The following is a 72089-nucleotide window of genomic DNA, read 5'->3' as shown; positions in this document are numbered from 1 at the left end:
GAGTGGTATTGGTATATTTAAATAAATAAAACCCAGAAAACGGCATCCAGTAAAATTGGAAAATAGATGGGCTTTAAAAGGCAAACAGGTTCTTCCCGTAAGGACAGAGGCAGCATGTTCCTTTAACACAGTTTAGTTTATTTCAATGTTTTACTTTTATCTTTGTTTGCGTTTCATGCTATAGTTTCATGCTATAGTTGACATTGGCATTTCCATTTCACAACTTTCTTTAAGGGACTACGGAGTTTAAAAATGTTGAAACTAAGTATTTTCTTGCCCCTACATACTCCAATAATGTCCAAATGTGTAGAATGATCCCAGACCTGTTCACCACAACTGCCTCTAAAATCCTGCACTGTCACTCAAAAAGTTGTTACTTCGGGTCCGAATTGCCGTCATGCACGAGCTTAATATAGAAGGTGCAGTTACACGTATGACCTGAGGTGGCAGGAGTGAGTATAAAATGGCACACTTGCATGTAGTCCCTTAAAGTTCAGTTGACTAATCATTAGCTCTCCGTTGGTTCACAGTATTTTTTCACATTTAGTTTCCAGATAAATCACAGTTAAAGTCAACATTTTGGGAGTCTCCAGTGAATGTCCAGTCAATTTAAGTGGGTTTCATGAACAAAATACAAAGCTAAAGCAAGGCAGCAGTGACAGACCCACCTAAATGTAAATACACAGGTTAGTTTAAGGAGGGGACTTAAACACCCGACACTTTTTTACTTCCGGTATTACAGCGGTGGCGCCATCTGCTGACCATTTCAATGTTTAAAATAAATTAATTTTATTAAAGCTAATACAAATACAGTTCAATAAAACTGGTAGTGACACAAACACATCGGCCGTATTGATCCCGCATGTATCCAGATCATTTACAGATCAGCACTGTTGGGAGAGAGGCCTGATGCTACAGAGCTTTGACGATGCCAATACTTTCTGTGAACTTAATGGCGGAGCAAGAGGGACTTAATAAAACGCTCCACTCGGCTCCTCCGTTTGTGATCATTGGTATTTTAGCAAAATGAACACATCGCAGTGAGAACATTTAAGGGATATTTCAGGATTTTTGACATAGGGCCTCATTTCCTAGTTATCCAGTCTGTTGTTGATTTCTTGACATTTGTATTAATTCATGGAGTACTTATCTTTGAAGGGTTTAGCGGTGCTAGGCTAGTGCTAGGCTAGCGCATGCCTATGGTAACTAGTAGCCTGCATTAAAAACCTCTTCAAAATCATGGGGTCGTCCTCCAAACGTTGCCATATCTGATCTGTAGAAAGCTCCTTTGTGAATTCCACGTGTAGTAAGGCCGGCCGCAGGAAAACGTAAAAATGTAAATGGTTATATTTAAAAAAGGATTCAGTCGACACAGACGTTTATATCACTAGTCTGGTGTTATGAGTGATTTGCCTCAGGTACACTGTGCTTGGGTCAGACTGTTTTTAATGCAGGCCATTAGTTACCAAAGACATGCGCTAGCCTAGCACCACTAAACTCTTCAAATATAAGGACTGCGTGAATGAAAAATGCGCACTGCAGGTCTAATAAGCGCTTCTGTTAGCAAGAGGAGACCAACCACTTTAGCCATCTATCCAAATATAAGCTCAACAGTCCTGATCATATTGTTTCTGTTCCGCACTGTTCAAAAGCCAGAAATGCTACTGTGGTTTGACAGACATGCAACAAGTTTCTCCAAAAAAGCTGCAAGCTGTGTAGGTTATTTTGAAGAGAGAGAAAAAGAAAAAACATATTATCTGAACCCATATATTAAATATCCATTTATTTATAACAAGTTAAATTTTCACCAGATAAACGCAAATGAAATATCGCAATATTAGCCTTTATCTGGCTATTTTTAGAGATGATATATCGGCAATAAAAATAATGTATTGTGCATCCTTCCTTTGTATGTGTAGCCTACAGCGCTATGTGTGTTGACCACATTGATTTTTGTTATATTTAGTACAATCTTTTATTAAAAGTTTTAAGGTAATTTACTATGGAGTACAAACAGGCTGCACTTTCCTTTTGCCCTCCAGTTGGCGCCACTGTTCAGGAGCGTGTGCATGTGACGTCACTCATCAGCATGTGTCAGTGTGTGTATACTAGAGGTGTGAGACGCGAGTCAAGTCATGTGACGCGAGTGTCTCAGCTCTAGTATATGCATACTGATGAATACACAGACTCGAGGTGCAAAAAGACTTGACTTTAACTTGCCTTGAGTCACTTGAGACTCAAACTGGAGACTTGAGGCCAATAACTTGTAATTACTTGCTGGAACATTTTAACGTTACATTTTAACTGTTGAAAGACAACCAGATCGTGTCCACCTCTGGTGTTTACTAAGTGCCTCTGACTTCACATTAAACTTGGACGTGTAAACCATTGTATGCTAAGCATGCCTTTTGTTGAAGTGCATTAGCACCTTCTGGGTGACAAATTTACTGTTACACAAAGCGGCTAATTATAAACTCAGTGAAAGTACCGAAACACACTATATGTAAACCCTTGATGCTAACCTTGTTCCCTAATCGAACTCGGTGCTAAGTAAGCAGCTAACCCTTTAATTCATTTATGCAATTTCATTGTGCAAATTGTAAAAAGACAGCACTTTACATTCATCAAGTACGATTTCTTATAACGTGAGTAGATGTGGTAGAAAGTTCTCTGGATGAGCTCTCATAGATATCCTTGAGATGTGAAGTGTTGTGTTTGTCAGTTATTTATAATGACTTGTATGTTGAAAGACGAGCATGACTGGGCTAATGCTGAGCAGAGTGCAGTGTTTTGAAGACTGTGGCTTCACTGGTCTCTCATTTCTCCTGTTCGCTCACACTTTCTGTGCAATGACACAATGGATCACGCCGATAATGTAATAACAGCCAATAATGTAAAAAATGTGGCCCGTTTCAAAATGTAATAAGCGGAAAGTCATACTGCTGAGCCAATTACATACTGTAATAAAGATTTGCCGCCAGATAATGTAATAATTATAGCATTATTGGCTGGTTATTTCATTGTTGACCTGACAAGATGAAAACAGTTCACAAATGTAATATAATTAGATAAAACTAAACATTTATGACTGATTATGGTGTGTTTTGTATTTTTCTTTTAGTGTTTTTTTTCCCACTTGAGATAACTTGTCGCAGCTCACATGCATTTTCCAATGACGGTAGCCCAGATGGTAAATCATCTTGCAACCCAAAGGTTGCTGGTTCGAGTCCCTGCTCCCACTGGTGCATGACGTTCCTGTGTCCTTGGGCAAGGCACTTCACCCACCTCGCCAGTGGCTGTTGTTCTCAGGCCGAAGGCCTGATACCATATTTGATTTTTTTTTTTTTTTTTTTTTACAAACATTGAAAGAGGAAGCCACTAAATTCAAATATTAGTTAATGTCCAAACGCATTCCTCACTTTCCATAACATATTTACATTTGTAGCATCCCAATTCTTCACAGGGATGAGTTAAAAGGCACAACTCACAGGGTCACTTTTTAACAATATACAAAATGTTTTTTTTTAGGTATTTTTGAACAGCTAAAATATCCACCATAAGGTAAAAGCTTGTTTTTTATTCCATGTATTGGGTGAAATGTTACGCGGTGTAGCTTTAAGGGCTATCCCACGAGCTTTAACGTCGTTTTATAGATGTTTTTTCTTCCCCTTTTGCTGTTTTTATTCTATTACAATTGGCAAATTTCAGGTTCAACATATCTTTCTTTCCTGCTATGTCAATGTACGGATACAGAGTTTTCATGACGCTGTCTATCCCAGACGAAACCACTGGTTTAAAAACAATTCTTCATTCTTCAATCACGTGTCGGATCCTGCCCATTTCTGTCCAAATCACAGAGATGCTGATTTGCATTGATTAGTGTTATCACAGGACCTCCCATCAGAATATTGCTTAAGTCGATGGGAAATCCAGAAATCAGTCGTAGGTGGTACTGTTGAGCCTCATAACTCTCTTAAACATCACTATTGTGACAACAGATCGCGCACTCATCAAAGACTGAACTCCTGAGATGCACAAAGTCGGCGGCTCAATGGACCCTGGCTGTGGCTAGTGGTGTGTTTAGATGCTGGCGCGTTGTGGAGTTCTTTTAGCACTCCGACGTTAATGTCTCTGTCAGTGCTGGCGCTCTCTGCAGAGACATTCTCATACATCACAGTGGAAGTGCGCGGAGCCGGGGGGAAGGACGGAGTAATGATCCCTGCTAATGATCTGAGGGAGAGTCGGCTGCTTCTGCTATGTAAGCAGCATGAGGTCCCCCACGCTGTAACTCACGCCGGACACGCGCCTCTGCCGGTAACGTCATATTTGCAGCTAAAGCCGGCCGTGTTTGGAGATGCCCTTGAGCAATCGGGTATTAGGGTGTAATGAATGGAAATGGTCTCAGTGCTGCTGTGGTAGTTGAAGGCGCAATGTGTGTTTTGTTACTTTGGAATAAAATGAGATCTAAAGTGAGATCCAATGTGTTCTCAGCTGAATATCCACCCAAGGCAAGGGAAGTTTGTTTGTAGGGCACAATTATACAGAGACTAATTCAAACTGTTCATATAATAATCTGTAAAGAGAGACTAGAATTAACAGCAAAAACAAAGACGAGCAGTGTTGTTGTCTGTTTCTATGTGGAAGAATGGGTGGGTGGGAACTGCTTTTAATCTGTAAAGCACTTTATAAATAAAGTTTTGATTCGATCGATTGATTAATTAATTAATACGGTCGTGTGTTTCGCCTAGAGAGGCTAGTGAGCAGGCCTAAGTCTCCCACAGTCTGGTTTACACACTATTAGATGGTAAAAAACCTGTTGATGTTAGTGATGTATTAAGGCTGTTAAAGTTCTGGTCTGAGGCACTAAATTGCGTTAATCAGAGGTGGAAGAAATCATCATTTGCGTTCTGAATGATACGGGGATAGTTGCTTCACAAACACAAGACTGAATGAACCGGACAAATGCAAAAAAAAAAAACAACAACAAAAAGACCACCACTCACAGCAATACGTGATTGGTCTGAAAGATCAGTGGAATTGAGCCCAAACGCCTTTCATGAGACTGAAAATTCCATTAACACATTGAGTGCCAAAAACGGAAAAAAATGTTTTTTGCAGGTTTTTTTTTTTTAATTACAAAAATAGACACTCTAATACGCCATATGTGTGATTTTGGTAGCTCTGTGATGGACAGAAGTGAAATAAATGACGATCAAAACTTGTAAAATCCGGACATTTCATATATATTATTGCTTTTCTTTTCTTTTTCTTCTTTTGTCCGAGGGGGCGTGGTGTTGAGTAGCGAACAGCTGTGTTCAGATACAGATCGAAACAGTTTAGATTTGAACATTTCTCTGAGTTTTTAAATGGTCAAAATTGATCCAAGGGCGGCTGAGAAACATCCTGTTAAAGTCTTCAATCTGAGAACCAGACTGCTTTAATACGCGATCAAAAGCGATCGTTCTGCGGCAACACGCGGTGTTTCCGAGGCATGTAGAATTAAACTGTTTTCACCTACATAGAGCTTAGTCTCATCTTTCAAACGAGCCACAGCATGTGTCCATAGCTATAACATCGAATATGCTGCGGTGCTACAAATATCTTGAAAAATGGTCTGGATTGTTGGCACTCAACAGCTAAACCCCCAGCTAATTTCCACCCACCGCCCCTGGACAGGTTGATGTTATACTTACAGGAGTCACAGAGAAGCGATCACTACTTCACTCACATCTTAAACCCAGTTCCACTTCAGGAAACTCTCACACTCACAGCATCATTCATGATTCCTCCTCTTCTTCGGTCATTTTCCTTGGTGAGGATCCACCTCGAGGAGTTCATTTCCAAGCTCCTGGTGCTCTTCATAGAGCAAGATGGATGGCTGAGGTGATTTACTGCTTTAACGATGTTGAAAGCATCTGAAGAGCGTGGAATGCTGCAGTTTCCTCTCTTTGTAGCAAGTCTTTACATCAGAGTGTGGTATGACGCCCCATCACCAGCAAAAGCTCCTGCAAATGCCTTGACATTCCTCAATATGCTGTCACAGTATGAAAATTCAGTTGTCAGGAGAGTAGCCATAACAGCGTTCGGCCGGCATCTTAGGTACTCGAGCGAAGAGATGGTTGGCCCGGCATTTTTCAAATCCAATCTGACACAAGAATAGAAAGAGCTGATGGTTCACAACATTATGGAAAAGGAAGGGTCAGAGTTTCCACGAAAGCTTTGTGATGCCCTTAATCAAGCAGATTATGAAGGAACACAATGCATTTCTTTGAAATTCTGGATCTGCCACCAACATTCTTAAGAATTCCTCCAGCAGACTGGGCTGATGATTGAGACTTTCAAAAGGATGCTAAAATTGTGCATTCCAGGAAAGTTGTCAATGATGTTGCAGAAAGGGGGGTGAAGCTTATTCGAGACTTCGAATGTAGCCTAACAAAACATGAAGAGCAGAAACAGTACTTACTGCAAGTTGTGAAAGAGCACAGGCAGATATCTTGTGATGCCAAAAAAGCCACAGTGATTAGTGGACTTTCTAAGTAACATTTTATGCAAGTTTCCCTTTGTTTTTAGAGAATAAAATCACAAATTAGTATATAAATATATATATATATATATATATTAGTGGTGGGCCGTTATCGGCGTTAACGTGCTGCGTTCTTATAATATTATTATTATTATATTATTATTATATATATATATTATATATATATATATTATATTATTATTTTTTCATTTGGCTGGCTATGTTATAGTATTGGGCAATTTTCAAGTGTCTTGTGCAACCTCTAAATATTAATTCATTAGCATAAAATTTGGACCCATATAATTTGGCCAGATATAGAGCCAATTGCTGGGTCCTAATCTGGGGAATCTTAAAAAAAAAAAGGTGTCGATCTCAGTCAGATGAAGACTTAAGTGATTATATTTTGGCTTTTTGCGATACAGAAATTGAATCACCTAATGTCGCGATACGATATTTTTTATGCGATATATTGTGCAGCCCTATTGTTTACGTTGGAGTCTTTCCCGGAATATAATGAAGTAAAGATTAAAGATTATGTTTCTTTCAAATATAGCGGAGTAACAGTCAATTCTCAAAAACAAAACAAAAACAGCCATCTATTTATATAATGAACTCCAGAGGTGATGGCAATGGGGGAAATTGGCATCATAATAATACAAGCTTTACCAAATTACCTAGAAAGAAGGCCCAAACGGATGTGCTGTTTACGTGACGAGGCCTCCCGTAATGACCGACGCGCTTTTCCAAACGGCTTATTCCGGCGCGGGTGTGTGCGGCGGCTAAATGACGGAGCTCTCTGGTCTCTTCACGCTGATAATTGTGTCTGCAGGGGATTTGCGGGCCGCGCATAATTGGGAGCCTCAAACGCACTGATTAGGGGCTGGATCACAGGCCGACTCAGCACTTTCTGTTCATCCGAGACGCCAGAACTCCGACGGCTGAGCTCGGACCCGACGGAAAGAGGAGGAAGCGCGTTGGAAGTCTCCGGGAAAACATATAGGGTACGTTACAACAGGAATGACTGAATCAAACAATTACAAAACCATGCCTAGCACTGAAATGATCAACACCAGGCCTAAATGTGGAAAAAAAAGCAGTGTAACATCATTTTTAATTGGGTATTTCTACAAGTTTATTCTTTGCAGACACATTAACTAGGCCACAGTCTGCAGCTTTGATTATAATAAACATTGATCTTTTTGAAACCGAGTGGAGTAAAGTGCATGTTTTTCCATCATTTAACCATTTTGTGCACTCTGCTTTAAATGTAAAAGGTCCATGATAGGGATTCTCTCAATTAAAGGGACTATACAGAGTTTAAAAATGGTCAAATTAAGGCGAGACACTGCAGGTGAATAGGGAAAAAATGTATATTTACAGATATCAATTTGAAACTGTTGCCGTCGATCACTGGCATAAATGTGAGAAAAAATACATTGCAAGTTTTCTGTCATTTTATCTTTTCATATAAGAACAAGGTGTTTTATGCCTAAAAATGCCCCAAATTTCCCATCTTTTCGGTGATGAAATCTGAATAATGGATAGAGCTACATTCAAATTTATGGTTTCATTTTAAAATAAATAAATGAGTTGCCAAGACTTTCTCAGGGGGGATTTTGGATTTCTTGTTTAGTTTTAAAATAAGCTGTTTTTTAGTGGAAAATTTGGTAAAAATTAAATTCTCACCTTATTTTTTGACATTCAAAACTCAATAAATGGGCCTTAGGGATTAGATAATAAAAAATCCCTCTGAAAAAAATCTTCCAAATATTGTTCAGTCCAAGGCTAAAAAATTTGAAGTCTTTAGGTCCGACTGACGGGAACATAGTGTCGCCGCAATGACAGAAAAATGTGTTTTGAGAAAAAGGCCCTTGAAATTGCATTGTCCCATATAAGTCTATGGGGGAACATTGAATCAATAATCTCATGTTATTGTGAAGATTAGGCATAGTTTCTGTTTCCGGGTGAAAGCTTGTTTGTTCAGAGACCAATTTGGCCCAAAACCTGAAAACTGAAAAAAAATGAGTTTTGCCTGTAGTGTCTCCCCTTAAGTATTTTCCTCCCCCTACATGTTCCAGCCATGTCCTAATGTGTAGAATGAGCTCAGACCTTTTCACCACAACTGCCTCTAAAATCCTGCACTGTCAAAACTCACTCTCAAAAAGGTGTTATTTGGGGCCGAATTGCCGTCATGCACGAGCTTAATATAGAAGCTGCAGTTACACGTATGACCTGAGGTGGCAGTGATGAGTATAAAATGGCCAACTTGCATCTAGCCCCTTTAAAGGCCTCACGCCTATACATGTCGTACCAATTCTTGCATATTCAAGACAGCTCTGATTCTTCAAAGTGCAAAGATAGCTTTATTAACTATTGTACAGATCTTGATGTGCTTGTCTTTTGTTTTGAGGTCGATCCTTTGCCCTGTTAATCAGGGATTCCCAACCGTTGGGCAGCGACCTGTCCAGCACCGGGCCAGTGACCCACCTGAGCCCGCTCACGTCCTGTCCGAACCATTGCCAAGACGCACGAGGACAACCCGAAATGGCCTCCATGCTTCAGAAACATGACCCACACGACGTCAGCACTTGACCTATAGCAACACGCGCCGCCATTTAAGAGGGGTGTGCTTTTGCTTGACAACCGCTATTTACCATGGACATTGGGCAACACGACGAAGACGGCCTCATGGTGAACCGGGCCTGTTGGTCTCTCATAAGGGGCTTCTGAACCGCTCTTTGTCTGACCCGTCACCTAGGACCAGTTTGCCATGGGAGACCCTACCAGGGGCTCGCAGCCCCCGACAACAGAGCTAGCGCTAGAAAATGTCCCGTATTTTTTAAACCAAAATTTGACATAGCCTACCTCAAATAAAATATATGCATCAAAGCTTTTGTAAGTCCTCATCTTCCCCATTGTGTAGACGCCAGGGCTGTTACTCGTAAATGGCGGGCCATTGGAGATCTGGCCATGTTGTTGGGTGGTTTTGCCATGGACCTTGAGGTGCTTGGTATGGACACGATTCCAAACCAACCACATGTAACTTTTCTTCATACCGGTGCTTGGCCTTTGGCTCTAATCTGCTGTAATATTCGTAAGACATTGATTAAAACCTTTGTGTTTTCCAATGTCCGCGGTAAATAGCGGTTGTCAAGCAAAAGCATACCCCTCATAAAAAATGGCGGCGGGCGTGTGCCGGATGCTGATGTCACCGCGAAAAGATGCATAGCCCAATTAAGCTTGTGTTTCTAAGCCTTTTCAAAGCAATTCAATTTGAGATATGACAAATATTACATTTGTTTTCTTTTTTACTTTATTCAACCTTTAATTAACCTATTTCTCAAGGGAGTCCTGGCCACGAGACAGCAAAAGACACACAGTCACAATTTCAATTACAATTTTCATACTATAATGACACACTAATCATGAAAAACAGTTGCAATTCAAAGACTCCTCTCAATCTGGACTTAAAAAGTGTTAAATGGAAAACGTTCAGTTATTTCTTGTCTTTTTGAAACATATTCCACGTAGAGGGAGCAGAGTAAACACTGTTCTGTATAGTATATATATATATATATACATATAGTATAGTCAACATTCCTCCGTGTGATTAAGTTATATAGAATGGCCGTCGTCCAAGCATGGCCTTATAAGTAAAAGTGTGCCAATGACCCAGCCTCCTGGAGTACAGAGAAGGCCGTCCCACTGGAGAATACAGTTCGTAGCGATGGGTCAAGGCCCTACAGTTAGTAATGAACCTCAGAGAAGCCTGATGAACAGTGTCAGTCTTTTGCTTTATGAAATATACATAACATTCAAATGGGACAGAGTTTTAGTTTTGTGGTGCACGATTTACCGATAAGCCTCATCACCAAAACCAACACAAGCAAAGTTTCAGACGACCCTTATTCCCAGAGCGCCTCAGAACTGGCACAACCACAACAACAAATGCACGGCGACATCTGAACACAAAGAACTGAACACGAGAGGCTAAATGGCAACCGCTTTACAATCCGAGGTTAACAGCAGGTGCAATGAATAATATAAAAAACAATGACCTTGTTATTGCCGCTGACGTCTGTGGAGCGCTCTTCCTCTTCCTGCCCCTCTTCCTTTTGTAATGAAGCATCGGAGAATCCTTACAATCCACGTGGGTGACCCGTTTCTTCTAATCTTCTTTATCCTTTGCTTTGGATGCCGTATGAAAACCTACTTTGGGAAACATTTACCACCATCTACGTCAAATAATTCTCTGTTAACAGCCCTAGATGGTTTCTGCTGTCGATTTTTAACCTCAGGGTGGTCCTGTCCCACATAGCCACAAGGATGCGAAGTCTGAAAGGTGAGTGTTCCTTTATTTTGTGTGAGCCCCAACGTGGTCAAAAGACTCCTTGCTTTGGAACACCTGGCACAGCTAATTCCAGGCCTCAGATGGGGGCAGGGCAGGTTACAGGATACACCACTGCAGCGACACCTAGAGGCTGGAGGCTGCTTTCAGAAACTGGAATCTGCACTGCCCCGACCTCCCCCCAAATAAGTGTCCGTTTGGAATTAAACTGTTCTTAAACTGTTCTGGTCTAGGTTTGCAGGATTTGGTCAGGTCTAGGTTCAGCCACACTATGTGTCCAAAAGAATGAGATCAGCTGATGACCTGAACATCCTGGTTTTTCTGTCAGTTCCACGAGACAAAACACCAGATGAGATTTTGACATGATTTGTACTAATACGTAAAGACAAAATATTTCCTTTTGCTGAACAGTTAAACGGAATGAAAGTCTATTTAAAAGTGCAAACCAATATATCATGTAAACATTGATGGGTAATTATTAAAGGCACACTAAACATTTTGGACTATTCACCTTATTCTGCCATGAATTGTGCCCGCCCATTTTCTCCTATCTGTTAACATGGGACTGGAGAAGTCCACATAAAATCAGTCACTACACGAAAACAAAGCCGTTTTTTCGGCCGCGCTGAGAAACGCTGCAGTGTTGACATGTTGGTGCAAAAGAAACACTGGCCATTTCACACAAATCAATCGACTAAACATGAGATTTGAGCGGAGAATATTTTCCCTCGTTCTCCGTTTAAATGAATGGGCTTCGCGCTCGACCGGAAGTGTCTGGACAACGGAAGTGTCTGTACACCGGAAGTGACGAGACAAAGCAAAAAGTGGCAAAAGTGGGCGGGGCGGAATAAGGCGAATACAATGCAAAACATGCTCCAAATGACCAGCTCGACACAAAAAAATATGTTTTTGCAGTGGGTAATCAAATAATTAATCTATTTAAATCTCAAATTCTGCCAACATCAAGTCAACATCTCCATGGAGACGAGCTGAAGACGTATCCACTTTCGGTAAAGTTAATGTCCTGTCTTAGGAGAGGTGAGGTGCTCACAGCAAAGGCACCTATTTGATTGTACATTTATGAGGATTTCTTCCATCCATCCATCCATTTTCTTGTTGTTGGCGCTGCCCAAATCACATAGCACCAGCCCCTTACGGCTCCTCCTGCAGGTGGTGGGTCCACAGAAGGACGGCCATGATTCAAACCGGGCCTGTTGGGTCTCTCATAAGGGGCTCCTGAACCGCTCTTTGTCTGACCCGTCACCTAGGACCTGTTTGCCATGGGAGACCCTACCAGGGGTATTCTCCGCTCAAATCTCATGTTTAGTCGATTGATTTGTGTGAAATGGCCAGTGTTTCTTTTGCACCAACATGTCAACACTGCAGCGTTTCTCAGCGCGGCCGAAAAAACGGCTTTGTTTTCGTGTAGTGACTGATTTTATGTGGACTTCTCCAGTCCCATGTTAACAGATAGGAGAAAATGGGCGGGCACAATCCATGGCAGAATAAGGTGAATAGTCCAAAATGTTTAGTGTGCCTTTAAAAATTACCCATCAATGTTTATCCTTTTAAGTACCACAATAAGTACCTAGAATTACCTCAGTAGTTACCATGTAAGTACCACCGTACGTACCACTGTAAGTACCACAAAAAGTATCTAGAATTACCACTGTAAGCACCATGCACTTACCGGCCCGTAATGTAAAGTGTTACCGTATTTGGAATAGAAAAATATTCAAATGTATAGTATTGTCCATATAAATCATTTGTGATTTGTGACTCAAACACAAATATATGGTCACAATTCAGGGATAAGACAAATGACCACTGGTGTTGTTTGCTGTTGGAGGACCGGCTCATATTCTTCTACTCGGGGCCGATAAATCTTGTGCCATGTGATCTTGCAAGATCTTGTGGTTTTCAGTGGATTTGTGGGGCTCACATTGTGAAAGAGAGGTTCAGGGGAGCACGAGACATCATTTTCAACATTTTCAACGTTTTCCTCTCTTCCTGTTCAGTGAAACTTTCCGAGCGAGGCTTGGTTCCATTAGCGCTGTGGCTCAGTCACAGGTGAATATTCCCGCGTGCGCGCACTCTAAAACATCCCAGCAAAAGCACCTTTTTACTTATTCATACATTTCTATATTTCATCTCCAACTGGAAATGGCACTTGTTTGACGAGAAATAACTTTTTATTTGCTTTTAGTTGAATTTTACTCCACCGGCGATAAATAAAACATGGAAGCATCAAAATAATGCAGCTTCATGAATTATGCAACGGCTTCCCTTGTTAGGAGTTGATGTTTTTTTTTGCTTTTTCAGATCGGATTTAAAAAAAAATATATATATAGTGCTTTGGCATGTGAGGGCCGCAGCCTTCCAGATGTAAATACTCCCTAATAGAACAGTGTGTTATTTGTGAAGTCAGATTCTATTGAAGACTTCACCATCATCCATTCTTTATGAAATGGACTGTGAAATAGTCTACTCTGTGATGTATGCAATGGTTTTCTTGCTTTCACTACACTTTTATTTAGAAGCAAATCACAACTCAACTCACATCTCCATCTCGAAGAATCTTTGAGCTTTAGCTTTGCACCTTTTTGGAAAGTAATTCTGATGCTTTTATAAATAATTGCCCCAAATCTGTACTGCCTAATTTTGCCGACATTTAGAGAAAAGTTGTTTCAAGACAAACGTTTTTCTTCAAGGGCTAAACTTGTCTGTGTCTTGCATGTGTTTGCTGTAGTGGGAGCGGGATGTTTCCAGTCCTGTTTCCATGGAGATGTTGACTTAAAACAGCCAAATAGGAGATTTGAATAGGTTAGGTCCTCATCCAGATGTTATATGCCATTCTGTCCTGATGAGTCTCTTTCTACAAAAACTCCCAGGCCGAGACTCATTCACTCACTCATGTTGCAAAGATAAATGCTCTTATGTCGCTCAGAAAGAGCCGGTCTGATGGATCAGGCACAGTCTGATCTTTGTCTACATACGTCTGTTGTTTTACTGTGTCTTGTGTGGACGCCTGCAGCATACACATTTCCTTAGAGACAATAATAAAGTGGAACCTTGAGACTCAGGATCTACATATGGCCGCTGAACCATTTTCAGTGGGTTGTGATCCTTTTCTGTGGATCTGCTGAAAAAAGACAAAGAAATAAGTGGGATGAGCTCTTTTGACTCACGATTTCATCTTTACAGAATCAGAATTGGTTGTATTGCCATTGTCAGAGAAAAACAACTTGAAACATACAACATGAAACTTTGCAATCACCCTCTCAGGAGCACGGACAACACACTGCAGTCGATGCTTGTCCCGGTCTGTAGCGCCGAGGTACCACACGGTGATGGAGGAGGACTCGATGATGGCCATGTAGAACTGCACCAGCATCTTGGTCAGCAGCTTAAGTTTCCTCAGCTGCCACAGGAAGAACATCCTCTGCTGGGCCTTCTTGATGAGGGAGATGATGGTTGGCTCCTATTTGAGGTCCTGGGTGATGGTGGTGCCCAAAAAACGGGCACTACCATCAGTCCACAATGGAGATAGGTTTATTAAATGCCTAAATCAGCATGAAGGTTTCCTCTGGGTACTCCGGTTTCCCCTACCACTAAAAACATGTACAATAGGCCAGGATGAATGAGAGTGTGTTTGAGAGTGTGCATGGGGTCGAAAGAGTCGTAGTAGGCCCAGGCTACAATCTGGTGTGGCATGTTTACATGCATGAGATCCAATCCCTTCGTCAGACCTTGGAAGCTCAGCAGGAAAGGGCCTGGTCGGTACTTAGATGGCAGACCGTTCGGTAACACCAGGAAGCCTGTGTGAATGTGGTGTGTGAGTGAGTGGTTGGTGGTGGTCGGAGGGGCCGATGGCATTTTGTTTTGTTTTTTATTATAAAACCAGACTCTCTAATGGGGTGTCCTCAATCCCAGAACCAAACTGTTTAAATGCACACACGATACAAAGCGATTGATCTGCATCAACAGGCAGTACCATGTCAACAATGTTGTCGTTGAAAATTGACTTGAAAGAGATATTTAGGCATTTAGCCTCTTCCCATAACGGTTGTGCCTGTAGAGGAGAGGAGGAGAGAGGAGGAGGAGAGAGGAGGAGTGAGGAGGAGAGAGGAGGAGTGAGGAGGAGTGAGGAGGAGTGAGGAGGAGAGAGGAGGAGTGAGGAGGAGAGAGGAGGAGAGAGGAGGAGAGAGGAGGAGTGAGGAGGAGTGAGGAGGAGTGAGGAGGAGAGAGGAGGAGTGAGGAGGAGAGAGGAGGAGAGAGGAGGAGTGAGGAGGAGTGAGGAGGAGAGAGGAGGAGTGAGGAGGAGTGAGGAGGAGTGAGGAGGAGAGAGGAGGAGTGAGGAGGAGAGAGGAGGAGTGAGGAGGAGAGAGGAGGAGAGAGGAGGAGTGAGGAGGAGGAGAGAGGAGTGAGGAGGAGTGAGGAGGAGAGAGGAGGAGTGAGGAGGAGGAGAGAGGAGTGAGGAGGAGTGAGGTGGAGAGAGGAGGAGAGAGGAGTGAGGAGGAGTGAGGAGGAGAGAGGAGGAGTGAGGAGGAGAGAGGAGGAGAGAGGAGGAGTGAGGAGGAGGAGAGAGGAGTGAGGAGGAGGAGAGAGGAGGAGGAGAGAGGAGGAGGAGAGAGGAGCAGAGAGGATAAAAAAATAAGTGATTTAGATCAAAACTAGCTTCTGTTTAGCTTAGATTTCTCAGGAACCGAGGCACATAGAATGAAACTGTTTTCACCTACAGAGAGCTTAGAGTCGCACCTTTCAAACGAGCCATGGCACGCGTCCATAGCTCTAACACAGAATACGCAGTGGTGCTACAAATATCATGAAAAATGGATTGTCTGGATTGTTGGCACACTACAGCTAAATCCCAAAACAGCACAACACTCAATGTGTTAACATGCACTGTCCCAAACAAATAAACCAATCAATAAAGTAAAACAAAGCACCTTAACATATAAAAGCATTTCATGTGTTGAATAAATGTTCTCATTTTGTTTGTGATGGACTTATTACTGACCGGTCATTAGTTTCAAGGCTTGCTTGGTGGGTCAGGTGACAGTCTGGAGTATTTTGAGCACAGCCTCAGGTGTGTGGCTTGGGCTTGGGCGACGCAAAGCTCATAAATCTGCTTTGTGCCATGCGGCCCATTTGTGAACGGACTGTCTAATACCCTCTTACTGCATGTTTTTGTATGCTATTTTTTGTGTTTTCGCTGTAATCCTCGTCAATGGAGGTTTAACAGACTTTAAGGTACGTACACCTCGTACATTCACCGTGACTAATACCCCCCCAAACCAATTAAATGCCTGGGTAGTCTTTATCTTGTTCTGGTCCCCGCCATGTTTCGCATCAACAGCCTGTTTTGGGACGAAAAAAGAAAATGCTGTGACACTAATCCCGTCGACTGAGTTTTGTGTCGACGATGCTCCATAAATATGTAACATGTCTCGTCAGTCACATTTACCTTCTCCGGTTCCGCTGGAAATCCACTTTTCTTGTTTTGGAATTCATTTTCACGAAAGCAGGAAAACATTGGTTGGTTTTTTTTTGCGGAGGGGGATTTTTGGTTGTTATTTGGGAAGCAACCGAGCTGGGCGCTTCAAGCCAAGACAGAAAACGGATCATTTTGAGTCAACTACACGGCGTCGGAGTGAGAAGCACAGCCAGAGTGGGGAGAAAGTTGGGAGAAAAATACTTCTCATGAGGCGGAACATGTTTTCGCATGAGATCGCAGATTTCCTGGAATGGTGTTTGTTTTGTTCATGCGTGTTTGAGCAGTCCTGCATAATCAATGTCTTCCTCGAAGGGTTTAAAACATGACGTCCCACCTGCTGATGTCATGAGGTGGTGATGCTGTGTTTATTTGGACGACATCCCTTGTGGTTTTCACCTCTTAAACCTCCTGAACCGAGCGCATTTTCTCCAGTTCAGCTATAACCAAATCGGAAAGCTTCTCGACGGGAGCTTGCGGCCTCTAGGCCTCATTTGAAAGCTAAGACCTCCTGATGTTTTTCTGTCATGTTTGTGTCACTTTTTAGTTGACTTTTTTATTGTGTTATTGTTGCTTTTCTGGCACATTTTAGTTGCTCTTTTGTTGCTTCATTGACACTCTTTTGTTGTATTTTCATCTTCGTTTTTGTCGCTTTGGGTAGATTTGGGTAATGCCAATTTGGAAAAAAATTGCTCAGTTCAGGTGGGGGTTAAGAGGTTAAAGGGCCTGACATGCAACCTATATATCCATCCATCCATTCATTTTCTTCCGCTTTATCCGGGGCCAGGTCACGGAGGCAGCAGTCAAAGCAGAGATGCCCAGACTTCCCGATCCACACACACCTCCTCCAGCTGTTCTGGGGGGACCCCGAGGCGACACCAGGCCAGCTCGGAGACATAGTCTCACCAGCGTGTCCTGGGTCTTCCACGAGGCCTTGTCCCACTAGGACATGCCTGAAGCACCTCCCGAGGGAGGCGACCTATATATAGGGTATATAAGTGTCTTTAAAAATGCATAAAAGGATAGATTAATTCACAACGGATAAAAACAGCTCATTACAAAAAATGTTTTACTACGCTGTCCATCAAAATGAAGGAGAGAAATAATCCCTAGCGAAACAACTGCAAACAGGAGTGTTTTAAGTGTTTTTTGTGTCTGCTGATCACCAATGCAATTTAGCGTGGGGGATGAGCGAGTGAAGCGCCACAGTGAGAAAAAAAGAGACAGAGTGGCTGTTTTAGAAGTGAGAGAAAAACAGATCTGGAGTTCTTTCTTGCCTCTTCACTGCCGCTCTCGTCTCTGTCCTCGAAGCTTAAAGTGATCCTTGTATCAAACACAGTCAGGCCAAACGGTCTGTATTAGATGCAGAAATGACCCGCACTGCGACCGCAGCCATATCGCCATATGGGACCATGGGATTGGGGTGGAGCGTCACTGTCAGAGAGCAAAGTCTATCAAAGAAAAAAACACTCAAATGTTATTGTTTAAGTACGTTTATTGACAAAAGACACATAAAAAAAAAACACACACAACTCATCTTTGGTTACATTTTTTGTCCACTTTCAAGAAAGAAATCAACTCTTCATGCCTAGAGTGTAATAAGGCGGCTTCTGATTTTACTTTGGCTGCCATGGCTACTGGTGAGTGATCAGAAAGGCACAGTTTGGTGTTACGTAATCTAATGGTGCATTCTATTTGCACTCAAAAGTCAGGATTTCCGACCTCCGAGTGGTAGGTTTAAACTGGAACGTGCCCCTAAAGTCGGATTTTGTACGATCCTCACAAGCGACGCATTGTGTTGGTGGTAAATAAAAAGGTTTAAGTTACACTCTGCTGCCCCCTGCTGTCTGTCACTCAGCTCCTGCGCCGGAGGTGAGCCTCTGTGGTTAGAAAACACACTGTTTGCTTTGCGATGCTAATGTTGCTAACGTCCACCGCGGGCTAGTGACAACAAGAGCTAACTGCGCTCTTAGATTGAGTCGTAACATTATTTAGAAGATTATAAATACAACAACACTGTTCAGGCTTTGAAAAGTCCCTCATTAGTGTAATATTTTGTAGCTGAAATAGTTCCGACCTCCGAGGACAAAAATATGATGTTTTTAAATTTTCATGTATCAATAGTTATTTATCCAGTGAATCATGTAAACAATTTAAAAGGTTAAGAAAATATCTTTACGTAATGATTGTATAAGCTCGCAATCGTACACGGGTTTTCTAATGGAGACAAAAGCTCTTTATCATTTCAATCGGTACTGCCATCTCCGGAGGCTGCGTCGGCAACTAGCCCCTCTTCTATCTAATGGTGCGTTCCAGGCAACTGGTAACTGGTGTTTTCCCCACTTGAAAATGACCACTTATGACCTCAGAGCGTTCCAGGTGATTAAATTCGTATGTTACAAAACGGCTTATGCTACAACAGTTAGCTCTTACGACGCTAACGTTTTATGAACGTTTCTCCAAACCAGATATAATTAAAAACATACAACATAATGTTGAAAACTGATGCAGAGGTTCTGTTACAGTTTTAACATTAGCTGCTCCTCCACTGGGGGCCACCATTACTGTCTTCATCCCGTATACAAACTCGTAGCAGTCTTGAGGTTTCCGAGTTTATAAGGCATTTTTCCAAGTGGGAGGTGGGAAATTTACCAGTTACCGGTTGCCTGGAACGCACCATAAAACCTGCATCTGTTTGCAAAAATCGCCGCCTTCTCTTTCACATCTCTTGCGGATTAGAAACTGTGTCTACGACCTTCACATTAGTTTATCTTTGATGTCTGTGTAGTGGTTTTAACCAACTCCCACAAGGAAAAGAGAATATGCCCATAATCGTTAAGTACATCAGTGAAAAAACCCTGTCTGTTTATGTGTCTTAGGACCAATGTTGCTAGCATCATTTTCATTCCAAGCACGCCCCCTAATGGCCAGACACTCCAAACTAAAGTACACCCGTTTATCATTTGCAACGTCGACTTTTCCAAATTTGCCGCAGTGTGACACGAGCTGAGGTTTACCTTCAGCTTCCTTTCACTCGTACAAAGTTGCGTTTGTTGTTTATTTCCTCACTTTGACTTGAAGGGCTAGCCCGTTAGCTAGGCCTGGGGGTATATGAAGGACGCCTTCCCCCAGTAGCTACAAGACATTTAATTTAACAAGTGCATGGACTTCAAAAGGCAAAACAACAACTCAGTTCTCCTGTGGTTGATCCGTGGCAATTAGAACTAGAATACTTGTCACCTGCTCTCCGCCAAGAGTGAGCTCGTGGGCTCCAGTTAATTCCATGTTTCTGAGCGGAGGGAAGTTCTCAAAAACAAGAACGCGGCTGAAATCTGTCCATTTCTTAATCGCTTGCGCCAACGCCTTCCAATTTCAGCTGCAAATCGACTGTTTGCAAGAGTACATTTTGAATCAAGCTTCTTCAAAGCAACACCACAAAGGTTTTAGGTTTAGTCCCTCTAGAGCAGGGGTCTCAAACTCATTTGGCACGGGGGCCAAAGATGAACACCCAGTGTTGATCGGGGGCCGCAACTGACTTAGCCTTTTTTGTTAGGCCAATTATGATTTAGCAACTTTTTATTGTTTTCTATAATATACCTTAAAATAGACTGTACATTAACTATCTGCACATTTTTTAAGCTTTTTTTTAAGCATTTTAGTTCAGGGCATCAAAGAATGATCTTTCAAGAGTCCGGTTTAGTTTCTGTCTGTTGGCCTATTTAGAATAAAGTGCAACATGTACAAATGTCATTTTAATGTAGTGTAGCAAGGCCCTACCAGGGACTGGAGTTGAAAATTAGCAAAAGCTACTTGGGTTGTACTGTGTTCATTTACAATTACCCTGTGAAATAAATAAAATGAATGTGTTAATGCCATTCTACAGACTCCATTGAGCTGATCCCAGCTAATTACGATGTGTTCACTTTGCAATGTCTTAAAGGTAAAGATGGTAAAGGTGCTTATTGTCATGCTGCTCATGGGAAATGTAGCTCTGACATGTTCAATGTAATTTACCGGTGGGCCGCATATAATATAAATAAGAAATCATCTCGTGGGCCACAAAAAAATACCTGGCGGGCCGCATTTGGCCCCCAGGCCGCATGTCTGAGACGCCTGCTCTAGAGGCCACAAAATCAGTACAAATAACAAATTATGTAGCATATAGGGAATAATAATAACACAAGCACAGGTGAGTGTCCATAATGTGACTCAATAGCGGGAAAGACAGACTCTAAATCCAAACAGTGCGGTATTTGAATTAACTAACATTCATCATTTATTTGGATCAAACCTTGTGCGGTGTTGCTTGAAAAAGTGCTTTGAGTGGCTGTATCAACTGAGAGCATTTCCCATGTTTTTTTCCGTTCTCTCCAGTGCAGGGCTTTCTGACAGTCTGCACGCGCTCAGACAAAGTACTCCTTGTGGCGCTGGTCCACGGCGTCTTTGATGGCCGGGTCGCCCCTCAGCGCGGCGTCGGCCGTGTCGGCAAACTCCGTGCCCTTGGCCTCGTTGGTCTGGTACGAGCCCTTGTGCCGGAACATGTAGCGCACCACGACTAGCGCCACCACCAGGAGGACGAGGACCACGGTGGCGATGACGGCTGTGAGAGAGAGAGAGAGAGTGAACAAATGACAGGGCTCTGGAGCGTGGCAGCACAGATGGACGAACAAGCCGAGAGACGCGGGGCTTCCATCATCGAGACGCATGGTAATGACCGAGCACATCGTTCACCGTGGCACGCGACTGTCAGGGAGATTTAGAGGGGGGCGCGGTCTGCAAAACACCTGCTGCCTGGAAGGACAAGCATGCAGACGCTGTCACAGAGCGCTAATGTGTGTCCGAAACGGCTTGATCTCAACACCGGGAATACTGAGGATGGTTACACTAAACCACCGTAATGCTCTTTAGCCTCATTTATATGGGCTGTACATGATTGTTTTCCATAGTAGGGTGGAATCCAGTTTGCCTCTTGTGTAGTATATTGTACACTGAGAGACAATTGTACACAGTCTTACTTTTAGTGACTACGAACTAGTGTTGTCACGATACTAAAATTCTTCGATACTGAAAAAAACAAACTCGATGATAAAAGATCACCTTTTTGTTTACATTTTTTGAGGTAGAACACAAATAATACCTTTTTAACAGTTCAAATTGACAATTATCTTTCGGTAGAACGCAAACAAATAACAATACCTTTTTAACCCTGCAAAATAAAGAACTGTAAACAGTTCTGTTCAATAACAATTCTTTTCACAATATCACACTTTACACATTTCTTGAAATATATTATATTATTGACCACAACTCCAAACTTACCAAAATGACAAATATAAAATACACTTAAGGACATATTAAAAGTGCATAAAAGTTAAATGTAAACCTAGAAAGTGTTTTGATTTGCCTTCACAGTCATGTCATCAGCCTTTCGCATGAACATTTGAACAGTTTTAAATGTGAAACTACACAGATAAAAAAAAAGGGCGATACTTCTAAACATGCAGATGTTCAGCGCTGTATTTTCTCATGTGGCCATTTAAGCCTCTTTGGCCTGAATTTGCTTTGCATTGTGCAGATTGTTTGCAGTAAAGACCAGCATATCAATGTGCTCCTCTGTTAGCCTTGCCCTCCTTGGGGTGCATAGTGCTGATGCACTGAAAACGCGCTCTGAGGCACAGCTGTAGACAGCTATACAGAGGTACTTTCCACCATTTGAATGGGTCTTGTTCTGCATCTACTCCTGACATGGTTGGGTACAAAGTCGGCTCATTTTATACTTATACTCAGGATTGTTGCAGGCTGCAGGTGTAGCTTCACCTTCTTGAAGTGGGTGTTCCTTCCTCTCACTGAATGTCCAACAGCAACCCCTTTAAAGCACTTCTTTTTTTTCTTCTTTTTTTTTGCGAGCTGGCTTGAACTAGGCATACAGTATATTGGATACTTGGGAGGTTTCTTGTATTATCAAGGAGGTGCTGCTTTACCTCATCTTTAAGTGTAAAAAAAGCTTTGCAGTAGCTGGATTAAACAGAAACTTTAGATCACCACCCTGGTATCGATCTTTGGCTATCAGATCCTTCATCTGCCTTTTCTGCCTTCAACAGTTAAAACTGAAAGTCTTCTAGCACAGAGGGAGCACAGAGGTCAGCGGTATGCTTTTTACCACTGAAAGTGAATGAGCTTAATGGGCCTAGCATTTATTTTACTGTCTCTAAAGTTGCCTCTGCACAAACAGCTTGTTGCTGCTCCAAGAATCAAAGAAAGAATATGTTATTATTGTTATTATGATGCCTACCATTAGGTTAAGGTCCAGCTTCCAGGTGTCCTGTATGATCTCCTCAGATGCCTCCCTCTGAGTGAAGTCCAACGCAGTCCAAACAGCAGCTCATCATGTCCCAGGATTCAGTGAACAATTACAAAGTGACAGCCATAAAGGACTTTTATGCTCTACTGGTCCACAGGCGCGTGGTGCATGAGCAGAATGGTTTCCTCTCAAACTGGCTCAATGTGACCTCTATGACACTGTTGGGCAGGGATTTCACTCTACATGAAGTGATTTTGAGATGGGAGGCTATACTTAAGCTTGAGGCTCATGACAAGCTGTTGGAAGCCAGGCTTTTCAATTGAGTAGATTGGTATTTGATCCATACAAATGCATTCTGCAACAAGCCGGATCAGTTGTTGTGGCTCTGCTGAATTTGGTTCATATCTTCTTCTTTCTGATGATCAAATAAATCAGGTAGTGTAGGCTGGAATGGTTTCTTTTTGCTTTTAGATGGCTGGCACACGGACAAAGATCTAACATTTAGAACCAAATCATGTCACGTTAAGCTCAGTTTGTCGTGCTGCTCGATTTGGTGGCTGTCTCCTTGTAGCCTCACCTCTACCGACTCGTTGGCCATGTATCCGAAGTATTTCCAGACAGCACTTTTTCACCTGAAGCATTGTCAAATGAAACGGGCTGTGAAGCACACCCAGGACTCTCTGTTGCCATCGTACTAGTGTGAAGTTTTGCTGGTCTGGTCGGCCCGTTGGAGATCCCTGTTTGAGGCTCCTTCTTCTTCTATTAACTTCCGGCACGCTGCGAAACCCAGCGGCGCCGGCTCTGGAGAAGGCGTGAGAAGGCAAAGTATCGATACCACAGCAAATTAATATTTCTTCTTGATACCAGCTTTAGTGTCTATTTTTTTTTTTCAACAGGCAACATGGAAGTGGCGCTTATAGCAGCTCTTTGGAGGTTGCGAATAACCTCATCTCTGTGAAGAATTGGAATGCGGAAAATTAGGGATAAGGTCGGACCGCAACTAATAATTTAAATCTAACTAACCTCCTCTGTCACAATTTGCCAATTAAAAAAGATGTACAGTGGGGAAAAAAAGTATTTGGCCAAAATCCAATACAATGTCTATGTGAAACTGACCAAATACTTTTTTCCCCCACTGTATATGAGTCTTTAAGTATTGGTTAAACACCACAATGACTAAGCTATATAAGTAGTAATACTTAAAATTAGAGCTTGCTCATCTATGGCGAATGGCTCCTGATTTATCATGAGAAACGAGTATATTGTAAGTCGTGCAAATCTGCCAAGAACATTTTTATTTTTATTTAACCTTTATTTAACCAGGAAAGGAAAGAAACCCATTGAGATTAAAAAGCTCTTTTTCAAGGGAGTCCTGGCCAAGAGGCAGCAAACAATACAGAATTAGAATTACAATACACGCCATACACATTATGAAAAACAGTTACAATGTAAAGAGGTCGACTCAAATGCTCTCAGTCTGGACTTAAAAGCGTTCAATGAAATAAGCTCTGTTGCTTTCCAGTCTTTTTGCAACTCTGAGCAGGTCTCCACAGTCTAAAGTAGATTAAAAAAATTCCAGTGACAAGGTGCTTTTTTGTCGCAAAAGAAAAAGAAAATTAACTTGGAAAGAAAAAGCCCAGTTTGAGTTTTAGTTTTTTCATAAGATTGTCTATGTGGGGGTTGAAAGTCGGGGAGTCTCCAAGCAAAATACCGAGGTACTTGTAAGTGTGAACCACCTCTATGACGTTTCCCTCAAGAGTGGACACTAAGGGGATTGTTTGTGGAACCTTCTTAGTGTTTGAAGACAACATTAGTTTGGTCTTCTCAGCATTGAGGACCAGGTTTAGCTGCAGAAGTGTGTGCTGGACCACGTCAAACGCTTTCTGCAGATATCCTACAGCTTTAAAGGGGTTCAATCCAAAACAGTAAGTTATTGCGTCATCGGCTTCAAAATGCATATTCGCGTCAGACACATTTTGTCCTAATTCATGAATAAACATGATGAACCTAATATTGAACCATGTGGCACCCCATTGTGGACATTCAAAAATTCACAACACAGACCATCACATTTAAAGAGGGGGTATTATGCTTTTTTCAATCACATTGCACCAGTCTATAGCGCACTACAATGATGACCAAACCTTCTGTTGGTCTGTAAATGCAGTAAATTAGAATAACTGCCTTGTATAAAATTGCTCTCTCAAAATGGCTGTAGCGAATGTCTTGAAATAGGCCTCTGTCTCTTTAAGAACCTCTGACTCTTTCAGACACGCTCCCTCCACACGCTGTCTGTGGCATCAGTGGGGAGGGGGTTCTGCTGAGGAGCAGTGGTTGGTTACTCGGCTGGTGACGAAAGCTCGGAGGCGTCTCCAGGAGGTGGGGGCGTTCCTAGGAGGACTCAGGCAAACCTATCCCTAAAATGGCCGCCATCAGAGTTTTTACAGATTACTCAAAAATACGTGAATGTGCCAAGGCAGCACTTCAGGCATGTTTTTAATGAGGGAATGACATAATAACATGATGTAAAGCTTGAAAAAGTCGATTTTGCATAATACCCCCCCTTTAATACACTGGGTCCCGTCAAAAGGAGTTTGCACTGCAGCTTTATAGCTTTTATGAGAGACGCAAATCCCAACTGCCCTTCCTTTTTCACCACTAGAGCAAGTAAATCAGGCCCCGATGCCACAAGGTTGCTGTCATTCCCACTGCTGCCTACAGAGGGAGCTTCATGAAAACCTCTCACATGCCCTAAGCCTTGTGTTTTTCCTCTCTAATCCTTACTGTACATACACATTATGTGGTAACATGTAATATATCAGTGCTGGTGTATCCAAATGAATGTTTTAAAGTCACAATTACACAGTTACACTTATGTCCCCTCTAAGATGTAATATTTCAAACACAAATTCCATTGTGTTTATTTGCTGTATATTTTTCACTTTCTGCCTCCTGCGCTTCTTTGAATTGTTGCTTCTTATAACCATTTATCCAAGGTAATGCCTTACCCTTATATATATCGTATATTCACTCGGCACATCCAGAACTACTTGACTGAACCTTTATGTGGAAATAAACATCATCTGGAGCCAGAGGCTTTTAACAAACTGACTCTTTATGCGCTCACAGCCCATTGAAGCGTTTAGCCTTCACATAGGATAAAATATAGACACAACTGAAATGCAACGAGTTTGCTGTTGATGAATACAGCTGTTATTGCTATAGGAGCTGCATTGAAAGCCAAATAAAAGATGGTTGGATACCGAGCGGCGGCGGAAGCGTGCTAAAAGCGTCTGTTCTGGGACATTTGGCAGATGCAGATGCTTGCCTTCTGCCCTCGGCTTTTGTTTCATCCAGACGAAATGAGGCGCAGAGAGGCGGAGAGGAAGAAATCTGGCCAAGAATCTGAATAAAAGAGAGATCGAAGTTGGATATGCGTGCTCACCTCCCACCACGGCTTCCAGGTATCCATCATCCATGTTGTAGCCCGCTGCGGAGGAACAAACAGAGTGCGTTAGACAAACCGGGATGGGATCATATCAGTGATGTACGCATGTAAATGCAGGTGACATGGGAGAATTGTCAAAATGTGTTCAGTTCATATTTGTAGAAGAACTGACTGTTGGCACTGCACTGTCGGGGGTGCTGTTTGCTCACGTTAGACACAAGATTTCAGCGTTTTCTTGTTTCAGAGTGCTGGCAACAATTCAATTCACATTAGGCCAGCATTAGCTAACCTTAGTTTACATGCTTTTGCCAAGTAACCTCACCTATTTGATAACGGGGGTATATTTCTTATTCTATTATGGAAATTGTATTTCAGGTCTTTAATGAAACTCATGGATGGTATTGTGTCTCGGGGCTCTTTGAATCACTGACATCAATCTCAGACAGCTCTGATGAGTAGTTTTCAGGTTAAGCCCATTTAAGGGGAAAACTACTGAAAAAGGAAGTTCCACATTATCAAGCAGACCATAATTTTCAAGCAATATGGGTAAGAAAAAGGATCTTTCTGCTGATGAAAAGCGTGAAATAGTCAAATGTTTTGGACTAGGTATGAAAACCTTTGATATTTCATGAAAGATTAAGCGTAATCATCGTACTGTTAAGAGATTTTTGGCTGATTCAGAGCACACTCAGTTTTGTGCAGATAAAAGGCACAATATGGACGGTTTATGCCAGACAAATACATCAGATGAATAAAACAGCTGCTAAGAAAGCAGCAAACAGGTATTTGAAGCTGCTGGTGCCTCTGGAGTCTCCCGAACATCAAGGTGTAGGACCCTCCAGAGGCTGCAGTTGTGCATAAACCGAAACAGCTGCAGTGGCTCAGGAATAAATGAAGACTCAACAGTCTTGTTCAGTAATGAGGCCGTGTAACCCTGGATGGTCAGACAGATGGTGTAGTGGATAGTTGGTGAATGGCCACCATGTCACAACAAGGCTGTGACGTCAGTAAGGAGGGGGCGGAGTCATGTTTTGGGCCAGAATCATGGGTAGAGAGCTCGGCCCCTTTAGGATCCCTGAAGTTGTGAAATGATCTTTGAAAAATATGTGGAGTTTGACCACTTTCTACTATGGTACAAAAAGAGCCGTGCTTTACCAGCATCACTTATTGACAACCTGCACTAGGACTGTAACTTTACACCCCAAAATTCTACTTATATAATCTGTTCTAATTTTTATCCTATTTTTATTTATTATTATTTCCTCATTGTTATAACTCCGCCCCTAAGATTTTTGCTTTACTTATTGTACCTAACATACCTCGTTTTTCTACAATTTAACTGTTTGCACATTTCCTGTCTGTTTTTGCACACTCTACGTGATCTTATTGAATGCCGAATGTAACAAATGAATTTCTACGTTGTGAGATCAATAAAGGATTATCTTATTTTATCTTAACAAAATCATCTTCATGCATGACAACGCACCATGTCATGCTGTAAAGAATGCCTCTGCATCACTGGCTGCTATGGGCATAAAAGGAGAGAAACTCATGATGTGGACCCCATCCTCCCCCGACTTCAACCCTATTGAGAACCTTTCGAGCCTCAAGAAAAACATCTATGAGGGTGGGAGGCAGTTTTCATCCAAACAACAGCTCTGGGAGGCTATTCTGACATCCTGCAAAGAAATCCAAGCAGAAACGGTCTAAAAACTCACAAGTTTAATGGATTTATGAATTTTGAAGCTGCTATCACACAAGGGCTCCTATGTTAAAATATGACTCGACCTGTTAAGATGTTTTTGATTGAAATAGCTTTTGATTTCAGTAAATATGACCTCCTAATGCTACCTAATTACCACTTTCAGTTAATTACAAGCTTTAAAATGTGTTGAAACGATGAGTTGCATAATAACTTGGAACGGTAGATTTTGGGTTTTTTACTCTATTTATTTTTGAATAAAATACTGTTATCGCTGGGAGTTTTTTTTCAGTCTCATTCATATTATTCTCTAACAGCTAAAGACTTGAAAATTATGCTGACTGTCATTTGCATAATAATTAGGAACGCGGTGTAAAGCTGCACAGATGTTTCCTGAGCAATAAAGACAGGCCATGGGTATCATCATGCTAGTTTTGGCTAATTTACTGTTACTGTCTCCCTACACAACACTGCACTGAAGACGCCAGCCCGCACTGCGAGACATGTCAGACGGCGTAATCCATGAAGCCCCACCTCTGTGGTTTGAGATCCAGAACCCCATTCAAACTCACTTCCTTATGCAGATTACCATGTTTGCCTGTGTTATAAGATTATCTTTAATTTTCGCACTGGAGCACCAACGGAAGAAGGCCACCCTCTCAACTACACGCAACCACACATACCAACAAACACAAATACAGAACCAAGACACAGTATTCTAATTTATACTACACAAAATATAGAGGTTTCTTGAAGTCACTGTAAAAGCCTGAATACTTTTTTTTTTTATTTCAACTTAAAACCATACATAACAGGACAGGACAATTGACATCGACAAAGCATAAAAACAAAACAAACAAAAACACACACAGACAGACAGACACACACACACACACACACACACACACACACACATGCAGACACACCACATTCTATGAAATGTACATGGTCTTTTAACTTAATCAAGGGAATATAGAGGCAAATGTTTAAAAATAAATAAAAATAAACAATACAAACTAAAATTATGAATAAATACATATTACAGGGAGGGAAACAATAAATAAAACAAAATGAAAATTAAAAAAAGAAAACTACATTTTGAAATATATTAAACCGGGGAAAGGGGGAAAATTATAACTACCGGTAACTAAGTAGTAGTTGCAGTACAAACAGACAAAACAGAAAAATCATCAGATGTATTTCTAATGGAATGCTTTGCATTTTATACAGATAAAAAATAAAAACAACAAAATCACATATCTCTCCTAGATATCCACTCCATCAATCTGGACCACCGTTTTTCATGAAAGCTTTTTTCTTTTGCGGATATTACTGTACATCCCGCAACTTTGTAATAATACAAAGGCTTCCTTAATATATTTAAAGGAATAGGCCACCGTTTTTACATACTAAGATATGTTCTTAGCTCACTTTAGTCGAGTTAATATATCCCCGTCTGGTCTTTGTCCGCGCGCTCTGCCAGGCAAACGGAGCACATACGCAGCCTCTCCCACATGTCACATAGCTCCGAAAAAGCTCACGATAGAAGCTACCAAGCTCTTCCACGTGTTCCCTATTTAAATAAAGTTACGTGAAGTGTTTTCATGCGAAGTATATTTACCCAGAAATGTAGCATGTCGATTTTATAAGCAAATAAAAAGGGGGACTATATTGTGAGGCGTAATGATACGAGGAGTAAAACGTCCGCGCAGTAACTCCTAAAGGTTATTGACGGAAGTGAGCGGGGGAAGTCTTTAGGAGTTACTACGCGGACGCTGTGCTCCTCGTATCATTACGCCTCACAATATAGTACCCCTTTTTATTTGCTTATAAAATCGACATGCTACATTTCTGGGTAAATATACTTCGCATGAAAACACTTCACGTAACTTTATTTAAATAGGGAACACGTGGAAGAGCTTGGTAGCTTCTATCGTGAGCTTTTTCGGAGCTATGTGACATGTGGGAGAGGCTGCGTATGTGCTCCGTTTGCGTGACAGAGCGCGCGGACAAAGACCAGATGGGGATATATTAACTCGACTAAAGTGAGGTAAGAACATATCTTAGTATGTAAAAACGGTGGCCTATTCCTTTAAGGAAGCCTTGTTTTTTACTTTGAAAATAAATGTCTTACCTAAAAGAATAATTAGGTTAATAAATGTTTACATTTTGATTCTCCAAGAAATCCCAACACCACTGATGGCAGATCTAATTGACATCCTACATTCATGTCCCTGAACATTTGCTGTACTGCTTCCCAAAAAGCTGCCACCACATGGCAATACCAAAATAGATGATCAATAGATTCTGGTTCACTTAAACAAAAACGGCACTTGTCTGATTCAGCAAGGCCCCAGATTTTAAGCACTTTGTTTGTAGGTAAAAAATGATATATAATTTTAATTTGAAAAAATCTGCTGCCTGAATGCTTTGCGGCACAGGCACTCGCACCTCATCTGCCGCATGTCATCCATTATAAGAAGCTTCAGTCTTCTCCAACCCCTCCCTCCGAGTCTGTTATTTTGTTAAATGTTTGATCGGAGTTTGCCGCGGCCTGCTGTGCTCTGCCAGATCTCTGTCATCAACACGCTCCTTACACACACTCATTAAAGAATCCTGAATTATTGCTCAGGAAACGCCCGCCGCCTTCACTCAAACTTACACGCAAGCAACAAGCTCTCACAAACTGGAAACTGCTGGGTGGCATTCATTTATTAAATACGAATGCCTTTTTCTATCTCGGCTGTACGAAAATGAACATGGCGGCGCCGTACGTTAGTTACACAAACACCTGACCAGTCTATTTGACATTTCCTTGCTTTGTCCACTATTGCTCGTCGGCTGTCTGTTATCCAGCTCCTGCGCAGCGCTTGAGCTTCTGCAGTCATAAAATGCACCATTTGCTTTGTGATGCTAATGATGCTGACGTCCACTAATGACAAGCTCGTGACAATAAAGGCTAATGACAAGAGGAAATTGTGCTCTCTTATTGACACTACTTATTACAAGTTCAAACAATCACACTGAGGGGATAAAATGAGTTGATAAGGACCATATTTTATCTGACTCTACCAGCGTCATTGCTTAAACTGTTTGTGTTCGTCTCAGTAACTCTCGTGAAATGGCTTTTCCGGCGATTTGTTCCAATAACATTCAAAAGACTGAATCATCAGTACTTAAAAGCTATGGCAACAATCCTCATTTACTCACTTTGGAAGGAAAACATTTCCCCCAGTTTGGATAATGCTAATGAAAGGTCGCTGAACTGGGTATAATGACTGGGCAACTCGGGTCAAATTCAGTTTCCCCGACTTCTGCCCCTGACTGCGGTGTGTTCATCTATTGTTTAATGTGAGCTTTTTGGTTAAAAACTGCTACTTTCTTGAGTTCACTGTGAGTGTCTTCTGAGAAACATAATTGCGAGAGAAAATAATGCGAGCAAAAAACGTGTGTGATGTTTTATAAAACCAACACGCCAAAGTTTAGCTTTTCAGACGCTAAAACAAAATTGAAATTGTTTGCTCAGTTAAATGCCAAGCAGTGATAAAAGACCACTATTATTTGCTTTAATCAAAATCCCCACTTTACAATATAAAAAGGACATGAACACAAACCAACAACATTCCAACTTGTGAAAACGAGCTCCCAGTTCACATGAACTCAGCACGAGATATGCCTACCAACGGTCACAGTCGCAGCTGCTGCGTGGAAGAAAACATCAAAGGAAAGAGCTGCCCTTCACCTACAACAATTACATGTTACATTACAAATGCTGATTTATGGATGTAATTTCAAGCGGATAAAGATACAGAGACGGTGTCTCATGGTGTTCAACGGCCCAAATTTGTACATATGTGACAGATGATGCTAACCATAATGAAAATGTTAGCTGCATGCTAGCGGCCAGTTTCGAAGGCTGGGTTTTCACATCTACTCTTCACATACGAGGAGCCAGCTGAGGTGGCCAGGCCATCTGTTCCGGATGCCTCCTGGTCGCCTCCCGCAGGAGGTGCTCTAGGCATGTCCTATTGGGACAAGGCCTCGTGGAAGACCCAGGACACGCTGGTGGGACTATGTCTCCGAGCTGGCCTGGTGTCGCCTCGGGGTCCCCCCAGAACAGCTGGAGGAGGTGTGTGTGGATCGGGAAGTCTGGGCATCTCTGCTCAGACTGCTGCCCCTGCGACCCGGCCCCGGATAAAGCGGAAGAAAATGGATGGATGGATCTTCACATGCAATCTGCTGAATTTTCTATTGTAAAACTGTCATTTAAAAAGACTGTGTGAAGCAGCTGGGATGAGGATCATCCGAGGCCATGGTTTTAAACTGGACAAAGGTGGCTTCCCCTCTGCAGGTCGGTGGAGAGTGCTTGCCTCAAGTGGAGGAGTTCAAGTATCTGGGGGTCTTGTTCATGAAAGAGGGACAGATGGAGATCGTGAGATCAATAGACGGATCGGTGCAGCGTCGGCAGTGAGGCAGTTGCTGCATTGGACTGTTGTGGTGAAAAGGTTTGCCCTCTGCTGAGTCAGGGGTCAAACCTCTCGATTTACCGATCGATCTACGTTTCCACCCTCACCTATGGTATCTGAGTCATGACAGAAAGAACAAGATCGCAGATACAAGCAGCCGAAATGAGTTTCCTTCGCAGGGTGGCTGGGCGCACCCTCCGAGATCGGGTGAGGAGCTCAGTTACCCGGGAGGAGCTCGGAGTAGAGTCGCTGCTCCTTCACGTCGAAAGGAGCCAGCTGAGTTTTAGATGCCTCCAGGTCGCCTCCCTCGGGAGGTGTTCCAGGTGTTCTCCAATGTCAGGTATCTACGGATGCCAAACTGACCCAGCCCACAAATAGAATCTGGCACCTTTTTTTGACGTTTTCCCGCCCTTAATTTCCCCACTTCACTTCTACTTGGCGCATGAAAGGCCAAACAGCACGTTACAAAGTTTGAACACATTAAGTCTCCCCGGCCCCTCCTCCTCCTCTCGTCTGTTCTCTTGTAAATGTTTGATCAGAGTTTGCCGCAGCCTGCTGTTCCCTGCCAGATCTCTGTCACCAACACGCTCCCAACACAAAGTCATTAAAGCGGCCTGAATTATTGCTCAGGAAACACCCGTCGCCTCCTCCTCCTTCGCCCGACTTTGTTTTTGAAGGACGATCCCCGCTCTGGTTTGTGTGTTTTGTATCCCACGGTGCATTGCTCCGGTACAAATGCACAGCCCGATGTGCGCAATTAGCAGCTGGGATCATTAATGGCTAATCACCTGAAACACGGAGGTGCGCCCACTCGTTAAATCGTCATTGTGCAGCACTGTTTACAATGCGGCGGTGCAATTAAAGGCGAATTACAGGACTTTATCATGTGGGACACGGAGCTCCGGGATTTAAACTTTGCCAAATGAACGTCTTTGTCAGGGGGAAAAAAAGGACACAAGGAACAAAAGCAGGATACACTGTTTTCAAAATGAGCTCTCCCCGCTGGGTGTTAATAGAGGCATCCAACTGAGCGCTCGAACTTTTCAGTTGTGGAAAAATGCATTGTCAACACCAGTTTGTAAAGGTTATGATAGATTTCATCAGTGGAGGAACCTTTTGGTTTTGTTAAATTGGCACACATTTAAGTTTAATAATTCCACATGGTTAAAATTTTGAGACAATATATTTATTATTGCGTTTTTTTTTTTTTTTTTTAGTTGAGGTGATGTGGTGTTGCGTAAAGCCGACACTTCTCTCTCACTCTCTAGAGCGCGTTTGACAAAGCAGAGCGGCTTCCCATAAAAGCATCGAAACAGTTGAGATCTTAACATTTCTGTGAGTTTTTAAATAGTCAAAATCGGTCCAAGACCGGCTGAGAAACATCCTGTTAAAGTCTTCAATCCGAGAACCAGGCTGTAAATGCACACGAGATAAGGGGGGAAAGCGATCGATAACACGCGGTGTTTGAAAACGGGTCAACAATGCTGTCCTTGTAAATTGACTTGAAACGAATCTATTTAGGCATTTGCCTCTTCCCATAACATTAGAGTCCGTCGAGAGAGGAGAGAGGAGGAGAGAGGAGTTAATCAGAAAGGAGAGTGTTGCGTATAACACTAATTATCTCAGAATCTAGAGAAAAAAAAATCTGTGATTTTGATCAAAATGACCCTCTGTTTAACTTAGATTTCTCAAGAAGTTTTAGAATTAAACTGTTTTCACCTACGGAGAGCTTGGAGTCTCACCTTCCAAACGAGCCATAGTGTGTCCATAGCTATAACACAGAATATACTGTGGTGCTACAAATATCATGAAAAATGATTGACTGTTGGCACTCAACAGCTAAATCCCAAAACAGTGCGGCACTCAATGTGTTAAATGCACCCATTTAAATGTTTAACTGCATCAACCAAGCGAACGGTGACCCTCCGTTGTTTCTTTTGGGCAAGTGACCTCAAGAATTCCACCTTGCTAAAGTGCAAAACTCGGAGAAAAAGAAATATAAAATATAATATACTAGTAGATTTTTATCCGCAATTATGTATGTTTCAGCGCAAGCTCTATGAGACAGTGAAGCAAGGAGGACTGATTCAAATACATTATTTACATCTGAAGAACTGGATCTATCATAAGAAATCCAGGGGTAATATTAATATTAATAATAATGGCTTACACTTATATTGCGCTTTACAAGCCTGTACGTGTTACCAAGTTTCTCAAAGTGCTAGTAGCCATTATTCATGCTACTATTGTAGCCTCAGCTGCCCCATGGGGTAGACTGACCAATCTGTGCCATCGGCCCCTCTGACCACCAACACTCACTCACGCATTACATGCATTTTGGCCCATTGTACATGTTTTTAGTGCCCGCACCCAGAGGAAACCTACGCAGACACGGGGAGAACATGCAAGCTCCACACAGAAAGGCCCCGTCCGGGTGGGAATTGAACCCGGGACCTTCTAGCTGTGAAGCACAAGCGCCAACCTAGATGATTTGATAAAGTAACCAGTTGTGTAACGCGTTAGTTTAGTCCACGTGATCCGAAGGAGCACTCTTACCTGACATTTTCATCAAAAAAGTAGCGCAGTAACATAAAGAGTAACGAGGAAAGTGAACTTGTTACTTTTAAGAGCAACAATGCCCAATACTGCTCATTAAACCTGAAATGCTAATTATGAGGTGTCGGGAAAGTATTTGGATTCATGTTGAATAATGCATCCTGCGGGGAAAGCTTTGGGAAATTAAACATTACCATTTCAATTCCGCCTGTGGAGACTTGTATTTCATATGTGGGTCCTCCTATATGTTCTGGAGCCAGTTTTAAAGCAAGTCGACTGGTGATTGAACCTCACATGTGCAGAGAGAGGCTGCTCTTTTCTTCTCCCGCCGAGCTGATCCTGGGAGGAGATCTGAATGGTTGGATTTAAATGGGCAGCCCTGCAGTAGATAAAAGTCCCTCGACTGGAAGTGCAAAGACGGAAGCAGCATGTGGGGGAGATAAAGCCGGGCTAAAGTCCGCGCCTTTGGAGGAAACTCGAATGTTCCCTCTGCGCGGCGTTCACAGAATTCAGGCGGGACTTCAAAAAAATTCCGTCTCCGTCGTTCAAAGCCGGTGGGAGCGGGATAAGGTTGAGAGTTGCCGCTTTTGCTTTGAGTGGGATTCGGTTTTCGTTTTCTCTTTCCCTTTTTATACACGTGCTAATGTGAGTCATCCGTGCAATAACATGCCAGGAATATGGGGGAAATTGGAAGTTGGAGAGTGTTGAAACGCTTTTCCAATGGTTTCCAAAGACCTGTAAGTCTGGTCGCCGGCGTTATCTCCGTGGGGTCTGAAGGCCGTGATTGACAGGCAGGTTAAAGAGACAGACCACCGTTTTTTCAACACTGAGATATGTTCTTACCTGAGCGTAGACGAGTTGATACGTACCTGTCTGGTCTTTGTATGTGCCCGTGGAAGAGCGTGGGAGCTTCTAACTTCACCCCCGTTTGGAGCCATAGGAATACATTGGGAGAGACCAAATGCTAACAACATCTTTGGTCGTTTTGCGTGACTGAGGGCGCACACAAAGACCAGACAGGTATGAATCAACGCGTCTAAGCTCAGGTAAGAACATATCTCTGTATGGAAAAACGATGGCCTGTTCCTTTAACCAATCAGAGAAGCACATGGTCCGTCCGACATGTAGGAATACTATGACGGCGATCTTCTGCCAAATCGACAAACTACAGAAGTAGTGCACTGAAAAAAGTGGATTCTAAGCAAGTAAAAAATGTCTTACTTTAAGAAATAAGTTCTTATTTTTTCCCTAAAAAGTAATAATGTCTTGCCGAGCAAAGTTTTCTTTGAGAAAAAAAATCTTGTTTTAGGAAATAAAATCTAACCATTTCTTGTTCAGATATATTTGCTAAAAACATGCTAATTTTTCTTGTAACAAGAAAGAACAACTTTTTGAATCTTCTTCAGCTTTAGACAAAGAATATTTTTTCTTATTTTAAGAAAAAATAAGATCACAACAACTCTTAATTTAAGAACTGATTCTCACAGAGCGATAGTACATTCCATTCTTTAAAGTGGGCGGCACAGCGGTTAGAGCATCAGCTTCACAGCTCGAAGGTCCTGGGTTCGATTCCCAAAGGGGCCTTTCTGTGTGGAGTTTGCATGTTCTCCCCATATCTACCACTAAAAACATGCGCAATAGGTGAATCCTCCCGCAGGTGATTCTGACCATCAACCTGGGTCCACATCATGGAGACGGGTCCCCGGGGCGTGGGCAAAATCTTCCTCAAATATTAGTATTTATTAAGAACATTTTGCTCTAAAATGTGTGTAATTTAGAACATTTCGCTTAAATCAAGCAACATTTAAGTAAAATACCCCACAATTTTTCACTAAATAAGAATGTTTTCCTTAAATTATTCAATTTTCTGAGGACATTTTGCTTAATTCCAACTATTCATTTGCTTAAATTTAGTGTTTCTTTCTTGTTTTATGAAGAAACATATTCTAGAAACAAGAATTCTTAGCAAGAAAATAATGCTTACCCCTTTGGCAGAATTTTTCCCTTAAAACAAGACAAAATGTCTTATTTTAAGATTTTTTTCCTTGTTTTTAGTAGGGTACTTTTTGCAGTGCGTAGTTTGATTCAGGATGGTCTGATGGTCAGTTAATGTCATTCTTTGGGCACCTGAACATCACCGCACTGCCCTCTGAGTTTGCTTCCAGGGGCTCCCCCATTGTCAACGTCTGATATTCGTTGTCAAATGTACTCCCGACTTTGCATTGCACCTTAATCCTTTCCGAACACGTGCCGTACAGTATGTTGGCCTGGCGCCTCTTGTTTCTCCAGAAGCTGACCGTCGCCAGGCCCCCTCCGAGTCCCCCGGAGCCGGCGTCGCGGCGCCTGCTCGTGCTGATAACATGACGGACTCCTCCTATTTAGCGCAGCCTCTTCATGTATGTGTTTACCATCTGCCAGAGGGTGAAATTCATTTCCTCTCCGTGCCCTCAGACACTCGCCTCATTCTCCTCCCTCCCTCCCGTCTTTTTCTTTCTTCCCCCCCCCCCCCCCCCCCCCCCCCCCCCAAAGCTCGGTGGAAGATTAGTATTAGCACTTCTGGGATTGGGATGAAAGTTGTAAAGAAAGAGTGACCTTGGGGGAGGGAGATAGTGGGCCAGCACGGGACACTTGAGGGTGAGAGAGGCTGTTTGAAGGGGACAGCTTGGCCATAGCACTCGTCTACAGGATGGTTATTCTAGACTCAGAAAATAATAACAAAGCTAACTAAATTGTGTCTAAACTGGGTGTAAGCCATCTCGAAAGCGGAAGAGCCTAACTTCAATAAAGGGTTGGTGCATATCATCAGAGAAGAACTGCTCTAAAGCACACTTTGGGAAACCTCCGAGGGAATTCTCTTTTTTAACTTCCCATCAGTCCTACACCTACAAATGAGGACGTACATACTGGGGTAGCGGTAGCAGAGGTCAGGGGAGGATGTAGAGCTGTTGTCAGTGGTGGTGTCATTGTCATGGTTGGTTGGGTGTACGCTCCTGGAGAGATCCATATCGGAGCAGGTACAGGGCCCGGGAGGACTGGAAGAGTTATGACCTGCTCTGCACACTCAGCTTATACATTTATCCACGTGAGGGAAGAAAAAAGAAATAGGGGGGGCATTAAGAGCAGTATTAGTAAAAATAGTAATTAGGCCAATGCGTATAAGAAGCCGATTTCCTGCATATTGACACCTGTTTTTAATTACTTTAGCTTCGGTAATCTTTGTGGTTTAAATGACGACCAAATGTACATGTCCAGAAAATACCTCTACAGAAAAGTGGTCTTTGAATTTTTGGTGTAATTAAAAAAACAGATGGATCAAAATTACACAGAAGCTCCATTGATGTAGCAACAGGCATAAAATGTATATTCAATTCAAGTCCAGTCTGACCACGATAAAGGTTTGACTCCAAATCGAAAACCTGTCAAACATAGTTTTAAATAATCATCGTGCCCTAATGAAGACTCAGTAGAATCGAAGCGTGTTTTGTATGAAAAACATTTTTAAAAAAGACGTAGTGCCTCGATCCATGCCGCCTTTGCTCTGCCCAATCCCTCTGAAGCTAAGCAGGAAGGGCCTGGTCGGCACTTGGATGGGAGACTGGGGTGAATGTAGTGACTGAGTGAGTGGTGGTCGGAGAGGCTGATGGCACAGACTGGCTGCCTCGCAGTCTACCTCGGGGCAGCTGTGGCTACAACAGTAGCTTACCATCACCGAGTATGGAGTGAATGAATAATGAAGACAGTGTGGCGCGTTGAGAAACTTGGTAATACAGGCTTGTAAAGTGCATTACAAGTGTAAGGCATTTTTTTATTCAAGTACACCTCAGATCTCGATGAGCACATGTTTCTCTTGCTTACAGAGGTGATCTAACCTCTTGAACAGAGGCCACTTATTTATTTTGGGACTCTCAGCTAGTGGCTAAAGCAGGGGTGTCCAAACTTTTTTCATGGGGGGCCGCATACTGAAGCGTACACACGCAAAACCTTTGACTAGCAGAGGTTTAAATTGCGCCCCACACCTTTATTTATGCTCAAAACCTTCGTGCCAGCTCTGTCTCACAGTAAAAGGTTAGTTGTTTTGTTAGAATTGTGTGGAATTATTACATTTCAAATAAAAAGGACTATCTCTGATGATGTGTCCCGATTCAGCAAGAAGGCAGAGGGCCACCAAAAATTGGTCTGAGGGCCGCATTTGGCCCCCGGGCCGCACTTTGGACACCCCTGGGCTAAAGGCTAGAATACACCAGGATGCGGCTCTTGGTTGATGAAAAGTGTTATATACAAATTCTACAAGCATTTGTGTTTTAAAGTGGCTTCATACATAGTCTATGGTTTTATTGACTTCAGTGTTTACTTCTTGTTCTCACATGAGTGATCGGTGCTCGCTGTATGTAGCTAAGGGAATCGTCTCTATCTCTCATGGCCCAAGACACACTCTCAGGGTTGATCAAGCCACTAAAGTTAGCTCCCCTGTCATCCTATATGGATTTGCTGAACAACAGCATCACCGTACCAGCTTCCACAATGTTGTGTTTATGTCCCATTCGACAGCCTGACATTTGGCTTCTGGGACAGGGACAGCATGCCCGATTACAATGTCAACTTTAATTCAACTGAGCTGTTACATGCTGCTCTAGTCTGACTACAGTCAGCCAGGCAGGTCAAATGACAACAACCCAATTCAACTACTCCAGTTTACAGTTTTGGCGATCCTGTTATTGTGCCCTTGGGCAAGACCCATCCCTCGCATTTCCTGTGAGTGAGTGGCTGAGCGTGTCAAGCCACAGCTGTCCATGACACAAAATATGAGCCAAAAGAACAACATGCCAGCCTTTGTTGGCATTTTAGGGTGAGTATAGGCTGGAACATATTTTGCCGGATCCCTCTTTGTGTTTTTCTGACTAACACAAACAAGAATAACACTTTGCTTTTGTTTTAAGTGCATCAGTTTAATAATCTTGGCATTGCATTGTGGCTTTTAGAAATTAGTAAATGCAAACCATTGGTTTTAGTTCAAATTAGACAAGGTAACATACAGAGTCTTATCATAGACTTACAAACAGGTCTGAAAAGAGAGATGGTCTTCAACTCAAACAACTCCAGTCGACGATTTGAAAAGTACAGATCACCTAATCTTTCTGCTGGAGTAGAATGGCTGAAATCATTATTTTTTTCTTTTTTTTTTTACAGTCCAACAGCTTGACTTCAGTTGCCCAAATACCCACCGCTCAAATTGTTTACAAACAACCCAGAAGTCAATAAAGTGTTTGATTAAAACCGCCGCGCCATTTCTCTATATATTGAATAACTATCGGGCGTGGGATCGATTCGGGAGCGGGACACAGAGGCGGCGGCTGCGAGTGGAGGTGATTCTGTGAAATTGGATGTGACCTGCTGGGCGCTGGGCCACACTCTCCTTTAATGAAGCGAGAATATTACTCTGGAGACAGACAGAAAAACAATCAGATTGGAAAAACAAACCTGGGGAGTGTCCCGGGGCGGATTTTACAGATGGTATCAGAACAAGGCTTGCAAACTGAGAATGAGAAAGAGGATCATATCAAGCCTTTTTTTTTTTCTTTTTAAGGATAAGGACAGGCGGAGGTCAAGTTGAAAGGTCTAACTGGACATGCAGACGGCTGATGGAAAGCTCTTCATCTGTCTCACAGTTTATTCATGGTTCAAGATAGAGTTTAAAAGGTCAAAAATGTGCAGAAACACAGCAATGGGTAGAGGCGACACATATTTTGCTATCGAGGGTATGCAGAGAGAGATGCACGATGAAGATAGAAAGGGTGCGACTCAAACTATTATACTAATTAACTAACTGACCAGTAACTAACTGACCAACTCAAAATCAGTGCGTCATTGCTTCTTCTTAGGCTAACGACTGTTTCCTGTCTGTTTTCTTCCTATGGAGAGCTAGCCATGTCTTGTTGAAAAAGTATTTAAACAGTACTTGCTGTTGTATAATTACTTGCAGCATGTGAAAAGCTTTACTCACAATATAAATACAGCGGAGACTTCTGTGTTTAGAACTCAGTGTTTTAGCCATGAAGCTAAAGGCTAACATTAATCCGACACCAGTAAATGTTAAAATAGCACCGCTATCTGAAATAATTTTAACTTGACATTTATTTAAAGTGATAGTCTGGAAGTCTAGGTTATAAAATATGCAAAATCGACAACTTGGTCTTGTATTTTTATGTAAAATATAATTATTGTGTTTTGTCCCTCGTTCCCGAATCTCAGCAACAAATCAGAGTCTAGTATCCTCCTGCGTTGACCAATGAGACGAGCTTTTCCTGTCAACCAGCCTGTCAGGTCCAATCAGAAGGGAGGGGGAGGAGCTTGATCCTTTACTTTGGAAAATTCAGTTCCTGCTATCCTCATTGTGCAAACTAAGAAGGGCTTTCTGGTTAAAGAGGGGAGGAATTTGATTGTTTACTTTCAAATTTCAATCCATCTCTCCTCAATTTGCAAACTTACAGACTATCACTCTACATTTTCTTCTGTTTTGTAAACTAAATTTCATTTGAATTTATGTTAGGATGTTGACAGAATACTTTAGCAAACCTTTCTTATAGAGATACCACAAGTATGTTGGGAACTACTGCTGTATAAATATGTCACTGATGGTGCGAGAGGGCAAAACAGTCTGTGAGCCCACTGCTATGCAGTCGTGTTCTCCCTGTGCTTAGATAATAAATGACCATTTGATTCAGACTTTCACTCTATTATTGTTTACTACGTACTATTTAATATACAACCTATCCTTACCAACAGGAAGTTGGTACAGTATACCGTGCAACTTCCCCACAACTATTCAGATAAATCCACAACTATTCCTATTACTATTTATAGCTCTGACACTTTGTCACAACTACAAATACATTTTTCCCAATCAGTTCAAGTTCACATTTGTGCTTAGTCGCCTCACACGCCCTCGCCTCGGGTCTGACTTAGCAAGCTGCTCCTCTCACACCGCCTTTCCCAGTCTCATCCCTCCATGAAGCAGACCCTGATTTGACAGATAAATGCTTCGTGTGCCTCTCGATCGCTCTTTCCCCGTGTGATTCCATGTGCATTCATGTGCTAGCGACTCAGACTAAGATAATATCACAATGTACAAAAGAAAAATATTGTCAGAGTGCAAGAGCAAAATAGCCCTCTTAAAGGGCTAGACTCTTTAAAGGGAATCCCAATTGCCAATAAGTTCAGCAACAGTGTTAATTGGCCTTTGTCTTGATAATGCTGGCTCCATCCCATAATCCCGTAATGCGGTGCCGTACTGAAGACAGCAGATGGCGCTGTAGCGGTCTGACAAAAAGACTCTTGAAACTATGCTGCTGTGCTGAGTTCTGCAGTCGACACAACTCACTGCGAGGCAAAAAAAAAAAATCACTGAACCAAACCACAGCACTTCTTAGACTTTATTTTCACACATTCAAAGAGTGGAGCGTGTTGCCTTCAGGACACTCAGCGAAACAAAGCGGAAAAGAAAACTATGCGAAGAGGTGTCAGACAAGGCCACCGGGAGGAAAAGATGAAGACTAAACAAAACAATCTCCGAAAGTGAAGTGAGAATATTTAAGTTGCCCTTTGGACGACAAAAAGAGAAAGCGGCCATTGGAACTCCAAAACGTTATTGTCTTGGTTTTTATATTATGGGACTTTAACTTGGGAAGCCATAAAGTGTTATTATCATGGCAGTTATATGCGCAAAGGATGTTGCACTAATGATGTTTTTCTTTCTTTGTAAAAAATGAAAAGGCCACATCTCGAGTTCTTGAACTAGACTCTTGGATAGAAGCAGCTTTCTGAGGGTGACCCGACAGTCCACGTTTTAAGGTTAGCACTCACATCGCATCAAGGGAAGGCCGGTGATATAATGACTTGGTGGGTCTGTTGTATACAGTGGATATATTTGTGTGTCTTTACTTCACGACATATGACCAGGCACTCACAGATCAGCCTTAGTTACAGGTCAATTCTCTCATTCCCAGAGCCCCGAGCAACAGAAAAGACAGACGTCAACTGCACTGCCGGGACAAAAAATCAGTAAAGGTTAAGTTTGCGCAATACGCGGCAGTCAAAGAAGGTCACTGCTTTAAACGGCAGACAATGTGTTCTGTCATAGTTCAGTTGTGGACTCTCACTGGAGGCTCCAACGGCAAGATGCAGTGCGGGCACCGAAACCACATGCAGTTGGACAGGACACTCTCTGTCTCTGTTTTTTTAATTGGAGACAGTGATAGATAGACAGTCCTTTCACCCGTGGCTTGGCCTTGGTGGGGGATGTTGACATTGCACAGGAGAGATAACTGTCTAGTTGCACTCTGTGTTCCATGGGGGATATCAGTTATTCCATAAGTTCAAAACTTTATTATTAGTTAGCTTTTTACTTGGCCTCAGCATTAGTTCAGTTCTCCAGAGCAGGTGGCTCCCATTCACAGTTCATCCCTTTTCCTCACAAGATTATAGTCCAACCTATTGTCGGCCTCCACAGCGAGCTGCCAGGTCGTATATGACAGTCCATCGTTGTGCACTACTTTCTGGTGTAGTTCCAACACTCTCTCCTCCAAAGTGCTTGTTACTTTCAACCAACAACAGCGGGGGCGTCCCATTGAAAGCTGCTGTCTTCCCATTATCCAGTCCAACTAAGTAAATATCTTTGATGTCTCCGACCGACAGGACCGCTAGGAAAACGACATCCATCGCAATCCACACTGTGAAAATCCAGTCAGGGACCTCCTCCGTGGCCTCACTTTGTTGAAAAATGAGAGACCAGTTAATCAATTCCATAGTTAGTGGTTCGATCCGGTTTAGGATCACAGCGAGCAGCAGGTCCAGATAGGAAAAAAAAGAAAAAGCAGGAGAAGTCAGAAACACGTCTGTCCTCGGCATCAGGCAGTAGAAGGATATCTTTTCTTTACCTGCAATGTCGTGGTTCTCTACGTCGTGATGTGCACACTGAGGAACCTGGTGCTGGTCACTTTTCACAGCAGCTCCATTGATGGTCAGAGGAGCATGTTGGACAATTAAGAGCCACCAAATGAATATGAAGTAGCCTAACATCGCATTTACTAAAGGCACAACACCAGAACATAAATGGAAATGACTCACCAAGTCATGAGTCCATAGAAAGTTGGAACACTCTTTGCATCCGCCTCAAAAACGATGACTATTCTACTGTACATTTTTCTCTCTTTCCTTGAATTACACTCAAAAATCACAGAAAGCAGACCCTCATTTGCATTTCAAGATCTATAATAAGACACTGATCAAAACAACTATTCACAAATGTACAATGTTTATCTAACAGACCTTCAGAATCAACTCCATCTCTTATCGCCATGCTATACACCAACACTGACAATGAAGGAATTCAACAACCCGATCCAACTACGCAATCCTACTTTCTGACATCCAAGACACTTTCTCGAAAAACCTGTCGTCACACATCTGGGCAGTGATTGGATGCCGGCGAGGAAACGACTGGCATTTCTTTCATTTGGCGTGTCTGTCATCGAGAGAGCTTCGACTCCACAGAATGACACGAGACGGCGGTAAGTGATGCTCCGTCCGCCTCATCGCGGGACTGCAGGGAACCGGACGGGAGTGTGAGAGGACGGGTCAACACGGAGGAGACAGGAGCAGATATCACGGTGACAGACGGGAGTTGGACTGACAATCCAGAGAAAAGAGTGAGACACGTTCAAACTTTATCGCTCCACAGAATGTGCAAGGGGAAGTGTTGGGTAATGGGTTTTCGCTCATTTTGGTGTTCTCTGATTCCTTGCCAGGTCCTGGAGCTTAAAATATGACATAGGGATACAAAAAAGAATCACAAAAAATGTTGACTATGGTGACCTTTCATTTTTGGTCTGAAGAGAATGAGATGAACTAAGTAGCAGTGAGATGACGGACTTTTAGCTTTTTTAAATGGACATTGAGTGTCATACAAACTTGGCAATGCCGTTTTCGACACTGAATTAGTGAAAATGGGAAACAGGATGGAGTCTGTGTAAAACTGGGACAGATGAATGTTTTGGGGGGGAAATCCATGGGACAAGGGGCACAAAACTGGGACTGTCTCAGAGTGTCGCCCTGTTAACAAACGGTCATGTTCGAAGCCAGCATGTGGGAAAACAAATACTACACCTTTAATAGAGAGATGCACAAAGGTGACAGAACTTTTTTTTCCTTGAGGGCCACACATTGATGTGTATACAGCATGGAGGGCCACAGATCGGTGGTCAACATTCCCAACACTTTTATTTGGGCATGGAGCTGGTGGGGAAGCTGGCCAATATATAAGTTTTAACATTTTACACAAAACAAGTAGGTGTTGAGTCCAAAATGATCACTGTTCAAATTAAACTAATAAAGATAAAATACAAACCAAAAATCATATACAAAAGGAAATTCATAGCAAAGTTTAAACCCTGCCACATGGTTCAGTCAGAGATTTTAAAATGGCCGACAAGGACCACGCCTTCCCTTTGTTCCAACCATGTGGTGCAGGTAAGTTTTTATACTGACTAAATTAACAATTAAACCAAGTTTTAAACAGCAAGGTGTCCAAAATAAATAATGGGTCAAATGTGGCCTTTGCTCCGTCATTGTCTCACAATTAATTTTTGAGGTTTTGATCATGTTGAATTAATAAACTCGCAGTAAAAACTACCATCTTTGATGTTGCCAATTAAATGAGAAGCTTAAGGGCCGCACTTTGGACCCATGCCCTACTGCTCCTCAGCAATGTGCGTGAACCACATGAATGAATAATAACATATTAATAATATCTTGAAAAAGCAGTACATGCCCTCATTAGCACTCGTCTGGATTATTGTAGCACCTTGTACTGTGGTTTGGACCAAGCATCCATAAACAGGCTGTAAATGGTCCAAAACCCAGCGGCCCGTCTGCTGACAGGCACCAGGTGACGGGGGCACATTACAGCTGTGCTCGCCCATCTGCCACAGAATCCACATCAAGATTCTTTGATTGTCTTTAAATGTTTTAATGACATGGTAAATAAATAAATAAGGTCAATGGTCACATTTATATCGTGCCTTTACCTGCTTTAGGCAGGTACCACTCAGACTTTCACACAGCAATGTACGCAGACACTGGAGGCAAGTTGGGGGAAGTGTCTTGCCCAATGACACAAAACGACAGTGTGCACCTACAGGATTCGAACCGCCGACGGTCACAAGACGACCCGCTCTACTCTCTGCGCCACCGTCGCCCTGTAACATAGCGCCTTTGTCTCTGTCTGAGCACCCGTCTGTCCATGCCCCGTCCGGAGCACTTCGCTCGGCTAACCTGCTCCTCCTGGATGTGCCCAAAGCGCACATGAAAACCAGAGGAGACAGAGCCTTTTCCGCTGCTGCTCCCCGGCTGTGGAGCGGTCAGCCCCTCAGCGTCCGCTTGGCCCTGACTCTAAGCAGGTTTAAATCCTCCCTACTTGTTTGCACAATAAGTTGACCTGTTTCTCGACTGTATTTTCTGTCTCATTGTTCTTTATCCCCCTGATGAAGCTATTAAATGCATTCCTGTATGCACTACGGTCACATTGCCCCACATGTTACTAGTCAAAATGATAGATTTGGGTAAAACAAAGGTCCTATAAAACGCATTGGACATATCCATGTAAAAATTGATGTACAATGTTCATTTTCACAGATATTGTTGACCTGTTTGAAATACAGTATATGTTCAAGTGGTAGTATTTCTATAGGCTAAGAGTGTGTTTTGGTTCCACCTATCTATTGCAGGATTAAATGCATCTTTGAGCTGTACTGTGGACCTTTATTTTCATCAAAAAAATGTTGGCAAGAATAAAGACAATTATTCTTTTATTCAGTGCTGTAGTTGATAACTTAGTGGATCTGATAGTCATACTGATTGCTGTGGCTACAACTAGAGACTCACATGCAAGAGTATTATGTAAATTCCATAAGGGACATTAACAGCAATGATTTTAACTTAGAGGCGTCATTTTGCAGGTGAGTGAATCAAAATGACCTGCTTCATAGTCAAGCACCCGTGGTTGTTGTAAATGTGCTATAGAAAGAGGTACACAGTGGTCCAACGGTCGAAATTGAAAATTAAATAACAGCAAGTCCATTGTTTTCATTTCTGCTGGACAACCTGTTCTTCTGAGAGTTTGTTTTCACTGTTTGATGGGGTGTCATTCCCATTGCTGCCTGCAGAGGACACTCCAAGGCCAATTAGAAATCCTGACCGGCCAGTGCCTTGCTCATTACTGTCTTCTCTTTACGTAGACATTATTTCTACCTTTTGAACTGCGATGCGGAGCAAAAACAGTGTTTATAATTCACAGTTATGCAGGATATGTCCACGATAATAATCATTTCAACTGGATTATAAATGTTTTGTGATTTCATTGAACATAAAATAATTCACTGGTTATCTGTGTGCAACAATGTTTTAACTCAATGAAAAAGAATGAGGAATACGTATTGAACATCTGACGCCTCGTTCTTTTCCACTTTCTGCTTGTTTTCAGCGGTGTGCATATTTACACAATACCTGGAAGACTTGCTTGGCTGAGAGAAAACAGCCAGGAGTGGTGTGTTTTACTGAGGGCTCCCGAACACATCTCCACTCCTCCACTTCTATCTCTTCTTCCTCCAAAAGCCTGCAGCTCCGAGCTCCACACATCTTTATCCAAGTCCACACCGCCAGACTGAAATTCCCTCCACACACATTTTCTCTGCAAACACCCACAAACAGCGGCGCGATTAAATTTGGAGCTGAGGCTCTGGCTGTATGGAATACTAATACGTATGGGGCCCAAAAAAATACTAATAATAATACAGCAATATAAGTTTATATGGGCTCTGTGCGTGGACTGTTGCTGCAGTCCAGCCCTGCACAGAACTGTGTCTGGACTCAGTTGTTTTATGCTAATAGACGGGATGTTATGAATCATTTCCTGTAAGCCAATGTACGGTAATGACTATGCTCTGTCCACTTTAAATACATACATTTAAATAAAGTAAGATTTCATAAAAGTAGCTTAGATTGTGATGTTGTTTTAAGGGGAGACGCTACACGCAATTTTCACATTTAAAAAAAAAAAACCCTAATCTCAACAAAAATATGTTTCATTTTTGCACTGATTCAATGTAATTTCAAAAGCCATTTTCTCATAATGCATTTTTCTCAGTAGCACCAACAGACAAACCTTCAAACTATAACTCTCCAAGGCTGGAAAGTTATAGTTTGAAGGTTTTTTCAGAGGGACTTTCGCATATCTAATTGATTGACTGCGGAATTCTTCCGCAGTCAATTATTGGTTTTCATGTTCTTTATTATTATTCCTCTTCCATCTTTTTCCCGATTTTCTAGAGCTTTCAGCACCTTCATGCTTTGTGCAATTTATGCAAGTTATGCATCAAAACGTTCCGCATGTTGAGGAGAAGGGTGCTATTACTTTTGGGACTTCTGCAACTTACGGTTTTTCCGCAATCGGCCAAAATGTCGGAGATTTTTCCCATTGACTTATAATGGGGCTGCCGCAAATCCATGCTTTTCTGCACTTTTTTCTGCATTTTATGCCATTTCTGCACTTTGTGCATGTTCAGCTTATGCAACTTGTGGGTTTTGAGAAAAAATTGTCCTTCTGCAGTTTTCCAGTTTTTTTATACGAGAGTTTGAAATTTTTGCATTGGTGTGTATGGGGGAATCCAGCCAATCAGGAGACTCCAGGCCTTTCAGCCATTTGTGCAGCTTCTGCCAATCAGCGGAGGCCATTTCAACAGTTTGACCAGTTTATGGAATATAAAAGTTTATGCAACATTAATAATTTATGCAAATGAACCACTTTATGGGATTTAACCAGTTAATGCATTTTAAAGCGTTTATGCAACTTAAGAGTTTATGCCATTTAGGATTTATGAATTTTAAAGAGTTTATGCAATTTACACAATTTATGCAAATTAACACATTCATGCATTTTACCAGTTTATGCAGTTTATACAGTTTATGCAACGTGACATTTTATGCATTTTACCAGTTTATGCAAATACGATTATGCAAATTAAGCAATTTATGCAATTTAAACAGTTTATGCAATTTCTGCATTCGCTTCCCGCAATTCCGCAGTCAATCGCAATGGCGCAGCCATTGCATTTCTAGTTCCTAATATAATTTATTGAGTTTTAGGCCCTGTCCAAACGACGCCAAGCTGAGGTAAAGATATTTTATCAATCCAGTGTATCGTCCATACGTTTCCAAACTAGGTCCTAGAGTGGAAAGATCTCAAAACGCCGTTTACGTGGCTCCGTTGTTACGACGTCTCCGCAACTTTTACTAAAACTATGACATCACAGCACCAGAGTGGTGTCTGTCATCCAGAATCTACTGACCTTATAATGAGCTTTACTCATGGATCTATGATGGTTTTACTCCGCTCCTCTTTGCTCCACTGCAGTCTACAAGCCACAGGTGACAAGTAGAAAAACACAAGTCAGTCTGTGTTTTTGGACTGACAGTAAAAGTCACTGACAGGTTTTTCTGCTTTAGTCCAGTTACGTCTGAAGAAAAAACTCTCCTCGTCGTCTCTTCTGTAGATCGTAAATCCTTGAATCAGTTTAATTTTCAATGTTTACATTCCACAAAACTTTCCTCTACATCTTGTTCTATTATCTGTGTTAGCGTCACAGCGCCTCACACAGGCCTGGCAGATGAATTGCGCCGTTTTCACAGACCTGAGTCGACCCATGTGGACGAACACATTTACTGAGCTGGCTTCGTGCTTACAAAGAAAGTTTTTGAAAATATAAGCATTTTGTCTTCGTGTGGATATAGTCTCAAACTTTGACAGATTTCTCCACTAATAAACCGCTTTATTTTTAAACTAAACAAGATACTCAAACCCCCCCAACAATTAGAATTTACCTGTGTACTCAGTCTCTGGTAAGGAAAGCTGTGTGATTAATCCCACAGTCAACAACCAAGGATGCAAGAATTCAATCTGTACTCAAGTCGTCATCATTTTGTTTGACTATGCATTATCGTCCAATGAGAAGCTCTTACTTATGGTGAAAACAGTGGTCAGTGTTAGTTTACTCCCTCACCATCTTAGTTTAAATGTATTCAAATTCACAAATATTGACCTGTTTGGTATACATGTGTTGCACGAAAGGCGACTGAGATGACGCTGTAATCCAAATATGGTCATTTCTGGGAGACAGCAATGTTAAAAAAAAAAACTGCGATATGCACACACAGACAATACAAAACTTTCTCAAAATTCGATTTTCATTCTACTCTTGCAACAACATCTCTGCTTTAGTATTTCCTACAGAGCGTCTGATTACAAGACTTTTAAGTGTTCAAATAGAAGCAACAGCACGATCCATGCGGGTTCTAGGCTGATTTATTGAATCTTGACCTCCTGTAGAGCCGCATTTTGCAATAATAGCTCAAAATCTAATACAATGCTCACTTCTTTGTGTAATAAACCCGCATTTTATAATAATTTTCTAATTTTTCTTTAAAGGGAAATTTCAGGGTTTTTGACATAGGGCCTCATTTCCTAGTTATCCAGAGCAGTGGTTCTCAACCTGGGGGTCGGGACCCCCAAGGGGGTCGCGAGACAAATTTGGGGGGTCGCCAGATCATTTGGATAAAATATACATATTTTTATTAGCATATAATCAAATGTTTTATTGTAGCATGTCTTTGCTACTTTACCAGAGTACCATTATTTGATCATAGTTTGATGAATTTTATTTCAGCCATTTGTTTTTTTCTTTGTTTTTTAAGAATTATGTCGGCTAATGCTCCTATTTTTCACGGTAAAACCCGGGCGGGGGGTCACGAACCCCTTTACCTGTTATAATGGGGGTCGCGGCTCCAAAAGGTTGAGAACCACTGATCCAGAGTGTTGTTGATTTCTCGATATATATATATATATATATATATATATATATATATATATATATATATATATATATATATATATATATTTTTATTCATGCAGTTCTTATATTTGAAGAGTTTCGTGGTGCTAGGCTAGTGCTAGGCTAGCACACGTCTATAGTAACTAGTAGCCTGCACTAAAAACAGTCTGACCCAAGCACAGTGCACCTGAGGCAAATCACTTATAACACCAGACTACCCATATAAATGTTTGACTGAATTATTTTGGAAATATAACAATTTTGCATTTAAAAGAACTTATATTTGAGCAGCATCAGCTTCCTGGTTGTAAGCTACGCTGCGGCGGAGTGATCTGCTCGGTTAACGGCTCTACAGTAGTTTGTATTCCTGCGGCCGGCATTACTACACGTGGAATTCGCAAAGGAGCTTTCTACAAATCAGATATGGCAACCTTTGGAGGATGACCCCATGATTTTGAAGAGGTTTTTAATGCAGGCTACTAGTTACCACAGACATGCGCTAGCCTAGCACTAGCCTAGCGCCGCTAAACCCTTAAATATAAGGACTGCATGAATTTAAAAAAAAAAACAATATCTCCAGAAATCAACAACACTCTGGATAACTAGGAAATGAGGCCCTATGTCAAAAATCCTGAAATATCCCTTTAAATTAACTTAGAATTGCATTGGCAACTTCCTGAAATTGTGAATTTGTAAAGTTGTGTGATTTCGGTGACATATATCGTCCAGGAATACTCCATCCCCATCCCCGCGGGCTGACTCTCTGCTAGTTTTCTACCGCTCAGGTATTTTAAGAAAAAAAATCTCCGTCTAAGAGCCATCTGTCGGCTCTATTGTCTGAACTCTCCATGCGCTTGAAAGCAACGGCGTTTCAGCGTGCACTTGGAGAGCTCTTTTTTTTTTTCTGAATTATTTCTTTACCTCCCGTCCTTTCAGACTCCGCTTTGTCACCTAGATTCACCGGGAGCTAAGGGTGGCGGCGGGGGTTGCATTGTGTGCGTGTTGTGATCGGGCTGACAGGGACCACCTGGAGCGACAGGTGAAAGGATGGCAGGCAGTTCTTTTCAGCTCTCGTCGCCGGTGACTCAAGCAGCGGCGCGAAAGGCTCTGAACAGGTGGGCTTTCGCTCTTGATGCACGCGGGTTCATTTAGACGTTTCCGCAGAAGCTCCAGACGCGGCGTGAGAGTGACGTCGCAGAGCGGGTGCATGATTTTAACGGGGTGCAGTTAGCGACGGATGTGTTTGAGCAAGTGCAGGTGATCTTGGGCGGCACGGTAGCGCAGCGGTTAGTGCTCTCGCTTCACAGCTAGAAGGTCCGGGTTCGATTCCCACCTGCACGGGGCCTTTCTGTGTGGAGTTTGCATGTTCTCCCCGTGTCTGCGTAGGTTTCCTCCGGGCACTCCGGTTTCCCCTACCGCTAAAAACATGCACAATAGGCCAGGATGAATGATGTGTGTGTGTGTGTGTGAGTGAATGCATGGTGGTGGTCAGAGGGTCCGTTGGCGCAGACGTGTGTAGTCGCGAAAGCGCTTCTGACAGTCTCCCCCAGGGGAAACTGAAGCTACAAACGTAGCTTTCCACCACCGAGTATGGAGTGAATGTACAATTGTCTCATGTTGTAAAGCGCTTTGTGACCATGTCTGTGAAAGGCGCTATATAAATAAAGATCTTCTTCTTCTTCATCTTTGGTTATTTATGCACACAAGTTTAAATAGGGGATATTATGGGTATTTGGGAATAATCTCAAACACATCTTTTAACAACATCTTACAAGCTTCACTTCCTGATCTTCAAGCAATCTCACAGTAAGCAACACAATACAAACCAGTGTTGTTTTCGTCAACGAAGACGATAACGATATCTTTTCGTTGACGCCCCTTTTTTTAATGACGATAACGTAACGATGACGAGCTAAAATGAGCTCTTTGGGGACGAGAACATGACGAGACGTTTACGAGTTTACGTCAATTAGACGAGACGAGACAAAAATGGGAGAAGGTTTTTCGTCAGATCGTTCACAAACAGTGTTTGTGCGCGGAGTGAGAGAACACACGGTAAACGTGACCCGGAGCGGCGCCGTGCTGCTCATGATGCGGCAGCGGCGCCTCTATCTCTCTCTCTTTCTCTTTCTGTCCCCGTGGCGTGCAGTCACTGCTCGCGTACATCCTCCTCGGAGCGTCTGACATCCAGGTCACAGGGACTTTATTGTTTCTCAGGACAGTTTTCAATACCGCGGCGTTTGAACGCAGAAAGCACGTTGATGTAGGCTACGTATGTGCAGACAGCGCTGTTGGTAAAAAAAAATTAAAAAAATCTCGAAGCGATGATCAGAGGACGGGGAGAGCGGGCGCTTTTGGGAAAAGTACTGTTCACAGTAGGCCTACCACTTCTGCCAGTGCCTATCGTGGTGTCATCTGTTTGTCAAAAGCTATAGAAAGCCAATAGATAGCTATTATTTATCCCAATTTCCAAGACTTAGGCTATTGAAATTCATTATAACTTCTTATAATGAAACAGACGAAAACGTGACAAAAACCTTTTTAATTTTCATCTGACTAAAACGTGACTAAAACTATCACACTTTGAAATGACTAAAATGTGACTAAACCTAAAAGCATTTTCGTCCAAAAGACTAAGACTAAAACTAAAAGGGCTGCCAAAAACAACACAGCGGATGATCAGTGGTCACATTTCAGACCTCTGATTAAAGAGTCTTTAATTTTGTGTTTAAAAAGGACCCGATTTGATTCTCCCTTCAGTTTGTTGGGTAAACAGTTCCAGGCTCTAGTGCCTTGTACAGAGGAAGTTGATTGTCCAAATGAAGTGATTAGTTTTGGGCTCTGACAGTTCCCGTTCTGAGCGCCTCTAGTTCAGCTTCCGTCGAGAAAATGTAATGTTTTCAAAAGATAGAATGTTTAAATTCCTCAGACTAACATAATGATGTGACCTAATGGGCTTCCTTGAACCTTCTCTCTTATATATATATCATTTGTAGAGGTTTGACTGTAGTGACAGTGGCCTGTGACCATGAGCGGATGCAGCAACAAACCAGGTATTTGACCTCTGACACCTGCTGGATCTTGTGCCCATTTATCTGTCAATGTAGTTGTTCGGATATGGACTTAAAACTTGAGGCAAAGCAAACTTTTTAACATTCAATGACAGACCTGAGTTTTCTCTCGCGCATAAACCACTGCATCATCAGCGTGCATCTGAAATCCCGCGGTAGGACATGAGTCTGGCCGATTATTAATGTACAGCGTAAAGAGCCACAGAATAACCTCTGTTGAAGATTCGAGAATTACTCAAAGATGCGCAAAGTGGCTCGAAACGCCGCTCCAGGGCTGTTTCCCATAGCCTATAGTACCTCGCCTTGCCTTGGTCTGATGTGGGCATGGATCAGCTGTTCCAAAGTTCATGTCCAGCAGAGGCAGGTGTCCTGGCTTTGGTTAGCATGCGGCTAATCGGGCAATGGCACGTCAGTCAGTGTAGCCTTGTAGCATTTCATTTAATTGATGTCAACCACTTTTAAATTTTCATTACTAATGTATTTATTCCCCTTTCGATTTTTATTTACTATTTATTAGCCAACAAAAAACATCTGGAGAACGCCGGCGTAGGTTTAATGAAATGTAACTGCTTTTTATTTAGTTTGAGCCCTGCTTTAATCAATAAAAATATATTTACTGACTTTGCTCCACTAGCCCTCAGAATCCCGCCTCCTCAGCTGAACTACCCCCCACATAATGATCTTCCTTCTTTTATTTTGTGATGTCACTTCCATTCCCTCTGAAGTGTGTTCCATGAGCAGATCTTTATGGATCAAGGCTTGGGTTGGACAGAAGGCAAAGAAAGGCACCAAGCTTTGGGAAACCGCCCAGGTCTGTTTTTGATTTTGCATGCTACCCCCCTTTAAACAGTAACATATATTTTTGAATAAGGTGTATGATTATTACTCAGGGCCCTATGGCACAAAAAAAGTGAAATTATATATATATATATATATTAGGAAAAAACAGTGGAGTGAGAGACTGGATTTTGAATGAGCCTGTCGCGACATCAACATAAATATTATAAAATAGTGCTACAGAAAAAGGCTTTCCACAAGTGGTTCTCAACTGGTGGTTTGGGGACCTTGAAGTGGGTTGTGAGCCTTTGTCAAAAATATCAGTTGATATCTAGTTTGAGATACTTTTTGATAGCTAGCCGCGTGGTAAACGCTTGAAACAACAGTAACAATAAGTATTGTATTGTATATTAATTGTAATAAAATGGGGCCAAACTGCAAATGATCATGTTTTTATTTGGGTTGCACATCATTGAGGGAGGGTCCTGAAGATATACCAGTTTGATGCATTACACCACACTTTCTCACAAGTCACCAGAAACCAGCAGACTGTGGATCAGCAATGGTTATTTTTCCATAGATTGAACAAGATTGAAGTTAGTTGCAGAGTAAGGGGACTATTTCTCTACGATGTCTCCTCCACCTCTCATCAGAGATGATTTCAGAGCATGTTGGTGTTCTTCCAAATGAATCACATTCTAAATGTCACTGCAGCCTTCACTCACAACGGCAGCACACAATCACTTATTGTTGGTGTAAACGAGCACGACAAGAAAACTCCGATCACTATGATTCATTCACACCATGGCAACCAGGCCCAACCGCCTTGGCTTCTAAGATCTGTAATGGATTTGTAATGGATTCTCAAAAAGTACCAGGACTAGGCTCGTTGCAACTCAAAAAACTGAGAGAGAGGTTCACAAATGTTTCGGGCTGAGGCCAACGATTCAGAAGCTCCCACTGTAAAAGGTAATGAGCAACTATCATTCATGATATTTGTCATTTCACGATACTGTTTTCAATCAAAAATACAGGGGCAGCAGTGGCTCAGATGGTGCAGCGGGGCATCCTCTAACTGAAAGGTTGGCCGTAGGGGTGGGCCATATCGTATCGCAATATAATTTTTTGATATCATTGTAGTTTTTTATATTGTTGTGGACAAGATCAAATTTATGCTGCGCTCAACTCCATCAACACTGACTGTAGAACACGGGGACAAGTGCTTAAAAAGTCAAATGAAATGAAGGATGTGAGTAGATCATGTTTGCAAGGAAATTAGCATGCCTAAAAAAAAAAAGAAAGAATAAAATATCACTGAATTAATCTTCCCAATAGGCGTGAGGCTGAGATCTTGAAGTGATTTGTCCATTGTCAATTATATCGTCAGATATATCGTTATCGTGATATTTCTTTTGTATATCGTGATGTAGATTTTATATCCTAGTTGGCCAGCTCAAATCCCGACTCCTGCAGGTACAGACTGTCCTTGGCACGATGGCGCAGATTGGCCGCCTTGCTTTTATCAGTCCTCCCCAGGGCAGCTGTGGCCAGTATACAAACTGTAAATGGACTCAACTTATATAGTGCATCTCTACCTTTATCAGGCCCAAAGCGCTTTACAGTAAGGAACCAGTCACCCATTCACTCTCTCATTCATGCACCAATGTACGCAGACACTAGAGGCCAGTCGGGTGAAGTGTCTTGCCCAAGGACACAACGACGGTGTGCATTTGCGGGAGCTGGGATTCAAACCTTTGCTCACATAGAAAACAAGGATCAGCAGCAGTCATTCGCTCATACTTTACTCACACAGCGTTGCTCTACCTGTCCTCTGTAGCTTTAGATTTGGTCGGGACATTGTGTATAATGAGTGTGCAAAAGGGTTCAGAGCCGCACCTGTATGTAGTGTGACTGCGGCGGCTTCTGTCTGCAGAGAAGGTGTTGTCATCACTCCTTTGTCCATCACACGCCGGAGAGCTTTCTCTGATCCCTGGGCACAAAAGAAACAGCAAACAACTATCAAGCCGTGGCCAGCCTCTATAATAACAAGTCAGTCACTAGAGCAGCAATGTGCTCGGAGGAGTTTGAGGAGTTTGAAGCAGCAAAGTAAACGCATTAAAGGCCCCGTACATGATTTTTTTTTGTTGTTGTTCACAAACAAGAAGTGTTGGTTTTGGTCCGAACTCATTCCCAACTTTCCATAGGCATTTTCAATTATCTTGATTCTTCTCAAAGATGAGTTTATCAGCATGTTTACAACGCACAGGGTCACTTTTCCAGTTCACAGTCTGCAATGCTAACGGCAACTAGCCAGCGTGTTCACAATCAAAGATAAATCATAAAAAAAAACGCTTTATAATTTGATACACAGGCCTTTTTCATGTCTGATATTATAAAAACAGTGATCGAGAACATTAGGGCCATAATAACCATTTGTCGATTACTGACGAATCGCTTTTATAAAATGTATAGACGGTTTGAGTATTTTTTTCGGCCCTGGCGATGCGTTTTCTCGCAAATCAAGCGACACCAGGAACTTTAGGGGGCAGTGTTTACCTGCCTTCATGTTACCCCTAGGGAGAAGAAGACACGCGAGGCAAGGGAGGGCGTGCATATCAAAAGAGTGGTAAGGCAAGGTAAGGCAAGTTTATGTGTAGAGCACAATTCATACACAAGGCAATTCAAAGTGCTTCACAGTTGCATAAATATAAGAAAACAAATACAATCAATAAAAACATCAACATAGAATTAATCAATTACAGTAAGAGGCAAGAGTGTAGATAAAATACTGCTAAATGCATTTTTAAGTCTTGTTTTGACTCGCTCTGTCTTGAGCACTATTTCGCTCTGTCTTGAGCACTATTTCACTTACGCATCACAACAGCGCCACAGTTATGCACAAGCACCTGAAATGCAAACCCCATGTCTTCCCCAAAAATAGGAGGTACCATGTTGACACGCGGGGTTTTCACACATTGCTCTCGTTTCGATTGTAGTTACCGAGAAGTGCACTTTAATGGACACATGGAGACAAAGGCTGCTTCCAAATTCCTCCAATAATAGCTCCTATGTCCTTATCCTAGCTCCTATCCCCTTGTCACGTGCTCAGGTCAACTGTTAGATCCCTATGCCATTAGGGACTAGAGCTTCAGCTGCGTTTGCACAACCCGACCGTCCTCACCCAGCGGCGGAAACAACGGGGAAGTGACATCACCAACAGCTGCTTCAGAAAAACGACATCATCCATATAGTATTGGACTACAAAAACACTCCAACTGCTGCCATTGACTTCAATGACTCAAACATGAGCCACAATGATGATGTGAAGCCACACAGAAAACAGATGATTCATGATAAAAAGCTGTTTCAGATTTACCTTCAGCTACAGCTTCATCAGAGAAATAAAAAATGCTCTGATCAAATATTCCACCAAATCCTGTCCTTTGATTCATCCTCAGAGAAAGATTCCGCATGAACACACAGTGAGGTCTGCTTCTTCCCTCTGCAATGTCTGCAAATGATCCATGTGGCTGAAGTTTCTACTAAATGAAAGCAAAAGCACAAACTGACTTCATTTGGGTCATTTACTCTTTAACACACTGACATACGACTGAGCTGTGGTGACTCTAACGTGTATTTTGTCACTTTTATAAAGTTTGGCTTGTGCAGAATCTTTTTATTTTATCATTGAATGAATGTGTGCCTGTCAATCAACAGGAAGCATACAGGCTCTTTTCCCTCCCTCGTTCCTCACTGGCAGCACCATTCGGACGCTTCTTATCATGGCGGACGCTGACGCACATCCGAGTTTGGGCTCTGACGTCTCACCAGTTTGCTCGATTCCGATGCACCAAAAGGCTTTATTGTGCACCAGGCAGGATAATGGAGCATGAGAGACTTACCTTGATAGAATAAAGTTGATCAAATTTTCCTCGTTATAGTAGTAATCCCAATGGGCGCTGGCTGCTCTGCTTTATGACCACGACACTGGGGGCCGCCATTGCTCCGCCATTGCTGTAGTACCTCCATATCGCCACTAGTGCCCCATTGAAAAGCATTGGAGTTTAGACACCTTAAAAACAAATTTAATGCCTGGTTTCAATTTTTTCATCACTAGACTAGGCGAGATATTCCTCCTGAGATAACGCTGGGTTAATCACAATTTATGAAACCAGGCTGGTTTTCGGAAAAAGAATTTTTTAAATCTCGTACTTAATGAGGCTCGGACTGTTAGCATTGGAGCAGCGCGAGCTACACGTCACGCAAGGGCCGAGTCTACGGCTCGTATGTCCTTTTTAGGAATATGCTTCGTCAGAGCTGGGGAGGGGGAGTCTGTAAATCCGCCATGACTTCCCCCACGACCGTGGTCATTATGGTAAAAGGGGAGGAGTGAGCATAAGACATTTTTTTTTTACAGTCTATGAGTAATCCAAACATCCAACGACTGAATTGTGCATTATAAATATACTTTTTTAAACTTTTCTTATACATACTGCTTTAGTTATTTGTTATATTATGTTAAATTATGCTCAAATTCATGTGCCTGCTTGTTTTTAATATGGTGAATGAATTGTGAAATGACTATTTAATGTAAAACACAATTTGCTAATCTTTATAAAATCTTAATAAGATGACATTCAGTCGTAGCAGCTTCATTAATCCTGCAGGCGTAGTACATTCACTTGTAAGCAGAGAATGTGTTACAGTAGTTTGCTCTTATTTATGTTCATGAGAAATAATGCAGCAAATTCATTTGGGAAATGCACATGAAACAAGGCCCTTACTCTGATTATAAGGCATAAGTTATTGTTAGCAAAGAAATTAAAAAAGTTAAAAATAATTGTTGACTAGTCGATTATTGAAATAATAATTAGCTGCAGAGCCAGAAAACAGAACACATTTTAATCCACTGTCCAAAAAATAAAATTAATAATAATAATAATAAAATTCTGTTGTTTGCCCATTTTGTTCGTTCATGTTTACAAACAACCAGCTTCATTTACTAAACTTATTAAAGTACAGACTTTTGTGGTTGGCAATTAAAACAAAATTGTCACAGTCAGACTATATCTGCTTCACGATATGCCCTGCATAGCATTACATTCAAGAAACGTAAATGGCCGCTAGCTTTTATGCTAATTTTCAGCGGTAATTGCCAAGTAAATAAATTGACTGCTGTAATGTTTTCTAACTAGGTTCTTATGTGGCCCAAATGGTCTTGATTATTCATAGTTTGCAAATGCTACATCTTCCATTTAATATGCATCGGTGGTTCTCAAACGGCAATATAGTCTTTGTTCATTTTAATGAGAGACTTTTATTTATGCCGTAGCAAACGCTTTAAAGTGAGCTGTTTATCTGGCTTACATCCAGTTTGGTCATAATTTAGTCCAATAGATCTATATTAGATCTGTTTTAGACCTGATCTCAGCCTGGTGGTGCTTGGTGTGAAAAGTTTGAGAGCCACTGATCTATGGATTTCATTATTGTGGGGTGACGCGGTGTTTGAAATCAATACTGTAAATGAAGTATTACGCTGCTTTCATCAGGCAATTTTCACAAAACGTCCAAGCATCCAGGCGGGCGCCCTGTTTTCTGCTTACATTAGAAAGTGAAAGAAAGTTTTATTGCAATACTTCAGTTGGACCCATTGACTGCGTACTCATTTGGAGTCAGGCACAGGTGAAATGCCCACCGCGGCTGTCATGTAAACCGATACGAGGGGATGTTTTATGGCTGTAGGAGAAAGTGTAGGCAACCCAAGCAGACGCGAGCTTCACATACCTCAGATTGAACCGGGCCTCGTGCTGTCAAGGCCACTGCTCGCCCTGGAACAATAGGCAGTGATGGCTCGAGTTCATGGGTGAACGTACAGATACTTCTGCTTGAGTAATACTGCATTATATTGTTTTTATACTCATTTTTAAATAAGTACTAAAAGCAGTACTAAGTAATTTGTTTACCATAATAAATCATTTTCGTAGTCCCTCTGGGGGGAAATACAAGTGTTCATGGGATGATTTCATCTACCCAGGTGTGTCTGGCCAGAAAACCACAATTGCAACTTGACTGCCACCGGACCGGAGCAACCAATACACACTAATGGAATCACGAAGAAGAAGCTAACAGACTAATGGGCAAAGCTAACTGAGGGCTAGCACCACTTAAACAGTATTTACAGCCAAGTTTGATTGAAAACAATGATGTCCATTGTGTAATTGGATGTACAATATCCCTCTGTCCCGTTGTCTTTTCTGTCAGTGTAGTATTTACTCTCACGGACAATTAATGAATAAAAAAAATGCAACTTGCTACGACACCTGCAGCTGTGCTTATGGCCTCTAGGGGCACGAGTTACTTAGTACTGCTTTAAATAAGTAGAAACCAAACCAAATTGCGCCCCCAATTGACCACCTGTACGGGAACACAACGGGGACAAACTTTCTTCCTTGCCGTGAATCAGTGGAATTGTCAACATTACTGAAACACCGCCACCTACGGTTCTGGAGTGTGCATCATGAGGCTTTTTAAACGGACAAAATCTACTGCCATTTTACGTTTATTTAAGTTGTGAAAAGTGCTCATAAACTCATCCCTGTGAAGAATCTGGAAGTTAGGAATGTGTTAGGAAAGCAAGGAATTAGTTTGGACATAATTAACAGCTTCCCATTTTATTCTTTGGAAACAAACTACACACAGGTCCTTTTAGGCGAGACACTGCTGGTCAATAGGGAAACTTTTACTAATTGAGAGATATCAATTAGAATGTTTTGCTGTCATAAATATTAGGGGGTAAAAGGTCAATTTATGGTTTTATATAAAACATCCATCCATCCATCCATCCATTTTCTTCCGCTTTATCCAGGGCCGGGTCGCGGGGGCAGCAGTCTCAGCAGAGATGCCCAAACTTCCCGGTCCACACACACCTCCTCCAGCTGTTCTGGGGGGACCCCGAGGCGACACCAGGCCAGCTCGGAGACATAGTCCCACCACCGTGTCCTAGGTCTTCCACGAGGCCTTGTCCCACTAGGACATGCCTGGAATACCTCTCGCGGGATATATATAAAACATAAAATACAAAAATGCCCAGAATTGGCTACAGAATCTTAATAGTGGATAGAGCCAGGTTCAAATTGATGGGTTTACTTTGTTGTTTTGGGATTTTTTTGCCGTTAGCGAGAAACACTTTGTAGTGGAGGCAATTTGAGGCATGCTATATTGGCAAGTGCGACCAATTAAGCCTTTTCAATCCCGATTCAATGAATAACGCCTCAGTGCGTCTGTCAAACAGGCTCATGACTAACACCCCCTGAGAGAAGACTGAAATAGTGACTGCTCTGCTGTCGTTTCTGTCAATTCCTATTGTCTTCAACACAGTCACATGGGGCGGTGACAGCGCACGTGGCCCATAGGTTAACTAATACAGGGTGTAGAATATCGTGTCGCTGCGCAAGTTCCACAAGGACTTGATTAGATTGCTGATAGCATGATAATCAGCCCGAGCAATTACACATCCGTTTGAAGTGTTGCTATTATCTGGTGAGTCAGGAGCCGGCGCTACACGCAAACCAGATCTGTCGTGTCCAATTAAATAAGGCGACTTGGTTTTACAGTGAGAAACGAGGGGGTATTATGCTTTTTACAGGTATTGGGTGATGATCTGTTTGGCAACAGTTTATTTCTACACTTGATACATTGTACGAACCAGATTTAGAACAAAGTCTGTGCTATGTAACAATGTGTAATAACCTTTTACCTATGGGTTATATTAGACTGGACAGTTAAAAGCAGTGAAAAACGGGGAAAGCCATTTTGCAAATTGACAAAGCCAGTACTTAACTAGAAAGCAACACATGCAATTACTGTGTTCATTTATTTGGTCAGGACAGCGCGTGTTAGGCTCTATCCACACCAAGACAAAACAGGTAAAGTTTCACAACCATTCTTTATAAACACGGAGCCAGCTCAGTCAATGTGCCCGTCCACATGAAGCCAGTCATGTGTATAAAACTGCTGCAAAATGTAATTGTGAAATGTAAACAGTAACAGTAAAAGTTGCGGAGACGCCGTAACAATGGAGCCACCTAAACGCCGTTTTTGAGATCGCCCTGGGACCTTGTTTGGAAAATGTTCATTTATACAGACCCCCAAAACGCCGGTATGGATGATACGCTAGATCAGGGGTCCTCAAACTTTTTTCGCTGGGAGCCACATAATCAATCCTGACTGTGATGGGGGGCCGGGCCGGGTTGGCTATAACACAGAATTGTATGACCCAGACCAAAATGCAGCAGGCCTCATTGTGGAGTAGAGATTACTCGCCTGGCACAGTTGTCCTCACTGCTATATCCACAACATCACACTTGATTCCAGGCACATATTTGTTTTGCTGTAGTGGTGTACAAAAATAGTAATCAAGTCTTCACAATAACAGCTTACACTTTGATTGCGCTTTACAAGCCTGTGTCACAAGTTTCCCAAAGTACCGTAGTCATTATTCATTCACTCCACACTCTGTGGTGTAAAGCTTCATTTACCACGTGGCCATAATGTGTTGTTTACGTCCTGATCTCCTATGTCAGTGCCCTCTGCTGGACAAGTGTGGATTTTTTTTATTTTTTTATTTAAGTTGCCCCCTTGTGGCTGGGAAAAAAAATCATAACTCTGCACAGGAATGGGCTAGAAACATACTTTTTTTTTACATACTCAGGGATTGGTGCTCTACAAGGAAGGGGCCGGATTCAATCATCTCGCGGGCCAGAGTTTGAGGACCCCTGCTCTAGATTGATCGAATATTTTTGCGTTCCTGAGCTTGACTTTGTGTGGACAGGGCCTTAAAGGGGCTAGATGCAGGTTGGCCATTTTATTATACTCACTACTGCCACCTCAGGTCAGAGTGCTAAACTCTACGCCACTGTGCCACCCCGTATCACAAGGCTTTAAGTAATACCATGTGCTTTTTTCACTTGCCATCGTTAAGAATTTGTGAAATCAGAAGCAAATATGCAAGGCTATTCAGAACAGAAGACCGTCTTCACATTCCACATTCAAACGACTTGCCGCGTGTTCATTAAAGTTAACTTCTCCACTAACTCCTTTCTTCGGTACCACTCGAGCATCACGCCTCACACTTCAGCTTCCTCCGCTCCGGCTCCTAAGTTGCCTTGACAACTCCGCCTCGCTCGGCTTGTGCTGAACATGTATTTTTTCCTTCTCCTCAACAACTTTCCTGCCCACAAATGCCTCGGGTTCCTCTTGAGTTCATAAAAAAAGGTCCGTCTGAAGGAAGCGGCCCGGACGATTCACGGGCCTACTCCTAATTGCTAACACCGTTCGACGTGCACCGTCCGCGAATTTCAAGGTTTACTCACCCCTTTTCTCTGCTCGCTTCTCGCTCCCCGTGAGTCACGTGAAAATGGACCTCCGCGCTCGCCCCGCTGCGTTCATCACGTGAAACAAGTTAGAGAGAGTTTTTTTTTCTCTTCTTCCCCCCGCAGTTGCATATAGGGCCGTTGCTGTGTGTTGGCTGGCCGGACCCCTCCCGTCCCTCTGCGGTGGTGGAAATAGCCCTCAGCTGTTGTTTGTCGGGGGCTAGGCGGGGGCGGGGGGTAGATTCGGAGACATAGACGGGAGCGTCCCACACGAGAGAGAGGGAGGGAGAGAGAGAGAGGAGCCATCTATCAGTGATCTGCAGCTGTCCCGAGCACAGATAGGCCCACAGGAAACAGGAAGCAGGGCCGGCCCGCTGCAAGAGGAATGAGAGGGGAGCGAGCAGGGGAAATTGAATTACAATTACGACAACTGGACAAGGCATGCATGTTGATGATTTTAAGGCTTCTGAAAGTACTTTGGACTCCTTAGTACAGTATTGAAAAAAACACAACTATACACTGTAAAATGTAAACTATTGTTTCTCAATAACTACATAAAAATAATTCCAAGGGCTGCCGATTCATTGAACCGGCAGTTAGAAATAGTCACAATATGGGAACTTATATACGTATATAAAATATGTATGAAACCCACATGTTATTAAAGCAATAATACACGTTTGCATCCAAACCAAACCTATTTATTTTTCCCCATACACTGTAAAAAAAAAAAAAAAAAAAATCCAAGGACTGCCAAGAAATTTGTACGTTGCACAAATCACAAGTTTACATTGTTGTCGATTCGAAGTTAATTGAAATTACTCACAGCTATAAATCGTCACAATATAAGAATTTTAATTCAGTCAACCTCCTTTATATAGTTCAGTTCATGTGGATTCTTAGGTTGACATAACCGAACATAAAACATCATTTATATCAACTATCTGCAGCAATTGACTAAATTTAACAGCGTCTTTCGTGCACTTGTTTTAAACCACTCACTCATGTTGGTAGAAAAGTGCTATAAATATACATGCGACTCTTTACCGTTTACAGATCATTTGAGTTAATAAAAAATAGTTAAGATGAAATTGTTGTTTCAACTCAATAAAAATAATTCCAAGGGCTGCCGAGAAATCTTATGTTAAATCAATGACATTTACATTGTTGATTCATTGAACTGACAGCTATAAATCTTCACAATATGAGAATGTAAGAAAAATAGTAGTATAAAACCCACGTGTCAATAAAGCAATAATACGCTTTTGCATCCAAACACTAAAGCTATTTATTTAACCCATACACTGTAAAATGTAAACTTCAACCAAAAAAAGGACTGCCAAGAAATTTGTAGGTTGAACGAATCACGAGTTTACATGGTCGTCGATTTGAAGTTAATTGAAATAACTCACAGATATAAATTGTCACAATGTGAGAATTTTAATTCAGTCAACCTCCTTTATATAGTTCAGTTCATGTGGATTCTTAGGTTGACATAACTGCTTTCAGTTGTCTAAAGTGAAAAACATCATTTATATCAACTTAGTCTTTCATGCAGTTGTTTTAAATCAAGAATTCATTTCATCTTGAGTATTGTATATTAACTCAGATGATCTGTAAATGGTAAAAAGTCACATATATATACAGTATATAGCGCTTTTCTACCTATATGAGTAGTTCCATGATGTAGACTGTCTAATGTGATATAAATTTTGGGTTTCACTTGTCAGCTCATGTCAGACCAAGGATCCAAATGAGCTGAATTGTCTAAGGTTAACTGAATAAAAATGATCATATTCTGACCATTTTTAGCTGTGTTATTTCAACTTCAAATCGAGAACAATGTAAACTTGTGATTGGTTCAACATAAAATTTCTTTTTTTCGTTGTCAAAACAACAGTTAACATTTTACAGTGTCCGGGTTAAACAGATAGATTTAGTGTGTGGATGTGAAAATGGCATTAATTTCATATTACTTTATATTATTAGCCATGTAATGATTATAAACTGTATAATTGTAATGTCAACACTATATGGAGACACATGCTGCTTTTACATGGATATCTTTTACTAGCTTTTTGCTTCTGTAATTGATGGGATTTGATGTTTTTTGTAATATTAATTCTGGGGCAGAACTATTGGCGTCTTGAGGCTTCACGTGGTTGCCTCATGTGACATGGACTTTCTCTGCTCTCGAGTACGGCAGTGGGGCCCTTTTTCCGGAACCGCTTCCTCCTTCCTTTTCCTACCCACTTCCACGAATTCATCTGTGAAGGCACCTACAGAACGTCCTTCAGTAGAGACTTGGAGCTGTGGCGTTCAGACAGACTTTCCCTCCTGCACACTAATGTTACAAGAATCACAAGTTTGACTGGTAATACTTTTAACTACACGTGAATTTCCCCTAATCCAACGCTCTGCTGCCTGTCCAACTGAAAAACACGATTTCTGTCATTTTATGTTTTCATTTAAAAGATAAGGCATAAAAATGTCCAATGATGAAAACGACAAAACCATAATAATGTGTGGACCCAGGTTAAAATTGGATTCATTTTGCTTGAGAAACGTTTTTTCAGAGGTGATTTTGAAAAAGCAATTTCTAAGTGAATAAACGGTAAAGATTCAAATTTCGCCTTGTTTTGCTGCATTCAAAGCTCATTAAATCAGGCAAGAACTAGATATTAAAAAATCCCTCTACAAAAAATAAAATTATGAAAAAATTCTAAGTGTTGTTAAGTACCAGACTGGAGAGTTTAGCGCCTGTAGGAGCGAGAGTGGAATGAAGACAGGTTCATGTAACTATGTATGCGGTTTGTCCAAATCAGAAGAACAAAAAACAAAATGGCGATCATGGCGGCCCGCTGACATACGGCCCCTAATAGTCCAGAAAGTGCAGGACAATGTGGCAAAGAATATCACTGATTATTCCCAATAATATTACTGTTTATGAAGCGAGAGTATCGTACTGTGACAACTCTAAGGGGGGTGTTATTTTTTTTATATTTATTGTTTATGCATGTTGCTGTGATTGACAGGTCTGGCAGAACTGTGGAGGCGTGTTTACAGCGGGGGTTTTTTAAGCACATGCTCTGTATGAGGACAGGGTTTCTGTTGGAGCATTACTGTTGTCATTAAATGAATTATACTAAAATTAACGCATTGAAAGTCGTTGAAAAGCATTCAATTTGATGAAGAGACAGAACCCACAACAATGACAATGCTCATGTTTAATGTGTGAAAATCCTTTATTTTTTGTGACATTCCATATGACTTACTGCCAACTGTACAAACCCTGGAAGAGTCAGATCTACCACCATGGATTGTCTCTTGACTCCCACGTTATGGCTGAGACTGAGAGGATCAAGTGCAGTCCACAAACAACTACCAGGCCTGAGCAGGGCAGGGTTAACCGGCTAAAAGTTTGAAACTGTGTAATGCTTCATGCTCTTGATGACCCAACTCTTCTGTTCTTCCAAATGGAATGGGACCAAACTAAATTAATTTAGCTCCATTCCTCCCTTATGGAATACGTGCTTGGTCAATGTCGAGTTGGTGACATCTGCTTTGGACATAAACATTTTAAAAACACCAAGGCCGTGGCAGCAGATGCAGTATTATAACCCAAGACACGTGCTATTGGAGTCACACCCAACTGTATCTCCCCTCACTGAGAAAGACTCCCTCACCTGTGTCTTTAACAGTTTTTCTGACATCAAGAGCTGGATGACGCACAATCTCCAACAGTTGAATGAATAAAAAACTGAAATCGTTGTGTTTGGTTCGACTCATGCTACTGCTTTATCACTGACAAACTTGATACACTTGGTAACTTTTCTACCCCAATTAAACTCCAACTTCAAGTTTGACAAGCAAATCACTAAAATAGTTCAATCTTGATTATTTTTTGCAATATTTGGGATTTGGATGAAACATTTCCTTTCCCTTACAGATCTGGAAAAAGTCATTCCTGGCCTTATCTTCACTAGATTTGATTACTGTAATGCCCTTTGCTCTGGTCTTAGTATAAAGCCAAAACGCTGCAGCCAGGCTCTTGAGCGGCACTAACAGATACGACCACATAACTCCAATCTTAGCCTCCCTGCACTGGTTACCCGTAACATTCAGAATTGATCTAAACATTTTACTTCTAAAGCCCTGAAAGGCCTCGCCCCTCCCTACATCCAGGACATGCTCACACCTTATGTTCCGAGGCTCTTGCTGCGTTCCTCTAATCAACACCTTCTCATTGTGCCTCCAACTAACCTCATCTCCAGAGGAGACTGAGCCTTTGCAGTCAGAGCTCCCATATCGTGGTGCTGATTACCTGCTGAGGTAAAGCAGCCAATTCAGTGTCTGCTTTCAAATCGAAGCTGAAAACGCTCTTTTACAGAAGAACTTTTGTAACCTAGTTTTAGTCTTGATACGCATTGTTGTCTTTATATTTGTTATGGTTTTATGTGTTGTGTTTTTTAATTGATTATCAAATGATGAAAGCACTTTGTAACTATGTTTTGAAAAGTGCTATACAAATAAAATGTATTATTATTATTATTATTATTATTATTATTATTATTATTATTATTATTATTATTATTATTATTATTATTATTGGCGTCTTAAGGCCTTCCCAGTTCATATTCATTTTGAAAGGCTGAGACTCGGAGCTCACACGGCTACTTGCAAAAAGAAACAAAAGGACGTTGCCGATTATTGACTCGATTCTAGTGTTCTGACTCGACTCGAAAGGCGCCATGTTTGCGCTGCAAAGGAAAGTCTTTCCTAACAATGTTGTCGATGTTTCAGCAGGTTCAGAGCCTCAGAGTATTTATAAGCTGCTGTGGATGTTAGAACTAGACAATCCCGTCAGATCTCAGAAGCTAAGCAGGGAAGGGCCTGGTCGGTACTTGGATGGGAGACCGTTTGGGAACACCAGGAAGCCTAGCGAATGTAGTGAGTGAGTGAGTGTGTGGTGGTGGTCAGAGGGGCCGATGGCGCAGACTGGTTGCCTCGCTTCCGTCTGTCTACCCCCAGGGCAGCTGTGGCTACAATAGTAGCTTACCACCACCAAGTATGGAGTGAATGAATAATGCAATGTAAAGCGTCTTTGAGTGTCCAGAAAAGCGCTATATAAAACCAATGCATTATTATTATTATTATTATTATGTGTTGCGTTAGCCTATGAATTTATTATGGAATAGAAGCTGACTGTACACAGATTGTATGGCTGTACAGTGTGACAAAATATGATAACTTCAGATGCTTTTAGACTGACTCCCCTGTCGCACAAATATTTCTACAGTTCTGGCTCATTTGATTGACGTTTGTCCCAACACTGCAAAAAGTGAATATCAAGCATTGGCAAGTTTACTTTGCTTGTTTGAGGACATTTCAGACCAGTTCTAAGGTAAATCTCGCTTGAAATAAGAAAGTAAAATTGCCAATGAGATAAGACCAATTTTCCTACTCCATTGGCAAAGAAAATGACCTGAAATAAGGACGAAACGTATCGAAACGAGTCAGAAACCTCTCAGAACAAGTGAAATAATCTAGGACAAATGACCAAGAACTTCTTAACTAGTCAAAAACAGCAAAAATTTGGATTATTGTGCTCAAATTGAGATGTAGTGTGTTGTGATCGAGTTGATTACTTTTTGCAGTGAACCTGTGGCCGTTCTCACTTGTTTCAGGCTCGCTGCGTAAAGTGACCGAACGCATATTTTGGAAATGAGGAATTGTGTATGCTCTAATTGTTTTGAATACCCTGAGAAAATATTGATTAAAGTGTGGACAATATTCCAATACCCTCTGCTGCTACACACTCCAACATGTCAAACTCTGACCATCTTTGGCATAGAGTGAAATCTAGAATATTTGTTTTAACCAAGACAGCATCTGTTCTCTTCTGGAGCAAATTTACTTTGCTTTGTTGACATTTGAGTCACCGACCCTCCGATTCGTGGAGAAACTTTCAACCTTGTGCCACTGTTGCACCTCCTACTCTGTCACCTGCACACAAAGACAGTCGATAACTTCTTTTTCCAGAGAACTGCCCTCTGCTGATCTTCCACCTCTTTCTTTATGACATCAAAGGAATGCTTTAAGTTTTCTTTAGGTCAGATAAAGGTGGAAACCATGAAATACTGTTCTAAAGATTGAACACCAAAGAAAACACAACAGAACCGCTCTGCAGGTTTGTTTTCGTGGGTCGACAGTGGCGGGGTTTCTGCTGATGTGAGCAATGAAGCGAGGGAAAAATTTAATCAGGTCCAAAAGGCAAAAAAAAAAGGCTTTAATAAAAATAATCTGATTTTATTACCATCATTTATATTTTCATAACAAAAATAAAACAAGTTAATACCTCGTAGGTCGCCATTGGGTAAGTATCACAGCTCTTTGGTTTTTCCTGCATCTAAAAAATTTAAATAATCTCAGGAATCTCCTCATCGTTGACCCGGACGTGCGTGATAAGGAGCATCCAAATGTGTCAGTGTGGTTACACTACAAAAACGAAATATCAAGCATTGGCTTAAATGACTTGAATTGAGGAAATGTATCTTGTTTTGAGCGGTTTTCACTCATTTAGACACTTTTCCTGATCGGACCAAGTTTACTTTGCTTGTTTGAGGACATTTCAGACCAGTTCTAAGGTAAATCTCGCTTGAAATAAAAAAGTAAAATTGCCAATGAGATAAGACCAACTTTCTTACCCCATTGGCAAAGAAAATGACCTGAAATAAGGACGAAACGTATCGAAACGAGTCAGAAACATCTCAGAACAAGTGAAATAATCTAGGACAAATGCCCAAGAACTTCTTAACTAGTCAAAACAACTAAAATTTGGATTATTATGCTCAAATTGAGATGTTTATACTGATCTAGTTAAATACTTTTTGCAGTGTAGGAGGGAGTTAAAGGAGCTGTGAGGTTTTTTTTAATACGTCCTTTAGCAGAGGAACCTCGGGATGTTCCTCATCAGCCCATAAGGAGCTAAGAACTATCCCACAAGTCACTCCACTCGAGTGTGAAATGATTGACAGTTTTGCTGCTTGACATTTCATGACTAACTAGGGCTGTCAAAATTAATCGGCATTAATCGAAACATAATTAATCGCATTTAATTGAATGAATCGCATCACATGTTTTGACCAAACACACATGCATACAAAGCACTTGTATTAACTACATACAGGTATTGTAAGCCAGGAGTCTCCAATCTTTTCACACGATGAGGTACTTTGATGAAGCAAAAGGGACAAAGAGCTACTTGTGCATCAAAAAGGCTTGTCTGATTATCCTATTTCAACAAAAAACGATTTTAATTTGTCCTTATACTGTACTTTATGAACCTAAACGTTTGCAGATTCTGTCCAAAATGTTCAGCACCAAAATGTATCTAAAATCCTGACTTATCAAGCCTTGGGTGGGCGACCGAGAAAGGGCTGAAGAGATCCCTGTTATAACCGGCTTTTCCCATAATTATGAAATTGTGAATATTTGGTTAATGGAATGTGCAATCAATAATCAAATGCTTTAAATAGAAGTGTTTTATGTTTGACAAGTATTAAAATGAACATAACTATTAGAGAAAAATTAACCACGATTAATCGAATTTCACAAGTGTGATAAAAAGAACGTGTTGATTGACAGCCCTGATAAAAACATGAGCTTTGTCCTAAATATATGAAAGTATAAAGCAGGTCATGCACTTTTACTATAGGAAATCTATGAAGGAGTTCAAGTATCTCGGGGTCTTGTTCACGAGTGAGGGACGGATGGAGCGTGAGATCGACAGACGGATCGGTGCGGCGTCAGCAGTGATGCGGTCGCTGTATCGGTCTGTCGTGGTGAAGAGGGAGCTGAGTCGGGGGGCAAAGCTCTCGATTTACCGATCGATCTACGTTCCCACTCTCACCTATGGTCATGAGATTTGGGTAATAACCGAAAGGACAAGATCGCGAATACAAGCGGCTGAAATGAGTTTCCTTCGCAGGGTGGCTGGGCGCACCCTCCGAGATCGGGTGAGGAGCTCAGTTACCCGGGAGGAGCTCGGAGTAGAGTCGCTGCTCCTTCACGTCGAAAGGAGTCAGCTGAGGT

The 72089-nt window shown here is 41.9% G+C and overlaps 1 protein-coding gene across 1 annotated transcript; it reads right to left on the bottom strand.

The window, feature by feature from the left end:
- Window positions 1–20617: 20617 nt before the first annotated feature.
- gypc (glycophorin C (Gerbich blood group)) lies at window positions 20618–64264 on the bottom strand. The gene is made up of 4 exons (XM_079563000.1): window positions 63996–64264; window positions 56521–56614; window positions 26112–26156; window positions 20618–20965 (listed from the first exon to the last, which is right to left on the bottom strand). Exons 2-4 carry the CDS (start codon window positions 56585–56587, stop codon window positions 20769–20771), a joined length of 309 nt encoding a protein of 102 aa, XP_079419126.1. The 5' UTR covers window positions 56588–56614; window positions 63996–64264; the 3' UTR covers window positions 20618–20768.
- Window positions 64265–72089: the final 7825 nt, after the last annotated feature.

This window comes from Gobius niger (assembly GCF_951799975.1).
Source record: "Gobius niger genome assembly, chromosome: 9".
Lineage (NCBI taxonomy): Eukaryota > Metazoa > Chordata > Actinopteri > Gobiiformes > Gobiidae > Gobius > Gobius niger.
This window is presented reverse-complemented; position numbering and strand designations above follow the sequence as displayed.

Bases quoted from the DNA above. Each gene is read 5' to 3' on its own strand.
- gypc (XM_079563000.1), bottom strand. From the start codon at position 56,587: ATGGACAAAGGAGTGATGACAACACCTTCTCTGCAGACAGAAGCCGCC. The intron at 26,157-56,520 runs GTGCGGCTCTGA...GTTCCTCCGCAG, and splicing joins CGCAGTCACACTACATACAG to CGGGCTACAACATGGATGAT. The intron at 20,966-26,111 runs GTGAGCACGCAT...TCTCTCTCACAG, and splicing joins CCTGGAAGCCGTGGTGGGAG to CCGTCATCGCCACCGTGGTC.